Source organism: Quercus lobata, chromosome 3 (genome assembly GCF_001633185.2).
Source record: "Quercus lobata isolate SW786 chromosome 3, ValleyOak3.0 Primary Assembly, whole genome shotgun sequence".
NCBI classification, from domain to species: Eukaryota; Viridiplantae; Streptophyta; class Magnoliopsida; order Fagales; family Fagaceae; genus Quercus; species Quercus lobata.
This window is the reverse complement of record NC_044906.1, coordinates 25,389,397-25,461,485: the sequence shown is the minus strand read 5'-3', so window position 1 is coordinate 25,461,485 and position 72,089 is coordinate 25,389,397. Positions and strand designations below refer to the sequence as shown.

Below are 72,089 nucleotides of genomic sequence, written 5' to 3'. Positions count from 1 at the left end.
AAGAAACCCTAAAAACGTTTTAAAACAACTAGGGCTGAGTTGGAAAATTCTGCAGAAAAGCGATCTGCCCGAGCTTCGATCGGTCAAGCCTAAGTTTCGATCGATCGAGCCAAGCCGAAAGCCACAGTGCTTTCTGCTTTACACTCGATTCCAACTTTACATTGACATACAACTTTGAGCTAGTTTTAAACACTTCTAAACACATTGTTTTGATCATAGTTTGCCAACAATACAAATTAGAGTTCTAAATACATAAAGTCCTACACTTTAGAACCTAACAAACTCCCCCTTTGGCAATCCATGACAAAACACAACTTAGAAGCTCAAAGTTTACAAAATGAAAAGCCCTTTACAAAATAATGCTCATAAACCAAATTCAATCCTAACTACTATCCATCAGTTGCAAGTGTAGACAGCAGCTCAATTGAATCAACCTGTATATTTCCTGAAACACTAAACAAAATGCATAACCGCATGTGTGGAAATAATACAAGTAAACAAAATAACTTCTTGATTTCAAACAACACACAATTAAAGACATATATCAATGAATAACTCATAAATATAAATCAATAAGCAGTTTGAAACAAGAAACAAATAAAGTACCAACAAAAACATAAAACTCCCCCTAACATGAGTATCCCATCAAAAACAAGGTAAGAGCTAAAAAAGTTAAGTACACAGTGAAGCACCTAGATACAATCTAAAACTCCACAAGCTCCAACCAAAAACAAAAAGTCTCCCCCTGAAAGCAAAAACTCTACAAGTACTCCCCCTTTTTGTGACGGAATGCCAGAGGGCAAACAAGATATCCATCATCAAAAGGGAGGTGGTCTAAACTGCGCCAACTCCGCACGCAAGGCACAGATCTCATCAAGTACGTCCACCAAAATCTGTCCTTGAGCCGCCTGAACGGTCAAGACATGATCCAACGTGCGACGAATGTCTGAATCATCCGTAGCAGTCGGTGGAGGAACAGCAGCATCAGCATCAGCAGCAGCACCTGAAGTCTCAGCAGCAGCTGTACCTGTAGAAGAGGGAGGAGGGGGAACACTACTAGATGATGCACCTCTAGGACGAGAAGGAGGGACCCTCAACTGAGCAGCCCTCTGACGAAGAAAGGTGGCACCTATAGGAGCTATCACATGAACAGGCTCACCTGACGGAAAACCATCTAGACCTAAATGGAGCAGAATCCTATGAATGAAAATAGGATGAATCAGCGCATGCCCTACGGCAGAACTCCTATGAACCTCGTTCAAAGAACGAAGGAATAAGTGAGGAAAACTGATGGACGCTCCAGAAGCAAAGGCATACAAAAACACACATCGCTCTAAAGGGATGGTGTGGAAGTGAGAGATAGGCCACAAGGAATGACACGCAATCCTAAAGAAGAGATAGGCAGTCTCGGTAAGCTCAGCGGACGTGATCCGAGGATCAGAACCCCACTGGATAGATGACCAGTGATGTAAGACATGACAACATCTAAAGAGGGTGACTCATCATAGGGATAGTCAGCATCCCGAACAACCGGCACCCCAAGAGCCTCAACCACCACCCGAGGGGTAATGGTGAACTCTACACCTCGTATCCAACTCCTAACTAAGGGTGTTGGAATCATAGATGTGGCAAGAGAGATTCGAGTAGAACTCTCTAATCAGGGCGGTCGGAGGTGGATGATCTATCTCTACGAGAGGCAACCAACCCCTAGACTCAAAATTGGCCCTAATGGCCGGATCAAGCGCATCTAACACAACAGCTCGCTCAGACCAGATCTTACGCCTACAGTTCAAGGTGTCATAGGCTTCTCTACACTTATCATTCTTAAATAGCTCTACTCTAGGTGGAGACTCAGAGGAAGTGGAAGTGGTCCTATGAGCTCTAGTTTTCCTAGGCATGGTGCTAAGATAAGGATCAAAACACAGAGCGAAAGAACAAAAAAAAAACACAAACCAAAAACCAAGGGCAGACTGCAAGTTAGCACAAAAACAAAAAAAAATCAAAATCTATATGATGCATGAACAAGTTTAAATGTCATGATGCATGTGCTAATGCAGTGAATTAAGTCAAAAAGGTTCAAATTACAAAATTGGCTTGACATAAAGGTTTTTAACACAAAAACCCCAAAATATAGAAACCACTTGATCAATTTTAAAAAAATTGACGAAGTTGATCATTACACATGATATAATAACAACAATAATGACCAATTACATCAATTGGAGAAGCCAATTTCATCAATTTAAGCCAATTTGACAAAATCCCCAATTCGGATCAAATTCAAAACCCTAGAATTTTCAATTTTTCAAAAACCACAAAATTGATCAAATTAAACTATAGGGAACATCAATATAACATCATGGCACAAAAACCCATTGATCAATTACACAAGAATTGGCTTGAATCATCAAAAACCCCAATAATTTTGAAGATGCCGAAAATACCCATGAGAATGCATGAAAAATGCATGAAAGCAAGAAATAAACTTGAAAAAGAGGGGCAAAAGGGTCTTACCGGCTTCTAAGGACAAAAACCTTGCAAAAATCTTGAAGGAAAACGACAAAAATTTGATGGTGGAGCCAAGAGCCAACGCGAGAGAGAGAGAAAGCTTGAAAAAGTTTGAATAGTGACTTTGAAAAAGTCCAATTCTGCTTTTTAAAAAACCTGATACACGAGTTTCGATCGGTCGAAATCAGTCTCGACCGGTCGAAACAGACAGAGACTCCCTCTCTCAAAAATTTTAAAATTTTAAAAATTTCAATTGGTCGAAAAACAGAATGGACCGATCGAATCAGGCAGAGGCTCACCATATTTTTCAGGAAAAACACAATTTTTGAAAAACAAGTTGATTTAACTCAAAGCATTGAAATTTAAGAACAAAAATGCATGAGTATGAGATGATATGATTTTCCAAACAAGAATTTTAAGCCCAATATTCCCAAAAACAAAATTTTGCATTCTCCACAAATTTTCAAGTAACAAATTTAGTTTGCACATAATTCAAAGTGATTGCAAAAACTTGGTTGGTCAGACCATAAACACACACAATAACATGTACAATGTTTAGCAACGAGTAACTCGTGTAGTGTGTGCGACTAGCAAAGACATGAGATACATGTGAGGTGATATGTGAATAGCAATCAATCACAAAGTCTACAAAATTCATCACAAAGAATTTAAAAGAGACTATCACCTAAAGAGTTACATCATATAACTCCCACATCTCCTAGATCATAAGCTTGCAATCATGTAAGTTTCTTGTATTTATGCCTCATAATATACATTCCAATTTTAAGTTTATGTGAGTTTGGCATCAAGCCTAATAGTACACACCAATTAGATTTTAAGAATTAAGCACTTTTACCGAGACTTCACCTTAAGTTCTTTTTGTGCATGTGCTACACTTTCTCGAGTACAAAATCTTATGATATGCACTAAGGTGTTCATGATTGGCTAGTGAACAGTGGTGAGATGGTTATTTATGCCTTTCTCTAAAAGTTCAAGTCCAACATTTAAACACATGTGACTTCAAGATTAAGACATAGTAATCAAAAAACCATACACATCTTTCCCACACAATATGCACTACAAATCTTCAACTAGTAAAGTGCAATAAATAAGCTCATCAAAGCTAAACAAGGTACAAAAGACATGTTATGTGAAAATAAATTGACCAACCTTGTTCTTAAAAACCAAGAAGAATAGTGCAAAACAAAATGTGCTTCCTTTTTCCCCCTTTTTTTTTTAATAAAAATAAAAACACCTAGAATGAAATGCATGAATGTTATGCTATGCAAAAGCTAGAGACACAAAAAAAAAAAAACACAACCAAAGAACAATGGTCACAAAGGGTAGAGCAATGAAGCACAAGGACTATGTCAGAAAGACTCAGTTAGGTTGAGTCTTTTGCATCCAAAACTTTTTAGATACACCACGAGCATTGGAGTTCTTATTCACTTGAGAATGATTACCAAATCACCAATAAGTACCATAGGATCAAGTGCTTGAGGCACAGGTACTTTTGGTTTGTTTGCTCTCTTTGCAGCTTGCAGCTTGTAGCAATTTGGACGTATGTGTCCAGTCTTTCCACAAAAGTGACAAACCCATGCAGGTTTATCATGTGTCTTGTCCTTAGATAGGGTAGGCTTCCTAGGCTTAGATTCTTTCGGATCAACCCTAATCTTCCTAGATGATGAACCTTCTAAGGGTTTAGCAACCTCACTCACAGGGGGTTTGACAGTCTCACTCACTATCTCACTCACAGAAGGTTCAGAAGAAGAAGATGAAGGAACAAACTTAGTGGAATGGGGAGTGGACACACAGATGCTATCAACATAACCTAAACCAGTTTTGTCAGAAGATGACTTTTGAACACTCAGCATTTGATCAAGTTTAGAACTAGCAAATCTAGCAACAGATAAATCAAGTTCCAAAGATTTAACTTTATCAAGCAAAAGCATGTTTTCAGTTTTCACATTGTTCAAAAGATCATTAGCATCAAGCAATTTAACAAGCAAATTTTTCTTTTCAAGCTCAAGAAATTCAATTTTCTTTAGGCCAAGTTCAACATTCATAGCATCATTTGCAGCAACTTTGCAAAGTTTGTTATAGGCCTCTTGAAGATCTGCATCTTCAGAGAGTTCCCCATCAGAAGGGTTCTCTTCAACAGATATGCTTTCATCAACTACAGCAGTAGCAGTGAAAGTAATGAAGTTTCCATCCTCATCACAATCAGAATCATGATCAAAAACTTCACCATCACTAAGGGTTACAGCCATAGCCTTACCCATAGACTTCAAATAGGTTGGACATTAAGATTTCATGTGTCCATACCCTTGACATCCAAAACATTGAGAGCCCAAAGAATTATTGGAAGTTTGACCTACTCTTTCTCTAGGTTTATCATTGTTATTAACCTTAGTGGGATCATGCTTCCTAAAATTTCTAGGTTCAGCAGTGTTTGTGCCTCTTGCCTTTCTATTGTTATTTCTGAGAAAGTTTCTAAAGTTCTTGGCAAGATAGGCAATCTCTGTAGCAGAGAGCTCATCATCAAATCCATAACTATCAACATCATCAACTGACATAAGAGCCATTGATTTGGATTTGGTAGTTTTGGGTAGATCCAACTCATAGGATTGAAGAGATCCTACAAGCTCATCAACAGGGATGGAGTCCACATCCTTGCTTTCAGTAATGGCAGTCACCTTGGGTTTAAAGTCCTCAGTCAAAGATCTAAGAATCTTCCTAACAATTTTAGGTTGATCATAGATTTCACCCAAGTTAAAAGCAGAATTAACAATATCATTCAGTTTAGCATAGAATTCATCAAAATATTCATCATCAGACATCATAATGCTTTCAAATTTAGAAGTCAATTGCTGCAATTTATTTGTTTTGACAGCCTTTGTGCCTTCATGCACAGTCTGAAGGATATTCCAAGCAGTATGAGCGATCTCAACATTCGAGATTCTCTTAAATTCCTCCATAGAAACAGCATTAAAAATCGCATTCATAGCCTTGCTATTAAACGAAGCTGCTTCTTTCTGAGAAGTTTGCCACTCACTAACAGGAGTAGTGGGCTTCTCCCATCCGTATTCAACAGAGTTCCATACCCTCTCATTAATGGATTTCAGGAAAGCTTTCATCCTTACTTTCCAGTAAACATAATTATTCCCATCAAAGTGAGGAGGAATAACTAGAGAGTGTCCATGTTCCATGACAACAGGGGTCAAGGATCAGCTCAGAGATCAAAGGATCAAAAACAAAAGAGCTACCCGCTCTGATACCACTTGTTAGTTTTTAAATCCCTTAAACAATTGATTAAACCTAGGTAATTAGTCAAGTTGTTACTTAGTCCAATTAAACAAGTCTAGTTTATCACAATAATAAAGATCAAATCATGTAAAGCAGCGGAAAATAAATAACACATGATATGATCACCCAGGAAACCAAACCGGTAAAAACCTGGGGAGGATTTGACCTAGCTATCCTCAAGGTAAACTTGAATCCACTATCTTAAAAGAATCGAAGTTCATACAAAAGGACTTACAAGCACCCCCGCTTGACTTCCTAATGCTACCAACCAGTAGAACTTACTGACACGACCACGTGCAAGCTCCGAATCCACGGACTCCTTCTTTCTTGGATTCCCACCAGCTACAAGCACCCCCGCTTGTGTATTCTTTAAGCTTTAATGGCCGCAATTGTTTTGATCATCAAGGTGTAGAGAATATCTCCTCCTTGAAAACCCTAAGTTTGTGTAAAGGAAGGCTCCTCTAGATCTCACAAGAGATTTACACAAACCGCAATATGAGCAACACTAAAACGTGGCTAGGGTTTGTCTTTTATACTTAGGACAAATAAGAAACCCTAAAAACGTTTTAAAACAACTAGGGCTGAGTTGGAAAATTCTGCAGAAAAGCGATCTGCCCGAGCTTCGATCGGTCGAGCCTAAGCTTCAATCGATCGAGCCAGGCCGAAAGCCACAGTGCTTTCTGCTTTACACTCGATTCCAACTTTACATTGACATACAACTTTGAGCTAGCTTTAAACACTTCTAAACACATTGTTTTGATCATGGTTTGCCAACAATACAAATTAGAGTTCTAAATACATAAAGTCCTACACTTTAGAACCTAACAGTATAAAATCACTTTCAAAAACAAATAAAACACTCAAAAATCTTTTTGGGTTTGATCATCAAGTACTTGAGCATACACATCATATTTGAACATGTACAATCACACAAATGAGATAAGCATTCATTGAATCAAAGTCTTGTGTGTTGTGGGTGAATATCAAGTGTGAAATAGTCCTTCGACCAAAGTGAAGTTTCAATGATCAATTCAATCAAGTCATACACAACTAGTACTAAGTCAAGTGATCAATCTCAATTATAGAAATGCACATATATGACCTCCCACAAATTGATTACACAACTTAGAAGCTTTTCATTTGGCTTCTGCATAAATCATGACATTTGATCATTTTTGGATAAATACATCTCTTTTTGAGATCGGTGCTTGAAATTTTGGATATTTCAACATTGAGAATTAACCTTTGGATTTTTGAGCACTATACATTTCAATACAAAAGTCGTTTTCCCTTTTTCCTAGTCAAATACTAGTATATGCGACAGGCTTTTGCAACTCAATATCTCTTTTTCACTTTGAGATTTACATTTGGAGAGCTCAATTGCAAAAACAAAAACAAAAAATAAAAAATAAAAAATAATGTGGGTAGAGATATAGGCATAAGTCTATGCAAGTATCAAGACCATCAAGACAGTTGACCAATCATTCATGACAGGCTTGAAAATCTATTTACAACAATCATGCATAGTTTTCAAGATTTCTTCCACACAGATAGATGTGCATATAGAAACAAGCTAAGCTCGAAAATGCACTACGCCATTAGTACGAAGGTACTAGGCCAACTCACATGTGATATACACAAAGACAAGCGATCAAACTTTTTGAAGATTTTTCAATTTTTATGGGTTTTTGAATTTTGAACACACTAAAAAACAGAGCAAGAATTGAAAGAACACACAAAAAAACTTGTAAAAGAAGACATGCTATAAACAGAAAACAATGCATGATATGATGCATGAACCTATGATCCTAAGCATTGGAAGTATTAATGCATGGACATAGGAGATAATCATGCATGAGTAATCCTCTTCACCCACACGTCACATGCGTTCCGGGTGATATCCCTATAGGATTAGGTACGTGAATTGTGACCTTCAAACCTGCTGTTGAAGTTCACCAAACATGTGGTGAATGCCTCAATCATCTTCATTACATCCATCACACTGAAATCTTCATTTTGACTTCATGGTTGCCCAACAGTCCAATTCCTCCTGTCATCTCTTGGTCCTCTTGACCTTTGATCCCTAGGATTGTTCAATGCTCTCAGCTTATGACAATTAGGTCTGGTGTGCCCTTGAAGTCCACAATAATGGCATACATGGTTCGTTCTCGAACTTCTTTGTGATTTTGGAGGTAATCTTCCTTTGGCTTCAGTTCTAGCCACTGATTGGTTACGAGACTTGTTTAGCACCCGTTGGTCAGCCACATTCTTCTTCGTTTCATCCTTTACTTTCTCAGGAGTAGAGGCAACTACAACTGGCTCTCTGGCCTTAACAACCTTCACTTCTTTGGTGACATTGGCCGATGAGCTACTCCCTCCGATATATCCCAACTCGGACTTGTTTAAGAAATGTTTTTGAGGTGAAATAACATCATCTAGCTTCTTCGTGATACCCTCTCTATCTGGGCATTTGCTTGCACTACCTCTAGCTCAAGAAATCTGATTTTTGAATAAGCTTCAGTTAGCTCACCATTCATCATTTCTATCTCACACTTGGCCTCCTTATACCACACTAGAAGACTTTTATAGTCCTCCTCTGCCTTTTTCATCTTCTTTACAGCTGCCTTGTATACTCTCCTGTCTTCTCAAGGAGTGAGTTGTAGTTCTCTTGAAGGCCGGCTACATTTTCATCTTCTTCAGCATCAGATTCTTCGACAACTCCTATTGATTCTTTATCACTATGATCCCCAAGCTCTTGTACTAGCAAGTTCAACTCCTCCGAAAACTCATTATGGGTAATAGTCATAAACGCGGAGTAGTTCCCTTCTCCATCACAACTCTCTTCAGAATCAGAATTTGAAGAACCTGAATCACTAAGTGTTGTGGCATATGCCTTGCCCTTTCCTCTTAGATAGTTGGGACACTCCTTCTTGAGATGTCCATGGCCATTGCATTCATAACACACAATGCCTTGAGGAGACTGGGAATCCTTTCCTTCTTTCTTCTTAAACTCCTTCCTATTACCTTTGGAGGATGAGAACTTCCCTCCGCTAAATGGTTTCCCGCTATTCTTCATCTTCAGAAATTTCCAGAAGTTCTTTGCTAGAAATACTACATCCTTTTCCACTCCATCTTCTTCAGAGGAATCATTCATTCTTTCGGTGATGGTTTTAAAAGCAAGAGATTTACTTGTCTTATGAGAAGGCAGTCCAAGCTCATATGTTTGAAAAGACCCAATGAGCTCTTGGATCTTAATTTCATCCAAATCTTTACTCTCCTCTATAGCTGTGACTTTCGCTCGGAAGCTTTCCAGTGGGGACCTCAAAATTTTTCTCACCACCTTAGCATCCTCAATCTTCTCACCAAGATTGAGCTTCGCGATCATAATTTTGTTGAGCTTTACATAGAATGAATCAAAGGACTCATCATCTCCCATCTTAAGCTCTTCGAATTTGGTGGTTAACATCTAAAGCTTTGTGTCCTTAACTTTCTTTGTTCCTTCATAGGTGGTCTCCAATATCTCCCAAGCTTCCTTGGCTACTGTTATGTGAGAAATCCTGTGAAACTCATCTGGAGAAACACCACAAAATATAGCATTCAATGCTTTACTGTTAGCATTAGCTACCGCAAGTGCTGCTTTATCCCAAGTGGATTTAGCAGGCTCAGGCCTAGTCCAACCTACTTCTATGACATCCCAAACAGTATCCTCTGTTGAACACAGAAATGCCCTCATTCGGACTTTCCAAAAAGCGTAGTTACTACCATCAAAGAATGGTGGAACATTCAAAGATTGAGACCGGTCTATCTCAATACGGGGTCAAGGAACACACTTAGGTATTTAAACCACAGTGAGTGTACCCGCTCTGATACTGATTGAAAGTTCGAAATGTGTGAAAACACAAGAGCTTATTTAAACCCCCAATTCAAATTACGGTTTGGTTGATTTTACACTAACTTAATACTAAGTGCAGAATAGTGTAAACGCAAGTAAACAAGCAAGAGAGCTACTCTAATTCATATTTAAAGTAACACAGCAGTAAAATGAAATGAACAAGAGTAGGGAAGAGAGATGCAAACACAAATAACACCGAGACGTGTTATCGAAGAGGAAACCGAAGAACTTGGAGAAAAACCTCTCCGCCACCCTCCAAGTGGTAATCGATCCACTAGACAATCAGTTAGGATACATGGGTAAGCAAGAGACCCTCCAAGCCTAATCTACCCTCTGTACCTAAGCCCTCCAAGCTCTTACTCCAACAAGGCTTCTCGAAACCGTGTCTTGTCTAGCTCTCCGGATCCCGCAACAAGCTCCATGTTGCATCTGTCATCCTTGGCTTCTTCCAATGTTTCCTAGCAGCACTAAAACCTCACTGGACACTCTCAAAAGGTGTGGTAAGTGTTTGGGCTATTGACCTCTCAATGGTATGGAAATGGAGAGGTAGGAGATGGGGAAATTCCACAAACAAATGTGTAGAGAATTGTTGGATGAACAATTTCTAACTCTCAAGTGTTTTTGCTAAGGTTTTCTCTTAGAAGCTCTCTCTTACATTTGTGGGTATAAATAGTGTAGGCACAGAAAGTGTATATTAGACTAGACAGACTGGCAGAACAGAATGTCTCGCAGGTGTTTCGCGGGAAGGCCTTACCTGCAAGATACTCGCGAGACACAGCTGTCTCCATCTGGCCTGACTCTTCGCATTCCAGTCATGTGCAAGGCACATGCTTCCTTTCGCGGGATGCTTAGTCGCAATATACCCGCGAAAACTCTTCAGTCTTCAATAGCTTGAGTCTTCACACTCTCTCTCACTATCACACAACCCTTACAATAAATTCCCACAACAAATACAGGGTACAAAAGATTGAATAAAATTACAATCAAATTTGGCACGGAATAAAAGCCATCAAAATACAAATTTGTAAATCACAACTTTACATAAACAACACCCACTAATTAGCATTTCCACAGCATTAGGTTGCAAGTGGTTGGTGATTGAATAATTTAACTGTTAAGCATTGCCTAACATGTTAAAGTATTGAAATTAATTTTAAGACTTTAGATGTCATTCGTTTTCATACTCCACAAATATGCTTCCCGTATATATTAATACCTTGTGAATCAATCTCTAGAAAGTAATTTTTCAAAAAGCCTCTTGAATCTTTTCTCTTTGAGATCATTGTTCTCCCAAATTCATTGTACTGGAAAATTGTCAAGTGTTTCGGTCCATATAAAAAGCTAAAAACAATCATTGAAATATGTTTTAAAAAATAGATTATAAAACACGTTACTTTTTTTTTTTTTTTTTTTGATAAGATTAAAACATGTTATTTGAGCTAATACATTACATTAATGTACTTACGCTAATATAATAATAGCTTATAAATTATGTAGATTTTTAGTTCTATATTTATACTTTCTCAAAAAAAGAAATTCTATATTTATAAATAAACACATATATACATACATATATATATATATATATACACACACAAAAGGTCAATAATGACTACTTTAGTTTAAAGAACAAAGTGATGATCTCTCTCCTTCCATAATCATGAGAACGTATATGATATATCAAGCACATGTAATGTCCCTTTCACATATGTCCCTCTCACATATGTGTGGGTCTTACACTATGGTGTCTACCCTATATAAAAGGGTCCTTACATTTGCATGATACATATGATATTTTTTCCATAATTACAAAAATCATGGTAAGAAGAAAGTATCTCTGATTAAAATATACCAAATCATCCATGAATCAACTCAATAAAAGCAAATAATGTGTGATTAAATTTTAAATTTGTGATGACCCAAATTGATATTGAATTAGTTTTTATTTTTTTGATAAACTTTATAGTTAATTAGTTGAATGTGTATTGAGTGGGTGTATGTTAAGTCCCTCATTGGGCATATAATAGATTAACATGGGCTTTGTAAACAATTACAAAAAATTTTAATTGTTACTATACTAGTCATTTTAGAGTATAGCGCAAATATTATTGGCACTTTTCCTTAATGGAAAATTACATTTTTATAGCTAACGGAAGGTTTTTTTTTTTTTTTTTTTTTACCCCTTCCTTTTGAACCTATTATGAGACACGAATGGGGATTTCCACTTTGAAGTCCCAAAATTAAACATTTCTAGCTCTATTCAATTTGTGCATAATAATAATAATAAAGATTTTGTATGATTTTTGGGTGAGGATTAGGCCGAAAGAACCCGAACCCAAGAAAACGGTCATATCTGTAATCCCCCTCCTAAATTTCTATATGTATCTTTTTGTTCTATTTTTTATTTTTTTATTTTTATTCTTTACGTTGTTTCACTTGTTTTTTATTTTGTTTTATTAATTATTACTTATGTCTAAGTCAATATCGGAGGACTAAGATTAAAAAAATTATTGGGGGACCAAACTAGCCTAACAACTGGTGTGCAATGAGGACTAGAGAGGAATGGAATGATTTATTCAAATAGATGATTAAAGTTAAAGAAATAAAATATATAAAAAAATAAAAATAAAAATAAAAGCGAAAGAAATACTATTCATTAGAAAAAGGAAAAGAAATGATAAAAAGATATTAGTTACTTGCACGCTGAAGAAGAATCTCTAATAATAAAAATGAATTAATGGCCTTTCGGAGAAGGAAACTATGAGGCTAACCCTGTGGGCTTGGCCCAACAAATCTAGAGTCCAAAGTCCTCGACCTCATGGGGTGAGAGTCGAGCCTAGCAATCCTCCATCAGATTCTAACAAGGGCCTAGCTCTCCTGACAAGTTAACCGAACAAAGCTCAAAGTTGCCCAACACAGGTTAACTCAATAGCCATAATCTATCTTCCATATACTATTGTTAAACTAGGCCATGCAAAATCAACCCAATTTCAGGAACTTCAAAAGACTCAAATCAATAAAAACTTCGAATCCCCTCAAAAAAAAAAAATAATAAATAAATAAAAACTTCGAAGTCTACTACATCAATCATTTTCTGAAATTAATGGGGAGCCACTCCTGTTCAAAGATTCTTTGTACAGCTCAACTGTTTTACCAGGAAGTAGCCAAGGAAATGAATAATAAAACACATTTTTTAACAAGTAATCAATGAATTTTCTTAAAGAAGAGGAGTGCCCAAATCTAGAGCGTGCATATTCTATAGAGACATATTTTATTGCAAAAATAATCACTTAAAATGGAATAATTTCCTCTGGATCATTATTACCCGTATAATAAAATCAAATGGCCCCAAAGTAGGGTGAGAATTCTGTTCATTGCAAGCAGAGCCAAAAAATTAAAGTAGATGAAGATGAAGTAATTTTAAACCACATCTGCTCCAAATAGACTGCTAGGAATCTTTATAGAGATGTCATAAGCCAATCATCATAAAGGATCATAGCAAAGGCAAAGTCAAAAAATTTTGATGCGACTGTAATGAAAGAATGAAAACATAATAAAGTCAATGTTTCATATTCCACATATGTATTGCCAAGGCTGCAAAGAAAACTATAACAATCTATATTTGATTATCATTTTGCATAATCCAGAGGAAAATCTGCTTGTCTAGTAAAAATTTGTGACCAATGGTCTTGATTTCCCAAGGACTGAGGAGAAGCACAACCCAACTATCATAGTAGTCTGGCACAAGACGAGTCAAACAACTTGCTTCAGCCTTCTTTGAATATTAATCCAAACCATGGTGCATTAATCTGAGCCACATTTGGAGTAACAAACCTGCACACATAACCTAGTATTTATTCTAATACATGCCTAAAAACTTATTAAATCTTCCCCCAACCACGTAGTCAAACATATAATAACATTCATTGAAGTATAAGACACCTCAACAACCAATTTGGGGCACAATCTGATGATTATGACTCTTCCAGAAAAATAGGTGAATCTACACGTGGAGCAACCTCTAACACTGTAGGTATCAACAGATTAACAATCCATGAAGATCCTTCCTTGGCTTTGAAACAAGTATGATGCATAGCTCCCTCAATCATCTTGAAAAAGGGCCCACATTAAAAAGTCAACCTAATGTGTACTTGGGCAAATAAGTTGTTAGGAGTGAACTAGTACTGTCGAATTCCCTCATTGATTTCATTTCTGTCCAAAAAATCAATTTCCATCATTAAGAAGTTATAACTTATAACTCATCAAAACCAGATTCTGTAATTCCTTCTTTGCTTTTAAACTTCAAGAACAAAAAAATAATTTTATGAGCCATTTCTATTTTAGAAGCCATTTTTAATTAGGATCAAGTTTTACAATAGTACGCAATTAATTTGATATTTTAAAAAGGTATGACTAAGAGTTCATTGACTAACCATTCTTCAAATTTTACAAATAAATGGTTATTAACATTCCATTATAGCCTATTTTCAAACAGAATCAAGGATTAGATAAGAATACTGTTGATATGGTACAAATGTATCTAGACAACCTGTAAATAACCAAAGGCACAGTAACACAATCTGCAGTTTAAATTCTTCCAAATATAACATCAAATAAAGGTCTAAAGATGGCCAAAAAAATGAAAGAAAATATAAAGAGAGGCCTCCACTAAACATCTTGTTAACTCATCCAGAACTGTGTCACCCCGGGGCTAAACATCATAAGATCATAACACAAAGATCCCTATCTTAGTTTCCCTAGCCCTCTCTTCATAAACAGAATTCAGCAATCACAGCTGTTTTGATTGGTGAATACTAATTGTTTACACATTTCAGATTATTATACCCACGACTTCAGTATCCATCCCTTGGTTTTGAGAGGCAAACGAGAAACCCTTTGGTAAAACCAATGGCCATACTGATTTTCAATCTTAACAGAGATATAATCTAGGAGTAGCCCAAGGAAAGTGAACAATCAAACACCTTTTTTTTAATTATTAATAAATTTTGTTAAAGAAGTGGAGTTATCAAAATGTAGAGCCTCTTAAAGAATTGCAATCATAAATGTAAATAATCCCCCAAAAAAATCACTGTACAACATTCAAATTGCAGCTGCAGGAAAGTATATTTGATCTTTTTAAATGATTTCTTCACGCCTCCAAAGTTTCTGTAATTCCAGTCCCTCCAAATTGTCCACATAAGACAGTGAGGAGCTGCCAGCCAAATGATGATATGTATGTTACGACTATCTGTGCCTTTCCAGCCAGAATAGAGTCAATAGACCACAAATCAAGACCTACTAAGCAATGAACCAAAGATGGTCTTCTGATTTACAACTACCCTTGCATATATACAGCACCAATTGACCAAGACCATGGATGTGCAGCCTGACGATGAAGGTTACTTGCATGAAAAACCTGTCTCCTTTCTCATTGTTGATCTGAAAAGGCTCTGTGACGTTGTGAGGAATGAGAACTCTCAGGCTGAGTCACTCTGGTAGAGTAAAAGCACTGGCTGTGATTCTTGAAACAGATATAAAGGGAGATACTAGTGATAACATGGCTAATCTTATTCGTAGAAAGAATGTTTTTGTTGCCAATAAGTCCCAAATGGCACCTGCAGAAAGCTCCTCAGTTAGGTCTTTGATGCGTTTGAGGACACCGATGTTATTTTACTTTCGACCTGTGATATACTCTCTCTATCTTATGTATCAAACAGCATGGCTGGAAAGATGGGTAGTATCATAGTGGGAGTGTTATTGTTGCTGTCATTCTGGTTGTTGCTGTTTCTGCTGTCTGTAACTTCAAGCAATCCAGCCAATTTGAACTCTCTCAACAAGTAGAGACATCAGGGTGGACGTATTGAGGGATGGGCAGCACCAATATATTTCAATGCACTTGTTGGTATTGTCGCTGTTACTCTGATTTGGCTTATACTATGAAGTGCATGATGGTTGATTATGTGTTGGCTAGTCACAATCTGCACTGACAAAACAGGCATCCTTACATTAATGAGATCAAGGAAACAAGATTTTGCCTTTAAATAAGCAATGGGGGAAGGTAATTCCACAAAATAGTATCATATATTCTTGATATAATGCAAGGGGGAGTTGGTTTAAGAACGGCCAAGTAATATTTACAACATAGATTCTCAATCACTTGCAAAGATTTCTGGAAGCCCTACCAAGAAAGCAATACTTTCTTGTGCTGTTTTTTATATGAATATCGATGAAATCTATAATCCATGTTGAGGACTTTAAGTTAGAGAATTCAGAGAAAAATGAAAGTGGAGTTTTGGTGAAGAGGAAGAGTGAGAAGGTTATTCACACCTACTACAAGGGAGCTCCTGAGACTAAGGGATCTAATTTCAAGAAACTGCTTCTAGCTAGCCTTTAACATGACACGAGGGTAGAAAGAAAAGCTATCGCCCGCCCAATTCATTAAATAAGACCAACACTATGACAAATCAAATACCTACTCTGAAGTAATTATTTTTTTTACCAAGTATGAAAAAGTTGTACTAAAGTTCAAAGCAAAGTCATTCTTCCTTGAACTTTCTTAGGCACACAGTTGGAGAAATAAAAGACAAACATGATTGAATATAAAATTCATAGATTCAACTAGACAATAAGTAATAAATATCATTAGTTTGAGAAGTTCATTACAAAACTCAAACTTTAGTAAATCAGACAACTTGCTCCAACTTGACTAACCAGAATATTAGTCAATATTTGATCTTACTTAGATGTTGTCATATTTAACAAATCAGCAATATAGAGATCCTTAAATCATACTAACTAAAATCACAATGAAGAAAATGCAAACCAAACTCGGAGCAAAGTGACCACATGATTACTCCCATATTGAAACCAAATGACCAACAATTACCAAAATTTAGGGAAAACACACTCACAAACAGTTACATGCAAAGGTTGCAAGAAACATATTAATTTATTGCATAGGAAATTGTCTGCCATCTTTTCATCAGTTGCATAATTGGTATAAAAAGATGATTGATTGTCAATAAACCAAACTGTAAATTTAATTTTCTTCAACAAGAAGAAATTATCAGAGTTCTTAGTTCCCAAGGTTTTGTAACAATGCTCAGGTAATATTACATCTAGGTAGAATAGTATCTGGTAAGAGAACAACAATACCCCAAAAGGAAGATGAAGATTTATTTCTTCGTCAGTATGATATTAAAAAAAAAAAATTTGAAATTACACGTCTCATATGAACACCTCATCTGAGGAAGCAGGGGCAATACAAATTAAGCAGACCATGATTAAAGTCAAAGCAAAGGGAGGCCAAGGTGGCTATTGCCTCCCATAGGATTGAAATTTTTTATATTTCTTATATATATATAGATAATCGTTTGTGTTGTACACCCCAATTCTTCTAAATTAATACAATGGTCCCCTTAGTTTTTGCAGATATCACAAACACTTAACCCCACTCAAAAGCCACAGGTTTTGATAGTATTAACATAACATTTAATACAATAGAAAAAATATTGGTCTTTATTAGAGAATTTTTACTTTCTTTATAAAATATATTTTTAGACATATCTTATTTAAAATATACGTATAGTTTCCTTCAAATAGAGAAGTTACTGTCCCCCCAAAAAAGACCCCAGGTCATATTATATAAAAAAAAAAAAAGTTTATTCATTAGATAGGCAGGCAATATACATAAAATTGGGCTCAATAAGGCAGCCAACCAAAAAGAGAGTAATTTAAGAATGTATCATCAACCTTTTATAAACATATTCCATTGTAGATATAAAGAAGTTAATACCTTAAATTCTGGGTGCCTTGGCTTCCACTAAGATATACATGCCTAGGCCTAGGCACTAACAATCTCATGACCAGGCTGCATATAGTTCCATCTAGGCCACTTACAAGCCAACTTGTGTACAAATCACCTTTGACAAGGTTTGTGTCAGGTGACTGTTCTATCAACCTAAAGCTCAAAATAAGTTTTAGTTCAAATTGCAAGAAGGCAAATTATAATTGTGGAGTTTCATTTGTTTAATTCAAGAATATCCCAAGTAGAGTAACATACTATACTCATGAACATACCTCAATGGTCTAAGCCAATACTGAGAAGTTGGAGTGAGGGCAATTAGATACCTGGATTGAAATTGCAGCTTGGTCTTTGCCTTTTCATTCACTTGTTAAGAGCATTCATCTTTTTTGCAAACAAGTTTGCATGCTTCTTAAGCATAAAGCTGCTTCACACAAATAAAAACATCAGGATATAAAGTCAACAATTTACTTTATCAGCTTTTGTCCTTGTTAAATATTTTCTGTCAAGGTCAGTAATTTTCAATTATTCAAAGCACTGAATCAGATTTTTGAACCCCAAATCTTAGCTTCTTCAAATATAGTCCTTCTATTTGGTCATTTGATATACTTCACAATACATACGTATTTTCTATGTGATTTTGTTTATTAAATAATGTGGTTAAGATATCAGTATAGTGATTCTTCCAAATGTACAAGCACCCACCAACAGCCTTATGGCACATGTAAATGGGGTCCATTTCTACAATTGCAATATAAAAATGCCCTAAAAACTAAATACATTCTACATTGATGTATTTTACTACAAGAAAATAGAAGCATTTAAAATTCAACGTATTTCCCATTCTCTCATTGTAACTCATAAAGATGATAACACAATCCTCATATAGGTAAAAAAATGTTGAAAATGGCATACACAGCTGAACAGAAAGTAAATGACAACGAATTGACTCAACTACATGGGCTGCATGTAGGGACTTAGGAACCTTTCTAGAGACGCTAAAAACCAATCTTCTAAGGGGTCTCCACAAAAGGCAAAGCCAAAGAATAATTGATGTTGTTGTTGTAACAGAAGAGGAAAAAGAATAAATGAAATCAATATGTAACTCAATAATTTATGACTACTAAATTTCACATATGTATGCATTAATGATGAAGAAGAATTGAAGATTGAAACATCATTATGAGAATTATGAATTTGACCTATCACATCTCCTCTACTACCAACATGGTGTACCCCCTTACTTTGAGAGTAACAGCATAAGACAAGCAGCTTGGTCATACTTAAGCATGACTTAAAGCAACAATATTTTTTTTAAGCTAACCGCTATTCATTGATTTTGGTTGAAATCACAGTGCAAAGAAATGAATAGAAAATTGAACTAAAAAAACCACAACATGCAAATTTTAATAGATGAAATGAGAGAACATTTGTTGCTCCGATACTCTAAATCTTCTTACTCATAGACATATTTTAAAATAAAAGTATTAGAGATGAAATGCAGGATGGCTAATCATGCATTGTCACTATAGCAATCACAATTGGTAGTGGTAATTCAAGAAGGTCTGCCTCTAGCAGTTACTCTAACATTTGGCATATTCTACAAAGTGCATGATGGCTGATCACACCTTGGTTCGGGAACCTTCTACTCTTGACACAATGGACTCAGTGACAAAAAATGTGCACTCACAAAACAGGCACCTAACAGCACATGAGATGAAGTTAACAGAATTTGGCTTGGTAAAGAAGTAATGAAAGAATGTACTTCCTAAGAAAAAACACCAAATGTTCTTGATCTAACCCCATTTCCAAATGAAGAAGAAACCAAAGCCAAAGCATAATTTGGCTTGCAAGCTGTATTTACAATGAAGTTTACTGCAATTTAAACAGAACAATCCAAAAGATAATTACTCAACAACAAGCTAACAAAATAAAGAGTATCTCTAGAGCAGATTCATCTGACTACAAAAAAGGAAGAGAAATAGCAATCCAATTGTTTAATCTTTACCATATTTTACCATTATATACTATACTAAAACTCCTCTCTAGAAAAGAAAGAGAGTGAGTTCATTCATTCAGCCTATAGAAACATTTTATCAAATACATGGGATGCTTACCTTTGTACCCTCTACCACAATTTGTGCTCCTCTTTGGCCAATGGCGTTCCCATCTTGCTGTTGATGTTTATGCCACGTCTGATAGCTCTCCCATTCCCGTCTTGATCTTTGAGAACCACAGCCAAGCCTAAATTGTTTTGATCACATGATACATCGAAATCAAGCTTTACCAATTGATCAAGTGATTTGGTCCAAGCACTTCCCCTATTTTGCTCTTTGGTGAGTGATCTCAAGTAAAACTCATATTGTTTGTTTAGACGATGGGTTAACTGGTTTATGCTAGCTTTAGTGTTTGAAAACAGAGCTTCCTCTCGTGCCATCCAAAGGATTTTCATTGCCACTACTGTGTAGAGTGTGAACTCATCTTTGGTAATTCTTTCTGCAAGTAACTCACTTGGGGGGTCAATTATATGTTCAACAAATTCCAAAACAGACTGAGCTTGGATCTTTTTGACTCGAAAACCCCATCTACCACCATACCAAACTCCTTTGGCGTAGGGACAGGTTTGAAATAGATGTAAAAGAGAATCTTCTCCTGTTTCACAAAGAGGGCAATAGGTATCTTGGGTTTTTAAGCACCTGACGAGCTTTTTCTCAAATGGGAGGACTCTGGCAGCAACTCTGCATAAAAACATTTTTAATCTTTCATCAAAAGACAGTTTGAGTCTTTCATGAATTCTTATTTGGGCCACCTTATTTGCTGCGAAGTTGCAAGGAGGACAAATGCATTTTACATCGACTCCAGACCTTTCTATTGTAATGTTTGCAATTTTAGGATCTAAATTTGAACATTTACATAGAATCTTAATTTCATTCCAATCCTTCAGAATTATGTCTTCCAAAAAGCTATCTCTACTATAGTAGAACCACATAAAAGATCCTGAATCTAATGAAAAATTAGCAGACACGAGCAATCTTTCAAAACCAATGATGTTCATGTAGATAGAACAATTAAACAAATCAAAACTATATGCCACATCCTTCAGTTCCAATTTTAGAAGCCACACAGATAGCAAATGATGGAAGTTTCCAACCGACCGAGAATGATATGGAATTTCCAACACTTTGATGGTTGAACCGCCACTTTGGAATCTTACTTTCTAGAAGTGTAAGCGAATAATCATCATAAAGTTTCCATGTTGAGTCCGTTTCCAATGTAGCTTCATCAAGTTCAAACTTTGATACAGATTCATTGTCTGCTTCAGGATTAGAGTTCATTTCAAATGTAGAGCCCGTTTCAAATGTAGCTTCATCGAAATCAAATTCTGATTCTGATTCAAAATTTGTTTCAAAATCAAAATCCTGATGCCATATTCCCCTTGCACATACGATATTTGTTTGAAGCCCTACAAATTCTCCAAACTGCTTGCCATTAGCAAAATTAAAAAACTTCAGTTTAGCAAATTTGGTAATAATCTTTAATTAAAAAAAAAAAAAAAGATTCTATAACTTTGAGAGAAAGAAAGAGAGACCTGATTCAATAATATTCTTCTTGATTGGGAATTCAATAAATTACACCCTATTGCATATACAATGTGGAAGTCTTGGAATGTTCTGAAGGTTCCAGCAACAGTAAAACCCTAGAATCTTTAATTGGGGAAATATGATAGCAATTTCAAGAAGGGTAGTAAAGTTGCTGTAAAAGATATCTAGACGTTCTAAATTAGGGAAGCAACCAGGGGTATCCATGGCTTTTGGAAATTCATCACAATCATGCATATAGAGCCTCCTAAGATTTTGTAAATCAGAGATGTTACTTGGAACATCTTTCACGTTTTTTAAACTTATTGTTAACTCACGAAGGCCAGTGAGATATCCTATTGATGAAAACAATGCTAATCTTTCCGTTCCTTGCTCAAGACTTTCATAGCCAAAGAGATAAAAGCCTTTAAGAGATTTCAACTGGAGCTCTGTTGGTAAAATTCTAAGATTTCAGCATTCATTGAGATCCTAGTATTCAAGCTTTTCAAGAAGTCCAACGGATTGATCAACCTCAACTAAATTTATACATCTAAAAAGCTCCAACTTCTTTATGTTTGGGGCAATCACTGATAAGTTAGGTACTTTTGTAATATTTTTACAATATGTGAAATACATATATTTCATGTTTCAAATCAACATCTCTGCAGAAGAAGATTTTTTTTTTAAATTTATTAGTAAAAATAAAACAAAATAAGACTACAAGCTCATTTAAAAAAACAAAAAAAACTTAAGAGCATATATTAAGAAATAATAACCATTCAATTATGAATTGTAATACACACTTCTAAAATAAAAATGGTAAAGGTACTACAATTTTATAAACCTAAAGCTTACAAATTAATGTGGCAATGAATGTAATCAGTAGGCTTCAACCACCTCATAAATAAATATTTGAATTGTCTCTTTAAAATTTGTGACACCTCAATTTGTATGTTCAATATAGTAAAACTTGTAATATCTGTGGCACTACTCTTTATAAAAATAAAAAAAATAAAAAAATCATTTGTCAATAGTTCATTGATTTGCACCATAAATTCTTTATGGTTATGTGTACATTTTAAAATATTTGTGCACAATTTGATTTTATTTATTAAACAAATTTATAGAAATTTTATTTTATATAGTAATAAATGCATGGTTTGGTTTTAGCAACAAAAAATAAATGCTCCTTAACATATTCTCTAAAAGTACTCATTTAACAAAACAAAAATCAAATAAGAATTTATAAATGCTATGATTATACCTCAAAGTGCTCATCCAATTTAATGTGGCTCCATCGCATGTTAAGTACAACAAGTTTTGTAGGTTCAAAGGTGGATGGCAAGGACGATAAAGGAAATTTATTCCAATCAAGTAACCTTAACCCATTGGGAAGAGATTTAAGGTCTTCACAAATTACATTATGAATTGTCAAATATTTGAGACTTTTCATCTTTCCAAGATTCAATTGCATCTTTCTTGGTTGTGGCAAGGACAATGTTATGCCTTGAATTTCATCTAATCCCTAATTGGACAAAGAATCACATGAATCGTGTTAGACAACAGAACATATGATTATTAAATTTAAAACAAAATTATCTTCAACATTAAAATGATAAATCAAACACAATGAGAAAAAATTAATTACATTTGCATTGTGAGAAAAAAGAAAAGGTAAATCAAAAGGACTTATACCGTATCTCTATTTAGTACTTCAGGAGCATCCTCATAACACAATAGCCTTCTATGTTTTTTTGACACTTCTGATTCTTGTCGAGCTATTTCCAAACCTATTTGTTGTATCAAGTCATGCATCAATAATTTGTCATCTTTTGCAACAACTATTAGAGATTTATCCATAAGTTTTTCAATATCATAGTATGGGTCATGAAAATTGCTACTTTGTAATATATCTACAACCAAATTCTTGTAGAATCCTTTAAGAAAACATGCAATATCAAGAAAAATATTCCGTTGAATTTGGTCCAATCCATCGTAGCTTATTTTAAGTACTTCTTGAATATCCGATTTAGGAATTCTTTTGTACTTATCTAATGCACTTTTCCAACATTGTAAATTTTTGTCGTATAAATCATCACCTATTATTTTTAGAACTAATGGAAGTCCTTTGGCATAACCAATAAATTGGTGTACAAGCTCCAAATAATCTTCTGTAGGCTTGTTTCTTTTGAATGCATGTTGACAAAAGAGTTCACGAGATTCATGTTCATCTAATTCCTTAACCTTATAGTAAATTAAATGAAAATCTTCTCATAGAGTAGATAGCAACTTTTTCTCTCTTGTTGTAACAATAATTCTACTTCCAGAAGCAAACCAATTGCATTTTCCAAGCAAATTTTCTACTTGGACTAATTTGTCCACATCATCTAGAATTAAAAGAATTTTTTTGTCGTGAAGCTTTTCCATTATCACGTTGATTCTTTTAGATACACCATGCACTTTCAAATTTCTACCCCCTAAGATCTCATAATAAAGTGCCTCTTGTAGTTGGACTTATACGTGTTGCATACTTTATCTGCATGACTACTATAGAGCGTATATGGCATGCATTAGTGCATGTTCTATGGGTGTAGGCGTGTCTAGTGTAGTAATAATATGTGCCAACTACGTCCCAGCCTGATGCACTATTGACGGTATAGAATCCAAAAGTCAAATGCTTTGTCCTTTAAGTTAGCAAGAAGTAGGATATAGTGTGGATTGAGACACATTGATAAAAACATCTGCATTAACCCCTTAATGACATCAATAACCCTCCAACAATATGCCAAGTATAGCTCACTAGAAAATCCTATTTATCCAGAATCTGAGTATTTGGAACTATAATACAAACAGTTAACATGTTACACAATTACCCAGTATACTTACAGATGGGGTCGGTTACAATACCATTGCAACCCCATTTTTGTCATATGATCAGTACATATTGTCTGTGCCTAAAGGATGCAACTCTACATAGTGGATTACATAAATGAAAGTTATCAATATTACTAGTGACAGTTCAGTCAACAACTTAAAATAAATATAGCAATCTCAAATAGATAGCATAATATATCTGTGGCAAAAGGAATGATAATATAATTGCAATGCACAGGGTTATGCTTTTAGACAATGACTCATCACAAGGCATATAGATTGTGTCAAAGTTTGCATGCAGCATTTAGTAGAGAGGAGTTGGAGATTTTAAGTTGTAACAGTCCTTATACTATCCTCAATTACATATCTCCACCAAGTATACTTAATTTGTTGAAATTGTTGCTACATGTGGGTAAATCTATTGGGAAAGCAAATTATTTGGTTATCTGAACATTTCACCTCCACCATTGTTTGCTAGTTAATGACTCAATAAAGCTAGAGATGCCATTTTAGTTAATCCAAGGCTTATACTTGTACATACAAATATGTCATGTTAGAGTTGACAATAAAGTCGGGTTGGCATGATGTTACGCAAGTTATTGATACCTTTACTACCAACAATCTGGAATTATATCTTGATGTGGTAAATGAGGATATCTCAACACTAGAGGATTTTAATTCTAAAACCCCAGCCAATGAAGATTCCACTAAGGCCATAAGCACAGAGCTAGACCTCCTGAATTAGATTTTGGAGAGACAATATTGCTAGAACAACATAGGGGTACAAATCAGATTTATCATAAAGCAATTGAAAAAGTGCTTAGAAATAAATCACTTGATACAGGAAAAAGTAGAACACACCAGAACCAACATTTGAGATAATGCAGAAAAGATATGGGAACTCTTCGATGTGAACCTATTCAAATTGCACAAAATGAACAATCAATAAAATAATTATTTGTCCCATGAAAAAGACTTAAAACAACAGAGAGTACTTATTAATGATGTAAAAAAGCTTACCAAACTGCATATAAGGAAAATATTTATTATATGGATACATTACACATAAAAAATAATAATCTTTCACACAATGCATTAGGGAAAACACTGAACAAGCCTATTGAAATGTCTTCAAAAAAAAAAAATTATTGAATTAATCTAATCTCTAATGAGTCATGAAGCACTATATAAAAGCTCTTGAAATGAATTTTTTTTGGACAATACAACAACATAGGGGTCTAAATTAGATTTGCCATAAAATAAATAAAAAAAGGCTTGGAAATATGAGAATCACATAAAAAAGGAGAAACTAGAACATACAAGAACCAACATTTAAGATAACGCAGAAAAAATAAGGGTACTCTAAGATGCAAATCTATTCAAATTGTACAAAATGAACAATCAATAAAATAATTATTTATCACATAAAAAAGGCTTAAAACAACACATAGTACCTATTAATGACATAAAAAAGCTTGACCAAACTTCATGTAAGAAAAAAATTTATGATATGGTTACATGTAAGAAAATAAGCCTTGCACAATGCATTAGGGGAAGACACTGAACAAGCTTAATGAAATGTCTTCAGAATTTTTTTTTGGTTAAAGCAGTCTAATGAGTCATGAAGCACTAGATGAAAGCTCTTTAAAAGAAAAAAGCTTTGGAGAGAGAATAATATATTAAAATGAAAGGCTTTGCATATATAAAGAAGCAAAATTGTCTCCATACCCAAAGAATTTTCTGTTTAAGGTGAAAAAAGAACGGCAAGTTTGATTATCCACTGTCGTGTGCTTTATCAATATTTCCCCTGGTTTGGTAGCTATTATCGCTAATACATTTGCCTCTATATTTGTCACAGCCTAGACTTCCTAGATTATTGATGTAATGTTTTAGAAAAGATATGAATAGGCTTATAACACTAGCATTTTTCTTATATACACTGTTAGACATCTACAAGAAAATTCCTTGCTCATGATAGTTAAAGACCTCCTTTTTATATGAATGCACCATGATGTCTTAATTTTTCAAAATTACCTTGTTAGACATTATGTCCGTGTTGATACTCAAGGTTAATATTAGAGACTACAAATCTTAGCCTAGAAGACTTGATGGCTTAAATAAGTTCTTTTTAATTTATTCAAACAAAATTAAGAAATCTAAACCTTATATGTCAGCTATTAAATTGCTGGATCCTACTTCTATCTACACTTTAAGAAGTTGAAGGACCATATTTATTACACATAAAACAGTGAAGTACTAGCACTAAGATACATCATCATGTTCCCAAAAACTAAATGCATAAACCTATTACCATTCATGCTCAAGCTGCAAGCAGCTAACATGACATATCAGATTAGCTGGCCCCTAAATGAATAGGTCATTAAATTGAATGAGAATCTGCAAAAATATCCTTCGCTCTTCCATTCCCAGCCGAGCTTGCAAGTTGGACTTGTAATGAAGTTGATGATGTTTGCTGAAATCCAAAAGATAAATCCTTTACAACCAGCTAACAATAGAAATGCAATAGTGTAATCTTTACAGTAATTTACCATTATATATATATTGAACCTCCTCTTTTGTAAATTAAGAGAGTGAGTTCATTCATTCAGCCCAAAGTAACATTTTATCAAATACTTGATGTGCTTCCTCTCATGCCTCCTAAAGAATTTTCATCACCACAACTGCATATAGTGTGAATTCATAATTGGTGACTCTGCTTGTAACTCACTTGGGATCAAAAAAAAAAAAAAAAAATTTCAGAGTAATGATGGTACCTTGGCATATTTATTTGAAGTTCAATCAAGGGGTTCTCATTTTCTTCAATGGTGGACATGGGTTGAAGTCAGCATCCTCATTTGCTGCGAAGTTGCAAGGAGGACAAATGCATGATACATGGACTCCGCACCTTTCTATTGTAATTTTTGCTATTTTAGTATCATAATTTGAACATTCAAATCGAATCTCAATGTCGTTCCAATCCCCTAGAATTATGTCTTCCAAAGGCCTATCTCTTATATAGTAGAACCACATAAAAGATAATGGATCTAAAATAAAACTCATATATACAAGACGGCTTTCAAAACCATTGATGCACGTGTAGACAGAACAAGTAAATGTATGAAATACATATTCATATGGCACATCATCCTTCAGTTCCAATTTTAGTGCAACACAGAAAACGAATGATGGAAGTTTCTAACTGACCGAGAATGATACAGAACTTCCAACACTTTGATGGTTGAACCACCCCTTTGGAATCTTACTTCCTGGAAATGCAAGTGAATAATAATCATAAAGTTTCCATGTCGAGTTCGTTTCAGATGCAGCTTCATCGAGTTCAAATTCAACTTCATCGAGTTCAAATTCTGATACATATTCATTGTCCGCTTCAATGTCCACTTCAGGATTAGAGTTTGTTTCAAATGCAGAGCCTGTTTTAGACGTAGCTTCATCGAAATTAAATTCTGATTCTAATTCAAAGTTTGTTTCAGAATCAGAATCTTGATGCCGTATTCCTCTTGCACATACGATATATTGTTGAAGCCCTATACATTCTCCAAACTGCTTGCCATTAGCAAAATTAAGAAACTTTAGTTTAGCAAATTTAGTAATAATCTTCAATTAACAAAAAAAAATTCTATAACTTTGAGAGAAAGAAAGAAAGACCTGATTCAATAATCTTCTTCTTGATTGTGAATTCAACAAATTACATCCTATTGCATATACAACGTGTATACGATGTGGAAGTCTTGGAATTTTTAGAAGGTTCCAACAACAATTAAGCCCTAGAAACCTTAATTGGGGAAATACGATAGCAATTTCAGATAAGGTAGTAAAGTTGCTGTAAAAGATATCTAGACGTTCTAAATTGGGGAAGCAACCAGGGGTATCCATGGCTTTTGGAAATTCTTCACAATCATACATACGGAGCCTCCTAAGATTTTGTAAATGAGAGATGTTACTTGGAACATCTTTCACGTTTTTTAAACTTATTGATAACTCACGAAGGCCAGTGAGATATCCTATTGATGAAAGCAACGCTAATCTTTCTGTTCCTTGCTCAAGACTTTCAGAGCCAAAGAGAAAAAAGCTTTTAAGAGATTTCAACTGGAGCTTTGTTGGTAAAATTCTAAGATTTCGGCATTCATTGAGATTCCATAGTTCAAGCTTTTCAAGAAGTCCAACGGACTGATGAACCTCAACTAAATTTATGCAATTAAAAAACCTCAACTCCTTTACGTTTGGGGCAATCATCGATAAGTTAGGTACTTTTGTAATGTTTTTACAATGTGCGAAATTCATATATTTCAATATTTTGAATCGACACCTCTGCAGAAGAAGAATTTTTTTTTGAAATTTATTAGTAAAAAGAAAACAAAATAATGCTACAAGCTCATTTCAAAAAATAAAAATAAAAAGCTAAGAGCATATATTAAGAAATAATAACCATTCAATTATGAATTATAATACATACTTCTAAAATAAAAATGCTAAAGGTACTACAATTTTTTAAACATAAAGCTTACAAATTAATGTGACAATAAATGTGATTGGTAAGTATCAACCACCTCATAAATAAATATTTGGATTGTCTCTTTATAATTTGTGACATATCAATTTATATGTTCAATATAGTAAAACTTGTAATATCTGTAGTACTATTCTTTTTTTTTAATTAAAAAAAAAAAACATTTGTCAATAGTTCATTGATTTGCACCATAAATTCTTTATGGTTATGTGTACATTTTAAAATATTTGTGCATGGTTTTTTTTTAGCAACAAATAATAATAATAATAATAATAAATAAATAAATAAATAAATAAACCTAATAAGAATTTATAAATGCTATGATTATACCTCGAAATGCTTGTCCAATTCAATGTGGCTCCTTTGCATGTTAAGTACAACGAGTTTTGCAGGTTCAAAGGTGGACGGCAAGGACAATAAAGGAAATTCATTCCAATCAAGTAACCTTAACCCATTGGGAAGAGATTTAAGGTCTTCACAAATTACATTACGAATTGTTAAATAGTTGAGATTATTCATCTTTCCAAGATTCAATTGCATCTTTCTTGATTGTGGCAAGGACAATGTTATGCCTCGAATTTCATCTAATCCCTAATTGGACAAAAAATCACATTAGACAGCAAAACATATGATTATTAAATTTAAAACAAAATTATCTTCAACATTAAAATAATCAATCAAACCCAATGAGAAAAAATTAATTACATTTGCATTGTGAGAAAAAGGAAAAGGTAAATCAAAAGGACTTATACCGTATCTCTATTTAGTACTTCAAGAGCATCCTCATAACACAATAGCCTTCTATGTTTTTTTGACACTTCTGATTCTTGTTGAGCTATTTCCAAACCCATTTGTTGTATCAAGTCATGCATCAATAATTTGTCATCTTTTGCAACAACTATGAGAGATTTATCAATAAGTTTTTCAATATCGTAGTATGGGTCATGAAAATTGCTACTTTGTAATATATCTACAACCAAATTCTTGTAGAATCCTTTAAGAAAACATGCAATGTCAAGGAAAATATCCCGTTGAATTCGGTCCAATCCATCGTAACTTAATTTAAGTACTTCTTGAATATCCGATTTAGGAATTCTTTTGTACTTATCTAATGCACTTTTCCAACATTGTAAATTTTTGTCATGTAAATCATCACCTATTATTTTTAGAACTAATGGAAGTCCTTTGGCATAACCTATAAATTGGTGTACGAGCTCCAAATAATCTTTTGTAGGCTTGTTTCTTTTGAATGCATGTGACAAAAGAGTTCATGAGATTCATGTTCATTTAATTCCCTAACCTTATAGTAAATTAAATGACAATCTTCTCGTAGAGTAGATAGCAACTTTTTCTCCCTTGTCGTGATAATAATTCTACTTCCAGAAGCAAACCAATTGCATTTTCCAAGCAAATTTTCTACTTGGACTAATTTGTCCACATCATCTAGAATTAAAAGAATTTTTTTGTGGTGAAGCTTTTCCATTATCACTTTGATTCTTTTAGATACACCATGCACTTTCAAATTTCTACCCCCTAAGATCTCATAATAAAGTGCCTCTTGTAGTTGGAGTACACCATCATTTGTTTTTGAGCTTTCTCTAACACCCTCTAGAAAGCTACTTCCTTCAAAACGATATGCAATTAAGTTAAAAATAGCTTTTGCAATTGTTGTCTTACCTATTCCAGGAAGACCATGGATCACTAACATGCGAACATCGTTTGACTTAATATCTAAGCACCAACTTATTTCCTCTACGCGAGAGTCTATTCCAATTGGGTATTTAACAACAAATACTTGCGAACAATTTAATTTAGCACTTGAGATCCCTTCAAAAATTTCTTGGATAAACGTAAATTGAGGGAGGCTGCCAATCACAAAGCATTAAAAAAAAATATTAGAAATAGAAATATAATCCTAAATTGATTTCAAAATTGTTAATTTTGTTTAGCTTCTAAATTACAACTGAAATTTTGTTAATTAAATTAAATGGCACATAATTCATAGATCTAAACCGTTAATACAAATACTTTTTTTTATTGTTCAGCTAGGATATCAATATTAGTCTTTTTGCACAAAGATGCATGGAAAATCTTCTTTGGAAAAGAAGATTTTCTAAAGATTATGTGAGAGAAGCTTCTAATTAATTGATAAGTATCAGTCATATATTCTTCTCTTGCTATCATTAACCGTTGAAGTTTAACTAGCTCCATAATGAAAGATATGATCAAAATATAATAGTTTCATAAAAATATAAATTAAAAAAATTAAAAACAAACAAACAAACAATATAGCTTTTGGGAGTTATTTTTTAATAGTAAAATTTTGTGGTGATAATAGAGTAGTGATTATATACATACTCATTTTTGTAATGCCAACCAGATAAATTGCCGGCTTCATTTAGAGCGGCTCTCCATATTTGCACCTTGTTCATGTCATACTTGAAACTTTCTTCATGTTTTGCCAACGCTTCTCCAAACTTTCCTTTTTGGCTACGTACTTCTGAAGGATTCACCTTGTAAAAAACCGTAAACACCACTTGGCCTTTCTTTTTACACTCAAGAATTTTGACAAGTTCATCCAAACACCAAGTGGAAGTCACATAGTTTTTAGAGAATACAATTATCGAAATCTTTGAACTTTCAATAGCTTCGAAAAGTTCAGTGGAAATTTTCTCTCCTCTTTGGAGCTCATCATCCATGAAGGTGCTAATACCATTATGACGCAAAATACCGTTTAAATTGCTAGTAAAACCGTTTCGGGTATCTTCTCCTCTGAAACTCAAGAACACGTCATATTTGCATTGTTGGGTAAAAGAGGAAGAGAAGGCTTGTTTGCTGGTTAGAAGAGCCATTGTAATTTGGATATATAGACGGTTGAGAAGATCTAAAAGAAAGAGGAGAAAGAAATAGGTGAAGAAATTGGAAATGTTTTAAGACTTTAAGAAAGCCAAGGGAATGAAAACTTATAAAGAAGATGTATTTCTCAATGGTTTGAGAGAGAAGGGTATGGCAGAGTGAAGGAAATGATTGTTATTTAGATTTTTTTTTTTTTTGTTTTTTTTTGAGCCACATGTTATTTAGATTTTTGATAGCTGTTGTGAGGCCAAGAATAGTAGAAGACTGAGAGAGTCAAATGTGAGATTAAAGTAGTAGCGTACAACTTTCGTAGTTGGTGGCCCAAACGTGTAATGTGATAAAAATAGAAAATTGGTCCCTTTGCTTATGATTCTGATTCACTTTCAAACTTTTGGAGTTCAGCTGACACGTTCTAATTCATTTTCAAACGTTTGGACCCAGAGGAAATTTCTTCGTTGGGTATGCGCTAACTTTAGGAAATTTGAATCTAGGAAAGTTTCAAGCAATCCCTTGCCTACAAAATTGTAATCCGCTTCTAGATGACTTGCAAGACCAAAATTAAGAGCATGTCGTGACTCGTGGGCCTAAATATAAAATTGTTTGGATCTGAATCAAAGTTTTCATTAGTACTATTCAATATTGCCCAGTATGGCAGGTTGATATTTACACAGTAATTTCCTGTTTCCTATCATTCAAAATACCAGACCATAAGCAATATTCTCTTCATGAAATGAAAAAAAATCTAATCAATACAACATGGTTTAAGGTTCTGTTTGTTTCATTATAAAATGCTTTTGTTTCATTATAAAATGTTTTCGGATGTAAGAAGCAGGTTTATGACAGCCTTGAAGAATACTCTCTGATATGTAAGTACACAATTAATTTGATATAGAAGTGGCTGGATGATTCAAGGGCAGGAATATCAAAGCAGTGGCTCGCGACATCAGAAATTAATCATCATATAGGATCACAACAATGGCAGAATCAAAGAATCTTGATACTATTGTAATAAAAGAACAGAAAACGTATTAAAGTCAATGTGCAATTTGTCACATTCCAAATATGTATTGTGCTAAGGCTACAAAGAAAAATATAGATAAATACATTCCAAGAAAGCTTTACACATCATTTTGCATATTCCAGTAGGAAACCTGCTTGCCTAGAAACAATCCGTGACAGATGATCTTGATTTCCCAAGGACTGAGGAGAAGCATAAGATGACTCAAAAAACTTGCTTCAGCCTTTCTTGAGTATTAATTAAAATGATGGTGCATCAATCTTAGCCAAAGTTTGGGAAACAAACCATTTGTAAAGAGCATACATACCATAAAAATAATCGAATTTGCTACAAAAGCCAGCTAACGCGAGTATTCCAGCGTATGCGAACATAGTAATGGAGAAAGTAATAGCCAAAATTCTCAACCTGCACGCATAAACTAGAATTTTTACATAATACAAGCCTGATAAAAGAAATTATAAAATCTTCATGAGAGGGATCCCCCAATCATATTCTCAAACAAGGGCAATAATGCATTCAATGAAGTATAAGATTCACCTCGACAACCAATACAGAGCACAATGTGATGATTATTCTTATTCTGTATAAACCCACGAGACAGCAAAAGAAGTGAATGTGAACACGGCTTGGCCTATAACACTGTAGTCTGTAGGTACCAGCAGACCAAAAATGCAAGAAGCTGCATAAGAAATGCTGCAACCCATGTCAGGAGTTCATTAGTACCATCAAATTCCCTCATCGATTTCATTTCTGGACAAAAATTCAACGTCCATAATCAAGAAGTTGTCAATCACCAAAACCAGATTCTATATTTCTTTTTTCTGCTGTCGAGCTTCAAGATTTGTAAATTACTTTTATGTCCTAATTTTGTTTAGGATCAAGTTTTTTTAACAAAAGTACACAATTAGTTTGATATATAAGTAGCTGGATGACTCATGGACAAGAATAGCAAAGTAGCATATTGTTGTCATGCAACTCAAATTTTCCTTGTGGGATATTGAAAACAGGTCAGACTGATTTTATTCTCTACCCAGTGTGGTTCTTTATCTTTTTCCTAAAATTTTATGAATGAAAGATGATTAAAATTTCTTTATATCCTATTTTCATAACCAGATTAAGGTTAAGAGAATTATAGAGTTAGTATGGTATAAAAGTAGCCAGATGACTTGAAAGTAAGCCGCACAAACACAGTCTGTAGTTTAGATTCTTCCAAAGTAGGATATGAAATAAAGGTCCACACTATTTGTTGATGATCCATAACTGACCCCAAATATTTGGGATTTGTTGTTGTTGTTGTTGTATGATGGCCAAAAATATGAAAGAAAATATAAAAAAAATAGTGCTCACACCAAGCATCTTCTTGACTCTTCCTGAAAAATGGCAATCCAAGGCTAAACATTTTTTCTTTTGATAAGTAAATTACAATTGGGAGCAGTGGGGCATTAATTAGTAGCCATCAAAAAGCAGAGCTCCCTATCTTAGTTTCCTCATCCCTTGCTTCATAAACAGATTTCAGCGATTATGTTGTTGTTTTGATTGGTAAGAACAAATCATTCACACAATTCAGATTAAAAACATCACTTCAACATCCACCCGTTTTTTATGAGAGACAAAGAATAAGGAATTTGGAACAAAGACTAATGGCCGTGCTGATTATCAATCTTAACAAACAAATAAACTGGGAATAGCACAGGGAAGAGAACAATCAAACAATTTATTTTTAATAAGTAAATGAGGAATTTTATTAGAGAAGAGGAGTGCTTTAAATTTGAGCCTCCTAAGAATTACGATTATGAATATAAAATAATCCTCAACACCAGCTATTAGACAAAACAGGAACCCTTACATTAAATGAGATAAAGGTAACATAATTTTATCTTTAAGGAAGCAATGAGGGAAGGTACTACCACAGAATACTATCAAATGTTATTTCATTAGTTTCAAATCTTATGAATAAGCTAGTTAAGTCATACTTAGAGAAGCAATAAAAGCTATCAAAAGTGCAGATGAAACAATAAAACTAAAGAATGAGACATTCCTTGATACTAAATAACATAATAGAAAAACGTTTCAATGTACTTTGAATTTGAATCAAGATGTTCTCATTTCTACAGTAGTAGACTTGGATTAAGGTCAGTGTACATGGATCATCTTCTTCTTCTTTGCCCTATAGATTTCGAGCCACAGATAATGACGTTCTGTTTATTTGGACTTCAATGGGTAATGCCAATATTGATATGTTCGCAGCTTGGCAGGGTTATTTCAGCAGACATAGAAACATAGCTTTTTGGAACACTATGCCTCATTGCATTATGTGGCATCTTTGGTAAGAACGGAATTCTAAAAGTTTTGAGGGTCATAAGTGGATTATCCTTTAATTTAAAGCCTTTTTCTTTCATACTTTGTTAGAGTGGCATGTTTCTTTTCATTCTCCTCCTTGTTCTATCCTTTTAGATATGCTTGAGCATTGTAATTTGAATTAATTGTACTTTTCCCTGAGTACACCCCCAGTGTACTTGTTATGTTTTCTTTTTAATAAAATTTTTTCGTTACTTAAGAAAAAATAAAGGCCAAGCTGGGAAGGGCCGGCTCAATGAATTTGGAGGCCCTAGGCAAAAGCTTTAAATGGGGCCTTTTATTATATTTAATTATAAATTCATATATTTTTTTCAATTAAAATTTATTTTTCTTGCTATTTGAGAAGCAAAATTACTAATTAAATTTGTGCATTCAAGTGCTGCTAACATTTCCTTTTCAATTGGTAATATGGCTAATCCACTTAATCTTTCTTGTGACATAGTTGATCTTAAATAGGATTTTATTAATTTTAATTTTGAAAAACTTATTTCTATGGAAGCAACTGTAACAGGTATAGTTAGTAATATTCTGAAAGCAATACATGCATTTGAAAAAGATTCTAACCTTTTTATATAATTTAGTACATTAATTGGAGAGTTTTCATTTATTTGCAAAACTTTTTTTAAAACTTTTAGTTTTAAAAATAAATCTAAACCATCAATATCAGAATAAGTTTCATGTGTAAGAAAACATTCAAGATTAAGGCAATTTTTTTTCAAACTATACAATTTTTTGATGGGATATTATATAATATTATATAATATATTATTATTATTTGGGGCCTCTTTATCAGTAGGGGCCTTAGGCCACTGCCTAAGTAGCCTATAGCTTCAGCCGGCCCAGAAGCTGGGGAACATTAACGAGCAACATTAGATTAGAATGATTAGACCCCATTACCCATTTTACGAGGCTGTGGGCTGCATTAAGGCTGTGGGCTTCATTATTATCTAATCCCATTTCCAAATGAAGAAGAAGCCAAAGCTGAAATATCCTTCTTGCAAGCTGGATTTACAATGAAGTTAATGACATTTGTTGCATATCCTTCTATTGGCTCAGAATATAATGACAAAATTGAAACAGAGCAATCCTAAGATGTATCCTGAAAAACCAGCTAACAAGATAAATATTATCTCTAGATTGGATTCATCCAACAACAAAAAGGAAGATATATATACTGAAACTTCTCTCTCGAAAAGTAAGATAGTGAGTTCATTCATTTAGCCCACAGTAACATTTTATCAAATACTTAGTGTTCTTACCGTTATACCCTCTATCACAACTTGTTCAAAACTCTCCTCTTTGGCCAATGGCATTCCAGTCCTGATCTCTGAGAACCGCAGCCAAGCCTACATTATTTTGATCGCATGATGCATCAAAACAGTGAGACACATACTTGTTTAGCGTTTGCAAAAAAGCAGCACTATCCCTGGCTTGGAAGCTTTGAGGGTCCGCGCAATATCTATGCATTTGGTGCGCTCAACCTCGGCGACCTTACTCTGCCCCTTAACTTCTTTCTCCATCCTATAGGTGACCTAGATAGCCTACCAATTGAGACAAGTATATTGTGAATGAAAATCCGGGAGCAAGAATTGATAGAGTCTTAGGTTTCAAGAGTCTTACCATACCCAAGTACCTCTTCACGCTAAGGAAAACCTCCTGCATCCTCATATTCTTCAACTCCTCCATATCAGTAAGAAGCAGCATGGTCCTCCCTAACGCGTCGGCCACATAACCGCCATTGCCGTCTCCAAGGTCCCTCATGGACGCATTCTCCAGCAATGGCTCCCCATGGAGCATTAGGGCGGGAAGCCAAGCATTCGGCGCGGATTGGGCTTTGATCCCTTTCCCCTTGCTTTAGTGCCCAATCTTTAACTATTTTTGAGCTCGCGGGGTTTCATCCCTCTCTTGAGAGGATTGGGATTTTCCCCCATCCATGGGTTCCTTCCCCTTGGGACTCTGCTTTCTCTTTGAGTCCAACCATTACATTCCTTCCTGAGCATTAATTTGGTACTACTTGCCAAGACCAAAATCACCAGCTCCCTCTTTGTACCAAATTTAAAAAAAGGCCTCCTTAATGGAAAGACTAATAGCAGTAGTAGTAAGCCAAAGCTAACAACCAGCAAGAACCTTGTAGGCTTGTAACAATCTCTAGGTTTACAAATAAAACAAGCGCCATGCCTCTTAGATTTTTATTTGCCACACCCTTCAACCAGGATAGGAACCTACAAATCTTGACATAGCAAAAGCTGTTTGCCAAAGCCAAGCTGCTCCTGCCAAGTAGCTGATCATCTTATATAAATTCAACTATGTCCCCATTCTATGTAGTATGGAAACTCCTAAACCCAACTATGTCCCCACCATTCTTTTTTCTTCAATAATCACATTTAATCATTAATAATAAGCAAAGATAAATCATACATTTTTGGGGCAATTATTATTTAAAAATTAAAAACTTAAGTAATACATGATCACGAGAACAAACGGCTGCATTGCACTTAATCCTACCCTTGATTAGAAGACTACTCACAACAAGCTGATCACAAAAGAATTACATGATGATTGCAATGTGGGCATTTATTCCAAGTCAACTTTAAATTTTGTTCTTCTTCCGGTAACCAAGGTAAGCTACATCACATAATCATGCATTAAAGAAGCTCTCACTATCTTGTTGAGAAGACCTCCAACTTTCCACTTGAAGGAAAGTGTAGAAAGAAGGGTTACCTCAAGTTCCCAACATTGCACCACCAGATGCAATATGGTTGAAGGTGGATCAGAATTAACCCATTTAACCCTACTGCTCATATTTGACTGTTGAATCATGGTCTCCATGATTAATGAACACTCTGCAGAACATCCTATCACTCTAGCCATATCAAACCCCATATTATTATATCATTTAATCAAAGTTAAACCCAGACTAGATGTTAAGGTGGAAAGGCTAGGAGATGGTATATCAAGTAGGTCAAAGAAGCAAACCAATAGGCCAACATAATATTAAATGGCCAAGAAAAAGAAAAAGCCATCTATGAAATGTATTGAATCATGAGAGAGAGAGAGAGAGAGAGAGAGAGAGAGAGAGATCAAATAACCTATGTTCATACCCCAAAACTGATTTCTTATTTCTTAAAATCAAGTAAGTTTCTTAATGCATCCAAGCTTCTAATAACCTAAGAAATGACCACCTAGGTTGGCAGTAAAATGACTTATTCAAATAACCTATTCTATCCAACCCATTTTTGGACAGAAATGAGCACTAGAAAAGAGAACTGTCTTCAATTTATATCTCATTTTCAAAATTTACAATGTTTGTGTCTCATTTTAAACTCCAGAATCTTTGCATATTACTGAAAAATTTTGTAGTCACATATTCAACTTGGGTCTTTCTCAAATCTTTCCCAATGTTCCTTAGACTAATCCAATAGGATAAAAACCCATATCTCAAATTGCAACCTCATAGGTAAACAAGTCAAATTTCACATCAAGATTAAAAAAAAAAAAAAAAAAAAAAAAAAAAAAAAAAAAAAATCAACCATTAATTCAGATTTGAAATATATTTCTCCACCTAAAGAATCATAAAACTATTCAACAAAAGATAAATAAAAAATTTTATAGAGAACTCCAAGTTTTTCAAACTAAATTCTAATCATCAAAGAAACTGGCATTTTGATCACGAATAATTTTGAACAAAGAGGGGAAGTGTTTATATCAACCATAGTGTCAAGTTCTAATAACATAAAGAGATCAAAACATGTAAAAGCTGCAAGCACCTATGGAATATGAAGATACAATTCAGATCTAATTAAACCCTAATGAAATTTACACAACAAGGAAGATTTAGATTACTTTCAGTTTGGAAGGCAGCAACAATGTTGCACATAATAAGAGAAACAAAATATATATTATCATAAAGATACCACAATAACCTTGGCCCAAAAAATAATATAGAAACGTTTTAGGATTGGTCACGTAGATATATTGGTAAAAGTAATTGAATTAAGCAAATTATGCACCTTAAATGTATTTTTCTTGTGTTGGAAGTCTATCCATGGATATGAGCTTCCAATTCTTGGCATCTTCATGTTGCAAATGTTTCACACAAACCAATATCAATGACTTCCATACATGCCTAAACTTGTATTAGTATATATATATGCACACCTACACCATCAACTTTAACATTGATGCACTCAAGATTTTACAAAAGTCAATTAGAAAATATGCAGAAGTCATTTGTATCAACTCTTTACCTCCTTTTCCGTGTAGCGGCTACTTGACAAAAAAAAGAGTAAAATAACCTACCTATAACACTTAAACTTTTCTTGTTGCCTAGGTTTATGGAGATAAGTTCAAATAGAAATTTGATCTTCTATTTCTATATTTGAAATATGGAAAGTTGACAACTCTTAATAAGGATATGAATTGTAAAACCCAATAAACAAATGAAAAGGAGAAGGAAAATGTAGTTTATCAACATATGGTATCATCGAGTATTTGAGTGTGTTGAACCTCATACAAACGTGGGAAGGATGTAAAAATCATGACTTAACCATAAATTACTTGTTGCAAGTACTTTATCTATATGACTACTATAGAGCATTTATGGCATGAGTTAGTTCATGCTCTATGGGTGTAGCTACATCTATTGTAGTAATATATGCAAACTATGTCCCAGCCTGATGTACCATCGATGGTGTAGAATCCAAAAGTGAAACACTTTGTCCTTTCAGTTAGCAACAAGTAGGACATAGTTTGGATTGAGACACATAGATAAGAACATCTGCATTAAACCCTTAATGGCATCAATAATCCTCCAACAACATGCCAAGTATAGTTCACTAGAAAATCCTAATTATCTAGAATCCGAGCATTTGGAAATTGGAACTATAGTTCAAACAGTTAACATGTTACACAATTACCCATGTAGACTTACAGATGGGGTAGGTAACAATGCCATTGCAACCCTATTTTTGTCATATGATTAGTACATATTGCTTGTGCGTTAAGGATGCAACTCTGAATAAGAATCTGCAACAACATATATATAAATGGCACACAAGACACACACAAGTAGGGAAAAGATTTTAAACAAGAAGAAGTCAACCAATTGGACAACATAAATATGTTGAGCTAACCCATGTTAATAATTTGTCAGCAGAAAAGGCATCTACTTAAGTATTTGGAGAAAATAATCCACTAATCTAGCTTTACTTGAGAAGGCTTTGTCCAAGTAATTATCATGATATCATCCCAATAAAATTAGCTATTGGTAAGGCTAGAGGGCAATAACAAGGAGAACATTTAGTAAACTGAATAGAATCATGGGTAGAATCTGCAAAAGGTATTCAATGCAACCAATTACATATGAAAATAAATTAGGCCAATACCCCATTTCCCACCACCAAAAAAAAAAAAAAAAAAAAAAAGCAAAACCTTGTAATGTATAAATTCAATGTACAATAAATTACAAGTATATACTAAAAGGGAATCTAAAATTTACCCATATGATGAAAAAATTAGACACCATTGCAACAAAGGAAAGATAAATTACTGAATCAATTGCAAAATAAGACATGCTTCTCATCATGTCTAAGTTGCCTATGGCATATATTATTAAAAAGTAATGATTATAGAATATTAAGCACCCAAAATCAAGATCTTTATTTGTTTATAATTCATTATCCTACAGATTACTTGGCTACACTAAAATTAACTGCACCACAAATGCATATTAGGCAAAATATAGAGACACCCAAAGGTCTTTCTTCAAAATTCAATTTTAAGCCTAATAATAATATCTTCAACTTTTTATCTACTTATACAGCTTTAACAAAAGTATTACACCAACTCTCACCTTGAAATTCCACACCTATTTCCCCAATTTTCAGACTATTCAAAGCAGAATAAAAGGAAAAACATATGTCATAATAAAACCAATTGGCACAGCAAAACTATACAGAAAAATATTAACTGAAATAGCGCAATGAAAGAGTTTTCAAATCCCATAAAATTTGGTTTCCCTACCTTATTAAGGTATAACACTCAACCAATTAACAAAATACCTTACAATACAACAATGCTGCCCATGTGCACCCACCATACTATAGTTTGGGATTTAATTACCACAACATATAGGAAAAGCAATATTAATCAACCCCTATACATTTCTATCAAAAAAATCAACCCCTATATATGACATTGAAGTTGTGCTGGTGTATATAGCCACCTCATGCAGTACATTGTTTCCATAGCATAATTATACAATAACACGTACTCTGAGCGGCAACCGTAACTTCTTCCTATTTTGGCCACTGCCAAACACCAACTCCTCCACATCACACACATCAACCTCACATAGCATCTCCAAAAAAGTGTTTGTACAGCACAAATTTTCTCTATTCATTATATTTTTAATTTGATTAAATTTGGCAACAGTGGCATAAAGCAACAACAAAAAGTTCATGCAGAAAAAGTCCGTCAGTGCTTGTATTTGGTTATAACAATACAATGCTATCACATGGTAAATCATCTACTTAGAATCATTCTTCATCAAAAACTTCATACTAAGAACCCATATCATATGGATTGAAAATCCATTAACAAAGCCCACACAATCACACTATTCAAATTTTATACCAGTTTCCAACCTGCCATTGCTTCATAGTAGATGGATAGAGGAGTAAACAAGAAAGGAAAAGTACTAAACTACAAAACCGAGAGTTCATTCATATGTTGACACGGTAATAAGCCAGCGACGTGTCCCATAAACAAGAAAATGCTTCTAGAAAATTGAGTATCAAAAATCAAGATTTTATTTGTTTATCAATTATTATCCTACAGGGTTTACACTACGTAAAATTGCACCACAAATGCATGATTAGGCCAGGGCCGGCTCAAGGCCTAGGCCTAAGGCTCCACCAAAAGAAAAAAAAAAAATTCATTAGAAAAAAAAGGCCCCACTTTTCATAGTTAAATGCCCAAATTTTTATACAATCATATATATTTTCTAAATGTTGTACATTTTTTTTATTAGTGATATACAAATTTTACTATTGGCTTACAAATTGCCATGTTATTAATCACAAAAAATGTGATATAAACATTCATTAGTTAAATTGATGAAGTTTATCAATGAGAGACAATATCACATTATATTTTGAACATTTTATAGTGCTTTTAATTAGCGCATTTTTCTTTTTCATTTCTATTAAAACTCTCAAAGTACGAGATCAATAGAACCTTAACTCAATTGAAACCCTAAAATATTTCAAAAAGATGTTGCAAATGTGTTAAATCATCAATTATAGATTAATCTCCCCTAAGAGTTTGAGACTTTGATTTTTGTAAATTAATATCCTACAAAACTATACACCAAATAATATCTATCTCTCTCTCTCTTAAAATCAAAATATAAAATTAAAAGTTAGATTACAACTTTATTTAACTATGCATCGTCTTATATCCAAAAAAAGTATCTTTTTTAATCATAATATATTTTTATTTCTTTTTATTAATATTTATAATTCAACTATGATATTCAATTCTCTATATGAAATTAACATTAGTCTAGTTGGTATTATTTATGTATTTAATGTATCAAATTAACCTTAAGTTGATTAGTATTAAATAATTTTGTGTAATTAATATTTACATATTAAAGACCCCGTATAAATTTTTCGCCTTAAACCCCAAATTATGTTGGGCCGCCCCTGGATTAGGCAAACCATAGAAACACCCAAATGTCTTTCTTTGCAATTCAATTTTAAGCCCAATTTCTTTGCAATTACTGCTATAAGGAAAAATACTAAACCGAATAATGAGAAAATTGAGCACCTACTAGTTTCTTTCTGCCGTACCTCACAAAGGTATATAACGCTTAACTGGATCTTCCGTAAAATACAAGGACTGGGCCTGGGATAGTATTAGTTCACCAATTGTATTTGTTTTCTCCTTTTTTTTGGGGGGGTAAAGAAAGAAGATAACAGAGCCTATTTTTGTGAGACTCTTTTGGGGCCCATTTTGACTGGTTTGGACTCTTTATTGCACAACATATTTCCACTAAGGCAGAATTAAGGTTTACCCAAAGATCAGGTGGCCTGCTCCAATCACAAAATTAGTGTTTACTTTACGTGCTTCTTATGGTACAGTCTTGAGAGAATCAAATATTGGGCGTGAATTAATCTATCTTAATAATAAATTTCATTACTTATCAAAAAATAAAATTGCAATGAAGCAAATGCAGTCAAGCTCGGCCTAGAGTAACCACATGACTACTCTCATCTCGAATCAAATTGTTTAGTTTATCAGCTGCACATACTAGTCCACTAACCTTTAAAACTTCACACTTTTATTTGTTAAAACAATTTTTTTTTAATTTTTTACAATTAAAATAAATTGAATTTAGCAGCAAATCAAATGACTAATTTCTTTGTATATTTATTATATTTTACTTGTACATTCACACTTATACCTTAACATGTTTTTCTAAAACAACTTTAAAAAAAAATTTACACCTGAAAGAAATTGAATTTTGTAGAAAATCAAATGGCTATTTCTTTCATTAATTTTTGCTCTTTTATTTTTTTTTTTTAAGAGAAGATTATAACTTTATTTAGAAGAGGATAAATTTAGTACATGATGAATAATAAATCAACTCAATCAGCGGTGAATACAAGTTACAAAACTATCAGAATTAGACCAACAATCCAACCAGAAATTAAGGCAGCTTTCATGGCCTAGCATCCATTTGACCCCTTTGTTAAAGACTTCCTCACCTCTTTTCATCCCTTTCCAAATCGGGGACATAGGGAGTTTTGCTCCATTCCTTGAATTGATTCTCTGTCTAGTGCAGTATTTGAATTTGAGTACCTTAGCCCAAGGGGCATTTTTCTCTGTGTGAAACCTCCAATTAAGCGTGGCTAGGAGAGCCGTATTCCTACCCTTAGCAGATTGTAACCCCAAACCACCAGATTCCTTCGGTTTTATCACTTCTGCCCAATTAACCCAGTGCATCTTCTTTGTATGATCCGTCGAACCCCAGAGAAAATTCCTATTGACCCTGTCAATACCCTCGAGAATTTTGCTTGGAAGAGGAGTGTACTGCATCACATAGTTCGGGATGGTCGAAGAGGAGGCATGGATGAGAATCACCCGACCAGCCATAGAGAGTAAATTGGCTTTCCAGCCAGCCAATTTTTTCTTGACTCTATCAAAAACAAAATCAAAATCATGCTTGCGGTCTCCTGCATGCTTCAAAGGAAATCCCAGGTACTTACCAAGATTGGGAGTTGAATTAAACCCGAGAATACCAGAGAGTATATCTCTTTGATCCGGCTCCACGTTAGGGGAGAAGAAAACACGAGACTTAGCTTCGCTCACACTTTGCCCGGACCTTAAGCAAAACTCCTGAAGCACATTCTTAATGATGTGACAATTTTCCGGGTCTGCACTTGCAAAAAGAACCAAGTCATCTGCAAAAAATAAATGCGAGAAGGAAGGCCCACTTCTAGAAGCTTTCACTGGAGACCAAAGCTTGGTGTCGCACTTCTCTTGAATTAGATGACCCAAAAACTCCATGCATAGGATAAAAAGGTAGGGAGACAGGGGGTCCCCTTGTCTAATACCTCGAGAAGGACAGAAAGAGTCAAGGCAGCCACCATTAAACAGAAGAGATGTCAACACCGATGAGACGCAGCTCATAATAAGTTCAATAATGTTGGCAGGGAAGTTAAATTTAATCAGCATTTCCCTAATGAAACTCCATTCAATTTTGTCATAAGCTTTTTCCAGATCAATCTTAATAGCCGGGGCCTTTGATTCTACCGATAATGTGAATAAGTTCTTGAACAATGATAACATTATTTGCACCTTTTCTTCCCGACACAAAAGCTGTTTGATAAGGCGAGACAAGCTGATCCAAGAACAGCCTAATCCGAGCAACAATAATCTTGGATATGATCTTGTAGGTAGTATTACACAGACTAATTGGTCTATAATTTCCAATGGTTTCTGGGCCTTGGATTTTAGGGATAAGCACAATGTGGGTTCTATTAAGGTAGTCAGGAACCTTCCTTTCCAAGAAAACTCTCCTAACTTCCTCCTTGACAAAATCCCCAACAACAAGCCAAAAGCGTTGGAGAAAAACCAGCATGAAGACCATCCGGCCCTGGAGCCTTAAAAGGTTTCATGGACCATAAAGCATCTTTAATTTCCTCCGGGGTGACCAAGGCACCAATAGCCTCCTTGGCTTGCTCGGGCAGCAGCACTTGCCAAGAGCCATCATGACTTGTAGCCTGAGAGACCACCTCAATAGAAGTAGTGTACAGGGATACAAAACCACTTCGAAAATGATCCATGACTTCTCTCTCCTCAGTTAACCACAAACCCCTCTCATCTTTAATTGAGGAAATATGGTTCCTTTTCCTTCTAGCTAGGGCAGAAACATGATAAAAGGATGTATTACGGTCTCTCTGAACCAACCAGTTAATTCTAGACTTCAGCAACTAAAGGTCCCTCTCCTGATCAAGAACAACCTCCAAATCTTTCTGTAAATGGCTTTCAAGACTAATGAGGGATGAACTAGGGCTAATGGACAAAGCTTTTTGAGCACCATAGATTCTAGCCAAGATTCTTCTCTTTTTCTGGTGGATATTCCCAAAATGGTCCCTGTTCCAAATAGTAGCTTCCTTAGCGAAAACCTCAATAGACTCAGCGAAATTCCTATCTCTACTCCAAGCATGAGACACTATGTTGGGAAATGATAAATCAGATAGCTAGAACTCATGAAATCTGAATTGCCTGTTAAGCCGAACCGCTCTACCAGGACAAGTCTCCATTAGAACCGGGCAATGGTCAGAGTGAAAACGGGGAAGATGGGAAACTTTCACTTCCGGATAGAGAACACACCAATCCGGGTTCATGAAAAATCTGTCAATCCTCTCCAAAATGAGATTGTTAATGTCCTGTTTATTAGTCCAGGTATACCTTGGACCAGAAAATCCCATATCCACCATGTTGCAAAAATCTAAGCAATCTTTGAAGGCCAAAGACCGATTAACACTAACCCCCCTGCCACCAAATTGATCCTCTTGAACAAGAGGCTTATTAAAATCCCCCGCCATAATCCATGGCTTATTATGCAAATCTGCTACCTTAGATAAATTGTTCCAAAGAATACATCCCTTCTCACTTCTGGGACTAGCATAAATGGCAGAGAAAATCCAAGAGAGGTTTGAGGCACGTACCTTTACTTCTATGTGGATTTCCTGCTCTGTTTTTGCAAGCTCCTGAATCTCCACTTGGTCCTCGTTCCACAGCAACCACAATCCACCGGTGAAACCAATCGTCTCTGTAAGAATGGCTCCATCAAATGGCAATCTATCTGAGACTTCCTTGGCTTTGCTACCACCCAACTTAGTCTCCATCACAACAAGAATAGCAGGATTATGTCTACGAGCTAACTCATGAATATCAGTCTGAAAAGAAGGTTTTAAGGCTCCTCTACTGTTCCAAATTAAAATATTCATGGTAAAACAAAACAAGACTGGAGAAAACAGATCAAACAGAAGGCGGGACTCCATTCCCTTCCTCCGATTCCATACCATCCAAACCTAAGTCCTCGTACATTGATCCATCTCTGTACCGCGGACTAGCTTGCTCTCCAATATTCACCATGCCAATATCCACACTCATGAGCTGACCAATTTCAATAGCTCCGAACTGAACAGTGCTGACCTCACCATTTCCAACAGCTCCGGGAAGCACAGCAGTAGCTTGTTGATCGCCTGGGGTTTCACTCCAGCCACTTTGGTGCTCCAACTCACCAGTAGGCGCAGTCGTGAACTTAAAGGTGGAATCAAAAGCAGGAAGAGTTTCATGGTTATGAGAGGAGTCATGGAAGGAAGGCCGGAAGTCGGGTTTTGCAGGAGGGATTTTTCTCGTATGGGTTTCGTCGCTGGTAGTGCGTGGTGATGAATCTATTCTCCTAGCGATAGCTTTTTTGCCTTTAACAGAGTGGGGATAATTTCTGTGGGCTTGGGCTTGCGTTTTCTGCCTTGCAAGAGGCCCAAAACCTGTATCAACATAACCGTTCCCCTTAGACACCAGCCCGTTACCCAATGGGCCTAATTTAAAACTACCTTCATGGTCCAAGCCGTTTCTTTTAGGAGTCCAAACCAACTCTGCCCTTCTGGTGTGGTCCCCAGCGCCATGCATGGAGATTGTGTGAGACCTGTTCTGGGTTTGAGCAGTACTATTAGGCGAGGTGCCCCTCCAACCTGGATTTCCTGGAGGAAGTTGAGTAGCACTATTCCGGCCAGAATTTCCAGTACCTTCCGTACTGAAATTTGCTTTTGTCCCTTTACGCCTATTCGTCCTTCTACTCACCACCATCCACGGCCCATACTGCCCATCCGGTTGCGATTCCTCTCTCATCTCCGTACTGTCCTTATTTGCCATTATGGAATGGCCAACATGCGACTCACGTGATGTACCATCACGGCTATCCGGCGCAACCGCAGCTTCCTCCAAACCCATCTTTTCCTTGCCCTTGCAAATGGTGTAAGGACACGCCTCCACCTTGTGTCCAAGTCTCCCACAGGAGAAGCAAAGACTTTGGATGCCCTCATAGGTCACAGCCTGTTCAAATCGTCCAATAAGGATGGTGTTCACTGGAGGTTTGTTGATATCAATCTGTATGCATAATCTAGCATATTTTCCACGGGCCTCCATGGCTGTGTGAGAATCAATTCTCAGCACCTTACCAATGGACTCTCCAATCTGTTTTAAAACCTCTGCTTCATAAAGCTCAAAAGGGAGCTCACACAGTCTGATCCATACCGCAATGAGTGAGACATTCGCCGTTGAAGGTTTAAAGAAGGGTTGCCACGGCCTAATAGATAAAAATTGGTCTCCTATAAACCATGGCCCTCTTCTTAAAACATTATCCAGATCCTCCTTAGCAAAGAATCTTACTAGAAAAAAACCATACCCAAGATCCACACAATCCATCCTACTCGATGGTCTCCACATTTGGCTTAGTTTGGTTCGCATGTAGATGAGGCTATTTGTTCTTCCAATCAGTTTCACTATTATAGCTTTCGACAGGGGGCCACTAATGCGCCATCTGGTTTCCTTCGTAAGCTTGACAGTAACCCAACCTTCTGGAATCTGACCAGTTGCCTCGCTACCCTCACCATCAGAAAAATCATCCTCCTCCATAAGACTTTTACATAAGCCCCTGGCATTTCGCCCACAAGCTTTTCCTTGAAGGAGGCTCTGTCAAAGGAGCCAAAGTTTTGTTGTCCTGGGGGTGGAGAGCTCTCTCTAGAGCCTTCATTGAACCCGGCATGGTGATAGTCCTTCACTTTCTTGTTGCTTCTGGCCAACTCAGCCTCTTCCTCCCTAGAGAGAGTGCGTGGTTGCATCAGCCTTTCCATCCTTTCTGCCGCACCTCACAAAGGTATATAACGCTTAACTGGATCTTCCGTAAAATACAAGGACTGGGCCTGGGATAGTATTAGTTCACCAATTGTATTTGTTTTCTCCTTTTTTGTTGGGGGGTAAAGAAAGAAGATAACAGAGCCTATTTTTGTGAGGCTCTTTTGGGGCCCATTTTGACTGGTTTGGACTCTTTAGTGCACAACATATTTCCACTAAGGCAGAATTAAGGTTTACCCAAAGATCAGGTGGCCTGCTCCAATCACAAAATTAGTGTTTACTTTACGTGCTTCTTATGGTACAGTCTTGAGAGAATCAAATATTCTTAATAATAAATTTCATTACTTATCAAAAAATAAAATTGCAATGAAGCAAATGCAGTCAAGCTCGGCCTAGAGTAACCACATGGCTACTCTCATCTCGAATCAAATTGTTTAGTTTATCAGCTGCACATACTAGTCCACTAACCTTTAAAACTTCACACTTTTATTTGTTAAAACAATTTTTTTTTTAATTTTTTACAATTAAAATAAATTGAATTTAGCAGCAAATCAAATGACTAATTTCTTTGTATATTTATTATATTTTACTTGTACATTCACATTTATACCTTAACATGTTTTTCTAAAACAACTTAAAAAATTTTTTTTTCTAAAACAACTTTAAAAAAAAATTTACACCTGAAAGAAATTGAATTTTGTAGAAAATCAAATGGCTATTTCTTTCATTAATTTTTGCTCTTTTTTTTTTTTTTTTTAAAGAGAAGATTATAACTTTATTTAGAAGAGGATAAATTTAGTACATGATGAATAATAAATCAACTCAATCAGCGGTGAATCCAAGTTACAAAACTATCAGAATTTTCTATTTTTTGGCATATTTTACTAAGATATGTGCTAGTCTATTTTCTTGTTGTTACACATGAGAGACTCTGCCTTACTGAAAGGTTCAAAGTTTCTACCCCACCCCTTCTAAGATGTTTGAAATGGATAAACCCATGAGGGCATCAGATACAATCTTTGAATCATTTATATACAATCATATGAATTTATACAAAAATATCCTTAAACTTAAATATGTTTTAATTATATCTAGTTTTTTTGTAAACATAGATGTTAGCACCATCCTTCGTTCAACCTCTGTGTCTTCTGGGTGGAAGCCTAGCTCTCTTTGATGAGGCTTGATATATATATATTGGAGGAGGGTGAAATATGAGCCATTTGCATTGCTCAACTATTTATTCAAAAGAAATTATAAAAGTAAAAGAACTGTTCATTAAAAAAACAAAGAAATGGTAAAAACATATTTCTTGCATGTTGAAAAACAAATGAAGAAGAAATGATTAAAGAGTTTTCTGCCTTGCTTATTGCTAGTTGCTACTAAGGTTGAAAAGCGTTCATGTATGATGTAATTCCACCGAGGAAAATAAAAAATAACTGGTCTCTCTGCTCAGCCCTACAGAATTGGAATCTTGTAGAAGAAAGCATATGGGGTATGAGGATCAAGGAACTTTTCTACAGGTCGCTCGGTCCAGCTTCATCCGAAGGTGATTTTTGAAAGTGCAACAGGATTGCTTGAGGAATATCAAGGCTTAAACGCTGCGCAACGGCTATAGCTGGGTCTGGTAACTAGTGTGGGAGTTGGGACTCACTTGCATGATAGTATGTATATCGGTTTTCATTTGGGACATCACAGCATGTTTCGCTGATGTCCCCCCCAGTGCTAGTTGATTTGGTCTAGCCTTACTTTGTATACTTGGTTTAGTTCAAATAAAAGTTTCTATCGTTTCGGGTTCCCAAAAAAAAAAAAAATCTAACGTTTCTTTCATCCAAATTAGATTCTTCTTTCTCTACATTTTTCTTTTTCTTCGTTTTTGTCATCAACATCCTCTTCTTCATTAGCACTTGCCTCAGACTCAGTCAACCTGCATTGTAATATACAACATTAGATTTCATATGTAACTAACACTTTCAGGTTAAGATGATCGTAGAGTTACATGAGGATATTATGCTATCATGAACGTCCATTTCTTATTAGTATGGAAAGCTGCTCCCACAATATCAACTACCACCATAGCTCTAAAAGATATGAATGGTCAGGTAAATTCAAATTCGCATCATATTAGGTTTTTTTTTTTTTTTTTTTTCAAAAAATGTGTTCAAAAAATTTTCAATTATACTTACTTTCCATTTCTTTTAGCTTTAGGAACTTCTCTTTCAATTTCAACATCCACATCAATGCCTCGTTTCAGGGGAAGAATCTGATTTTTCTCCTTCTACATGAATATATGTAGTTATGATAATTTACATGGATAACCTAGTGAACAAATCCAATAATTAATAGTTGTTATTGACATAGTATACCTGTTCATGATGCAACTGCTTATACGCATGATCTTCAAACACGTGAATGGCTGTGAAATTTTGTTTTGGATTGATTTTTTTTTTTTTTATAAGTTGTTTTGGATTGATTTTTATCTGGAACATGTATGTTTTTCCAAGTAAATTCTTTATTGGCTTTGGAACAACATCCTCCTCATCATCATCCTCATCCTATATATATACACACACAAAAGATTCATTTGTAATACCAAATATTTGAAAGATATAGGGAAATCTGAAAAATCATGATAAGTTCATAACTTCAAGAAGTGTTACAAAGCTATAAATATTATACCTTTATTTCTGTAGTATAGACTTGTGTAGCAGGAATACGAACAATTTTCTCTGCTTCCTTGTCAAATACCACAAATATTGTGCTGCCACTTTCATCCTTGACATGTAATTCTAATCTGTACCTGAAGTTTTTGGCAAATGTGTAAGTTTCTACAATATATATTTTATATGTAATATATTTTAATCTTTTCATAAACTAGAACTAACCTTATTGTTGGAGAAGAAAATTCATTCTTGCAACTTTCACACCAAAATGTAGATCTAATTGTTTTAGCCTTTTTAGGACAATCAGTGCATGAAATATAATGCCATCCATTTGCAGCATTTACTTTTTTCACAACAGCCATACAATAGAAAATCGCTTTCTACAGTAATTTTTTTATTAGTATATAATACATGTAACTTTGTCATTAATCAAATACTTATTTAGATTTTTAACTTACCTGGGATTTTGATTGCTCAAGAAATTTTATAATTTCGTGTATTGTCCTCTTGTTTTTTACCACTTCGTCAAAATCCCAGTGGATGTAATTCTTCTGATTATCCAAGTCGATGTAAACCTTTGTTGCAGAGGTGGAGGACAATGAAAGTCGGTCTTATTGCAAACAAGAAAAGTTATAGTCAGCATAGCATTTAACTGAACCATACAAATAGCATAACGAACTAAATTATGACATATATATTCTTACTTATGAATGATTTCACAGTTGTTGAAGTAATTATCAAAATAGTTGATTTTGATCTTTCCATGCATACATCTTCTGTGATACTTTCTGCAAGGTCTCCCCACAATGTAATCTGAATTTTACGTTTCCTGCATTTTTTGGTTATTTTAAGCCTTTTTTCATTATTTGATAAATTTCCTATTATTAGCATTAAAAAATCATTTGAGTCGAACAAACCTTTTGTCTTCAATCTCAACGATCCTTCTCTTCAATGGCTTTCCATTTTTGTCCTTCTCATACACAGGGAAAATGGTTGACACTCTTCCAATAACATCTACATAATTTACATGATCAAATATATCAAGGACATACAACTTGATGTTTTTCCTTTAATCAAACCTTTCAATTATATGAATATAGAGTGAATATAACAAAATTCATAAGCAGCAATACCTGTTAAGTGGACATTTTTGTCACACCGACCACTCAAATGTTCAAATGGAACAAATTCAAATTTATATTCTGGGATTGAAAGATCATCTGATCCTGCTCGTTTAACTATTGTTGTTGCACAGAAGTTGATCATATGTTCGTTGGTGACTATTTTGTAATCATTCTGGTAAGGAATAACACCAAAATTCTTTATGTAATAGATGTTGCCTGCTTGTAATGATTCCTTGAATTGATGAACAAATGCATCCTTGATCCTTGCATGTATGTGATTGCCCTTATACAATCATGAATTAAACAATCAATCATTATTATTATTTAAAAAAAAAAAAAAAGCAATATCATTAACATAATTTTTTTTTATTTTTTTTTTTTTATTTTTAAATTTGTCTAGTTTATAGTTGATGTATGGTTGTATGAGCATTTGACCTGTTCATTGAGCAAGACCATATCCAGGCTCAGAAAATCGTTGTTCTTGAGATTGTAGAAAAACAAAAAGTTGTCTAGTTTAGAGTTGATGTATGGTTGTATGTTCATCTGACCTGTTCATCTAGCAAGACCATATCCAAGCTCATAAAATCTTCGTTCTTGAAATTGTAGACATCCCATAGTCGTGTGACTCGAGCCTTAATCTTCCAATTCTTTTTGTTACCATTGAGCTCATGAAGTAAGCTATAATCATCTTTCATCTTACCTATATTGAAGGTATAGGCTGATTTAATAAAATATGTCAAAGTAAATAGAAAAATAGATTGAAAAGGGAAGGGAGTTTGATACTAATACTGATTAAGAGACATAAACAATTAATTGTGTTTGATGCAAATGAAACCCAATGTGTAAGTGCTTAATATATAGGGCAAGTATCATTTGCTAATGCAATGAGTTGGAGCTTGAAGGGCTTGAGTATTATGGTAGCTTAGCTGCTTAGGCTTGAAAGGTCTAATGCAAACTTGTACTGCAACTATTCACTAGTGGAGGTCCAACAGTGGTGTCATGGAGAGGTTTTTACCATAAGACTCTGGGTTTTTCACTTCACACATTTGGTGTTTTCATGTGGTTTGCTTCTCTTTATTCCGTTTTTCATATTGCTTTACTTGTTTTAGATGCTACTTGAATATGCATGCAATGTGAAATTGGCTAATTACTTATATTGGACATTAATTGTTAGTTTAGGCTATCAGTGAATAAGCCATAAAATTGGGTATGTGGGATCTAAATATATACCTAGCGTGTTAGGTAGCATTTTTTTCAATTTGTTCTTGATTTTTCTCTAACGTCTACTAGAAAACTATTTCATTCAAAACAATATGTATTTAAGTCAAAATTAGTTTTGGCGATTGTTGTCTTACCAACAAATGGAGATATGTCTTCAAAAATTTCTTGGATAAATTGATATTGAGGATAGCTGCCAATTACAAATCATTAAAAACATGTTAGAAAATAAAATATGAACATGAACTAAATTCAGATTGTTTAGCTTGTGTACTATGACTGATATGTATTGTTAATAAAAGTAAATGGTATGTAACTCATAGTCATAGACCTAAGAACTATTACTTTGAAGCCCTGTTTTTTTTTTTTTTTTCTGTCCAACTAGGAAATCAATTTTATAAAGATTATGTGAGAGGAACTTCTAAGTAATTGATTAGATTATTGATCATATATTCTTCTCTTTCTAATGTTGACCCCTTATAGCCTAATTAGCTCCCTCATAACAGATATTATCGAAGTACAAAAGTTTGATAATTTCATAAATAAAAAAAAACAATAAAGCTCTTAGGAGTTGTTGCTTAACTGTAAAATTAATCGGAGATAACAAAGTAGTCATTAAATACATACCCTTTTTTGTAATGCCTACCGCGTAACTTGCCAGCTTTTTCTAGAGCTACCCTCCATATTTGCACCTTGTTCATGTCGAATTCTTGTTCATGCTTTACCAATGCTTTACCAAACTTTCTCTTTTGCCTACGCACTACTGATGGATTTATCTCATAAAAAATTGGTAGCACAAATTGACCCTTCTTCTTACACTTAAGGATTTTGACAAGCTCATCCAAACACCACGTAGAAGATGCGTAGTTTTTGGAAAATACAACTATAGAAACTCTTGAACTTTCAATGGCTTCTAGAAGTTCTGCAGGAATTTCTTCTCCTATTGGAAGCTTTTCATCCATAAAAGTGTTAATTCCTTTATCACACAAAAATCCATTCAAATTGCTAATAAAAACACTGCGAGTATCTTCTCCTCTGAAACTCAAGAACACATCATATTTACAGTGTTGGGTGAAAGAGAAAGAAGAGGTTCTCAGAGAAGCCATAGTGATAAGAGAAGAGAGAAAGAAATATGTGATAGAAATCAGACAAAGGAAAGTGGAAATAGGAATGGGAGTATCTTCTGATACAACTTTTTCTTTTTCTCTCTCCGTCTTCTTTAGTCTTTTCTTCTGTGCTTTTTACAGCCCCACTCTTCTTTCTTTGAATTTGCAATTGCATTTGGAGGGAGCGGAAGTTTTGAAATTTTGGGATTGAAATTGAAATTTTGGGAGCGAGAGGAGGACGATCGTGGACGTTGATTTCGTAAGGGCTATGGATGGCTGTGATTCGTTACTGGGGTTTTGATTTTTATTTCTGACGAGAAGTGTACGTGGCAAAGGCGCGGAAGAGAAGGATCGTGGCCGTTGATTTGCTGTGTCATCGACGGCAGTTGCTTTATTTTGAGGGATTAGTGCGAATCGATGACGTGGTTTCTGAGATTTTGTAATGGTGGAATATTGGCTGGCCATGCCATGCGAAAATGGCCCATGGGCCCATTTGGGTTTGGATCATGATGAATATACTTCTTTTTTTTACTTTAAATTTGAGTAACTTCAAGAGGAGCAACGCCAAGAGAGGTTGGGACAAGTGAAACGATGTTCTGGACTCTGGACCTTAGCATGTGATGAATTTTCGAAACTGGTATTAACTGCTAATAAATTGATATACATATTTTGCCAAGAAGTAAAATGACAACTCAAACAATATGCATGGGGGTAAGATAAAAGGAAAGAGATAATGAAAACCATGATACAAGTTAGGCTCGAATCATCCAATAATCCTAAGCTACACAACCTACAAGTATGACCCCTTATATATTGATCTTTGTCAATTTAAAAAATCATATGCCACTTGAGAAATAAAAAGACTTAACGTATTATTTTGTTGGTTATCAACAAAGAGCTTAAAAAATTTTTGTTAATGCATCGTTTGAATAATGGGAGCAGTGTGGAAGAGGATGCAATTTTGGAAATTAGACCAGAGGAATGATCAAATAATGAACTTACAGATGAGTTCCAAATTTTTCATTCTCTAAACCAAACACAGTGGTGCACTTGTCCTCAGTCATGTTTGACTCGTAATTGACAGCTTCTAGGCCATCATTGAAAAGTCTTCTGTTATCAATTCGTTACAAAACACTTGAGGGTTCTCGCCAATCAAATGGTATTATGTTCTCATGGATTGAGTCATTCCTTCAAATTCATTTGCCTTCAATCATCACGTATTATAAGAATTGCGACATATATAACAGGATTAAGCTTGGATTTTTTTTTTTTTTTTTTTGGGTAGGTATTATTAAAAGAATTGGGCAATAATGTGCAAAATTTTCACATTATTTAGGGTGAACCATCCACCGTACCTTCATGCATGTTAATGCATGTTATAGGTATCTTTTGTTTAATCAAATATAATTTCATGGTTTAAATTAATTTATTTTTATTTTCCTCCGTATTATTGTGAATGTGGTGATGGTGTATTTTTATTTTTGGTAGTTTCCATAATATTTCTTTTGCTTCCTTCTACTTTTTTTTTTTTTTTGAGAAACTCCTTCTACTTTTTTTAATCCATCTATTCTCCTATTTTTCACAGCTTACAATGGAACGTAGAGAAAATGTCTAATTTTATATATATATATATATATATATATATATATTATATTTTAATTTAGTTTTATCAATATAGTTGGCCATTGTAAATTGTAATTCTATCTCTAATTTGTTTTTGTAGGGTCACAATTTGGGGCCCAAGTCCAAAATGTATGGAGTCTTGGTCCAATGAACCCAATACAATGAATTTGTAGAGAATGGGTCAAAGAACTAGGTCCTAATGAGTTGGGTAACGACTAATATTGAATTGCATGACGATCAAACACAAATAAAGGATGCTGATATCAATAAACTTTCAGTCCGAGGAGGTTAAATCTGTATATAATGATCACTCTTGGATATCAGAATGATTTAGATTGCTATACTATTTTTTCTCTCTATTTTCGATCCCCTTCTCATGGAGGGTCTCTCACATTATATAGCTCCTTTTGGGTCATCTTGATCCTACACTTGTTGATCATCTGAGTCTCTACTTGAGTACCCGTCCCATCACCCCTTTCAGCCTTCTGTAAGTTGTGGTAGCCAAAGCAGCACTGTTCAGAGGTCTTCTCCACATAAATGCGACTAGAAAAGTAACTGCAATGCATTTAATGCGGTGGTAGCAGCTTTTCCTTAGATATTTTGAATTTCCTTCTTTCTCGTATGTTCATGAGGCACATTCCTATCGCTAAAGCCTTTTGGAGGGTCACTCTAATTGCTAGAGTACACACTTGAGTTACATTCATCGTATCCAAGGAGGTATTTCTCCTCGGATCATTTTCCATTCATTCCCTGCTTATGAGACTTTAACTGGGAATCCCTCAACAACTATTTGTCCCTCCTCGGACTTGTCAATGTCCCGGATGAAGCCCAAAGCCCAATATATGATCTTGGGCCCTTACCCCTACAGTTTTGTTTGTTGTTTCATTTTTCTTAATTAGCATGTTGTTTGAATAATATATATGAATATAAAAAATATTGTCGTGTGGAAGAGATAATTTTGTATTTGGTTTTTTGTTGATGTTTTAGTGGTACTATTGCAAAGATGAGAGAATTTTAAGATTTACTCTATTGCAAAATTGGTTATATTTCTATTTGGTGAGTGAAATTAAATATGATCTATTGTATTCTTAAAGATACGTTCCCATTTTTCAACTCCTAAGAACATTCCCATCAAGTGTGTCAAATGCCAAATATATTTGGCATTTGACACACCAAACTCTAAAAAACCCTCTTTATCAAGTGTTTTAAATGCTATAATATTTGACATTGATGAACAGTGCAATCACAAATTTGAGACCGCACTGTTTACCAATGGTAAAATTTATATTAATTTTTTATTCAAGTGGGGCCCGCTTTTTCTTTTCTTTTTTTTTTCTTTCCTTTTCACCCTCTCTCTCTCATGCTCTTCGTCCCATCTCTCTTTCACTCTCTCCGCCTCCCCGTTTGCTTTTCTCTTTGCATCTCGAGTTCATGGGTTTTGGGTGTGGCCGGGTTGAGTTGACGTTCTTGAGGCAGACCTTAATGTCGGCGTGGAAGAAGATTTACAGTGCCGGGTCTTGGGTGTGGTTGGGTCTTGATTTGATTTACAATGCGAAGGAGGACGTCAAGCCATGCCATGGAAGAAGATGACAACGGGGAGAAAGTGGTGTCCGTGTCCGTCAGATCGGGTCCAGATCGGCAGTTGATTGTGCCATCAAATTGGGTCTTCCATGGGAGGACCAAGGAGTTATAATCTGATAGTTTGTATTCGTGTGTGTGGGTGCCTACTACAAAGTTGAAGAAGGGATGAACTTTTTTTTTGTTTTGATTTTGGTGGTTGAGGGTTGAGGTTGTTATTGGTGGTGGTGTCTGCGACTGTGGCCGGTGGTGGTAGTGGGTGTTGGCAGTGGCAGTGAGTTTGTTGGTTGTGAAAGAGATGAGGATGAGAATAAAAATTAATATTTGTGGCTGTTGGTATTGGGGTGAGGCTGGGCTGCGATGGTGGCTGGCAGTGGCTAGCCTTGGGTGTGGGTTGTGCCGTGGGTTGAGAAAGATGGAGAAACAGTGGGAGAGAGAGACAGAGGGAGAGTGAGAAATAATTTTAAAAAATGAATAAAAATATTAAAGAAAGAGTATTTAAATGAAGTTGTAAAAAAAAATAGAATGTTTGATGTTTGGTATATTGTAAAATGAGGTGTTAAAATTGTAAAAGTAGTATTTTGAGATTGTAAATGCTAAAATTTTTACAATTGTTGATGAGAATGCTCTAATATAACAAGTAGCCTTTTTATTTTTTATTTTTTTTGAGGCATGTAAAGAATGTTTACAAAACTCTTTTTGCACCGCATCTTTAGTATCCTTTATTATTTTTTGTTTTTTGCAATTTTTACTTTGTTCAACTTTTCATCTTCTTCAACTATTATCTTCTTAATTCAAGCTTTCATCTACTCTGGTCATTGATTTTTTTTTTTTTTTTCATTTGATTCCCTCTATAGATTTTTAAATTTTCTCATTTATATCTTCTTAAATTCTACAATGTTTTCACTTTGTTCAACATTTCATCTACTCCACCATTCCTCTTCCATTTTAATTTTCAGATAAATTTCTTATTATTTCATTTCCACCCTCCTCTATTCCTTCCAAGTTGTCCACAACAAAAGAGGTCAATACTCTCTCTCTCTCTCTCTCTCTCTCTCTCTCTCCAATTTTGTTTCTCTTTCGGTAGATTTTTTATTATTTCAACCACTTATTTTTTCCGCTAATGGTTCTTTTTGTTATTGTTGATTTAATTGCCACATGACATTTGTTTCTCTTTTTGGTAAATTTGTATAGACTTTTATGTATATGTAGGTATTTTGGTATTCTAATTCTTGATCAAAAGTTCTTTTTCTTTATCCCATTGGTTTTTTTTACAATGATGCATATATAGAAACTTAATTCTAAGATTTTGCTGATAATTGTTTATTTGATAATCTTTGTTGGTGGACAAATTTGTAATTTCTGCTAAGATAATAACCTCGATAGATTATCAACAACAAATTATTTTCCTAATTGGTCTAGTTAATCATTGTTAAGTTTTATTAATTTTTTAGATACGTTTTCTAGTGTTTTGGATTAAAGGGTAGAAAAAATAGGGTTTAAGAAAGTTCGTTTAAAACTAAAAGAATAATTTCCAAATTTTATATAGTACATTTTAAAGATAAAAAAAATATAAAATAAATTTTTTTTTAGAAAGAACTAAATTTTATTACAAATGAATATTTTCACTAACTTGTCTTTTGAATTCCTACTCAAAATTGTATTGTTTTTCATTTTAGTATGACATAAATTATATGTATGATATATGATAGATATATATATATATATATATTACATTTTTTATTGTTCCAAAATAAATGAAAATATGATTATGAAATACACTAATCTTTATTAAATTAGTCCAAATTGCAAAAAAATAAATTTAATAAGATCACCATTAAAAAAAAAAAAATTATCACACGCAATGGGCGGATTTGCGACTAACTACATCATAAAAATCCAAGTTTGTATCTATACATCAATCCATCCAAAACCAGGAAAAATAAATAAAACCAAACCAAAACAAAAACACTAGCAATCAAGCTTTCATATTTGTGTGTTTGCTACTCGAGAGACAACCTCCTATCCTCCCATTTGATGCAAAAAAATTTCAACCTGCTGCTGATCACTACAACAAAAGTGGGCTATGGTGACGAAATCTAGTGAGGATAAACAATTTCGTCACCAAATGATAACATTTAGTGAGGAAAAGAAGAATTCGTCACCAAATATTTTAAAAATTTTAAAATTGGTGACGAAATCAATATTTTGTCACCAAAGATGTACCAATTGGTGACGAAATCAATATTTCATCACCAAAGATGCACAGATTGGTGATGAAATATTTATTTCGTCACTATAGGTTATGAAAAAAAGGCAAACATAGGGTGACGAAATATTCATGTCACCAAAGACTTACCAAAGGTGACGAAATTCTAAATTCGTCACCTAATATTAGGATGTAGGTGTGTTTGGTGATGAATTAAATTTTGGTCACCTATTGTTTAACCAAAGACTAACTGGAGGGTGACAAAATTCCAAATTTATCATCCAATATTAAGACGGAGGTGTTTTTGGTGAAGAAATAAGTGTTCATCACCTATTAAGGATGGTCATGGGCAAGGTATACCCATATATACCCGACCCAATTAATTTATCCATGGATATCTGATTACCTTACCCAATTAGTATTCATACCCAATTGTTACCCGGTCTGTTTATCCATAGATATCCATACTCTACCCAAAGCCAATTTTTATAAAATCACCAAATATTTTCAAAAACCACTAAAATGACCAATATATCTTCAAAATCTCTAAAATAAGAAAAATACTCATGAAACCTTTAAAATGACCAAAATACTCCTACAATCTCTAAAATCACCAATTATGCTAAAAAAAAACCACTAAATTGACCAAAATATCCTAAAATCTCTAAAATGAGCAAAATACCCATGAAATAACCTCAAAAATGACCAAAATACCCCTAAAATTACCAAATATGCTCAAAAACCGCTTAAAATTACCAAAATATCCCCTAAACCTAATAAATGACCAAAACCCCCAAATCTTAAAAAATGACCAAAGTACACACGAAACTTAAAAAATGACCAAAATACCCCTAAAACCTAAAATTTGGTCAAAATACCCTCGAAACAAAAAAAAAAAAAATACCAAAATACCTCCAAAAAAAAAAACTGACCGAAATAGCCTTGATGCTTGAAAATTACCAAAATACCCCTAATCCTAAAAAAATGACCAAAATACCCCCCCAAACCCTAAAAAATGACTAAAATACCCCTGAAACTTATAAAATGACAAAAATGGCCCTAAAACCTATATGGTGATAAAAATATAACTTAAACCTAAAAGATGATCGAAATACCCTTAAACCTAAAAATGATCGAAATACCCTTAAACCTAAAAATGATCAAAATACCCCTAAATGACCAAAATACTCATTTTCATAATTTCAGGCTATTTTGGTAATTTTTTTAGGTTTAAGGGGTATTTTGGTCATTTTTTAAGGTTTTGAGGGTATTTTCAGTTATTTTTTATGTTTAGGGGGGGTATTTTGTTAATGTTAATATTTCGAGGGTATTTTGGTCATTGTTAGGTTTCATGGGCATTTTGGTACTTTTTAGGTTTTGGGGAGTATTTCAGTCATTTCTTAGGTTTAGGACGTATTTTTTGTCATTTTTAAGTTTCAAGGGGTATTTCAGTCATTTTAATGGTTTCGGGGGTATTTCGGTTATTTTCTAGGTTTATGGGGTATTTTGGTATTTTTATAGTTTCCGGGGATATTTTGGTAATATTTTAAGTTTAAGGGGTATTTTGGTAATTTTATGATTTTAGAGATATTTCTGTCATTTTTTAGGTTTAGGGTGCATTTCGGCAATTTTAGAGGATTTTAGGAGTACTTTGGTTATTTGCAAGTTTTAGTGGCAATTTGGTAATTTTGATTATTGGGTAATTGGGTTGGTTGGGGTTTAATCATAATAATTTGGTTGAGTTAGGTTTGGATAAGATTTAATTAGTTAAATGGATAATAATGGGCAAATTACATTGGATTGGTATGAAAATTGACATGCATGTTAAAAACATATTAAACATGTAATCCAATGGTTGGATTTTCAAAATACGAATTCAATAATAATTTATTGGATAATGTAACATTTTTTAGAATTATATTAGGTGTAACTTGAACCAAGTCCTATGCTTTTTAATTCGATGTGAATTTTGACAAATCTACCGTAGATTACATTATCTTTATATATTTTTCATGTTTGCAAAATTTCAAAGTGATCGAAGATTAATAATCATGTTATCAATCAATTGTTTAAATTCAAGTTTTGGTAGTTTAAAATAACGCATACAAGATGAGTTTAAAGATCAAATGGTAAACTACATCCGATTTGCAGGAAAATTGGCATGCATGTTAAGAACGTATAGAAAATGTAATCCAACGGATAGATTTTCAAAATATGAATTGAATAATAAGTTACTGGATAGTGTATCATTTTTTAGAGTTACTTCAGGTGTAACTTGAATCAAGCCCTATATTTATTAATTCGATGTGAATTTTAACAAATCTACCGTTAGATTACATTATCTTCACATATTTTTTATGCTTACAAAATTTCAAGGTGATCAAAGATTAATAGTTATGGTATCGAACAATTTATTTAAATTCAAGTTTTTGTAGTCTAAAATAATGTATAAAAGATGAGTTTAAAGATCAAATGGTAAACTACATCCGATTGGCATGAAAATTGACATGCATGTTAAGAACATATAGAAAATGTAATCCAATGGTTAGATTTTCAAGATATGAATTGCATAATAAGTTATTGGATGGTGTAACATTTTTTAGAGTTACGTCAGGTGTAACTTGAACTAAGCCCTATATTTCTTAATTCAATGTGAATTTTGACAAATCTACCGTTAGATTACATTATCTTTATATATTTTTTATGTGTACAAAATTTCAAGGCGATCAAAGATTAATAGTTATGTCAACAATCAATTGTTTAAATTCAAGTTTTTGTAGTCTAAAATAACGCATAAAAGATGAGTTTAAAGATCAAATGGTAAACTACATCCGATTGGCATGAAAATTGGCATCCATGTTAAGAACATATAGCAGCAGTTATATTTTCAAAATATGAATTGAATAATAAGTTATTGGGTGGTGTAACATTTTTTAGAGTTACAGCAGGTGTAACTTAAACCCAGCCCTATATTTCTTAATTTGATGTGAATTTTGACAAATCTACCGTTAGATTACATTATCTTCATATATTTTTCATGCTTACAAAATTTCAAGGTGATCAAAGATTAATAGGTATGTCATCAATCAATTGTCTAAATTCAAGTTTTTTCAGTTTAAAATAACGTATAAAAGATGAGTTTAAAGATTAAATGGTAAACTACATCCGATTGGCATGAAAATTGGCATGCATATTAAGAACATATAGAAAATATAATCCAACGATTAGATTTTCAAAATATGAATCCAATAATAAGTTATTGGGTAGTGTAACATTTTTTAGAGTTACATCAGATGTAACTTGTACCTAGTCCTATATTTATTAATTCGATGTGAGTTTTGACAAATCTATTGTTAGATTACATTATCTTCATAAATTTTTCATGATTACAAAATTTCAAGGTGATCAAAGATTAATAGGCATGTTATCAATCAATTGTCTAAATTCAAGTTTTTGTAGTTTAAAATAATGCATAAAAGATGAATTTAAAGATCAAATGGTAAACTACATCCGATTGGCATGAAAATTAGCATGCATGTTAAGAACATATAGAAAATATAATCCAATGGTCAGATTTTCAAAATATGAATTCAATAATAAGTTATTGGGTGGTATAACATTTTTTAGAGTTATATCAGGTGTAACTTAAACTCAGCCCTATATTTCTTAGTTTGATGTGAATTTTGACAAATCTGCCGTTAGATTACATTATCTTCATATAATTTTCATGCTTACAAAATTTCAAGGTGATCGAAGATTAATAGTCATGTCATCAATCAATTGTTTAAATTCAAGTTTTTGTAGTTTAAAATAATGCATAAAAATAGAGTTTAAAGATCAAGTTGTAAACTACATCCGATTGGCATGAAAATTGGCATGCATGTTATGAACATATAGAAAATGTAATCAACGGCTAGATTTTCAAAATATGAATTCAATAATAAGTTATTGGGTGGTGTAATATTTTTAAGTGTTATATCAGGTGTAACTTAAACCCAGCCCTATATTTCTTAATTCGATGTAAATTTTGACAAATTTACCATTAGATTACATTATCTTTATATATTTTTCATGCTTACAAAATTTTAAGGTGATCAAAGATTAATAGGTATGTCATCAATCAATTGTCTAAATTTAAGTTTTGGTAGTTTAAAATAACGCATACAAGATGAGTTTAAAGATTAAATGGTAAACTACATTCGATTGGCAGGAAAATTGGCATGCATGTTAAGAACATATAGAAAATGTAATCCAACGGTTAGATTTTCAAAATATGAATTGAATAATAAGTTACTAGACAGTGTAACATTTTTTAGTGTTACATCAGGTGTAACTTAAACCCAGTCCTATATTTCTTAGTTTGATGTGAATTTTGACAAATCTGCCGTTAGATTACATTATCTTCATATAATTTTCATGCTTACAAAATTTCAAAGTGATCGAAGATTAATAGTCATGTCATCAATCAATTGCTTAAATTCAAGTTTTTGTAGTTTAAAATAATGCATAAAAATAGAGTTTAAAGATAAAGTTGTAAACTACATCCGATTGGCATGAAAATTGGCATGCATGTTAAGAACATATAGAAAATGTAATCCAACGGTCAGATTTTCAAAATATGAATTCAATAATAAGTTATTGGGTGGTATAACATTTTTTAGAGTTATATCATGTGTAACTTAAACCCAGTCCTATATTTCTTAGTTCGATGTGAATTTTGACAAATCTGTCGTTAGATTACATTATCTTCATATATTTTTCATGCTTACAAAATTTCAAGATGATCGAAGATTAATAGTCATGTCATCAGTCAATTGTTTAAATTCAAGTTTTTGTAGTTTAAAATAATGCATAAAAATAGAGTTTAAAGATCAAATTGTAAACTACATCCGATTGGCATGCATGTTAAGAACATATAGAAAATGTAATCCAATGGCTAGATTTTCAAAATATGAATTCAATAATAAGTTATTGGGTGGTGTAATATTTTTTAGTGTTACATCAGGTGTAACTTAAACCCAGCCCTATATTTCTTAATTCGATGTAAATTTCGACAAATTTACCATTAGATTACATTATCTTTATATATTTTTCATGCTTACAAAATTTCAAGGTGATCAAAGATTAATAGGTATGTCATCAATCAATTGTCTAAATTTAAGTTTTGGTAGTTTAAAATAACGCATACAAGATGAGTTTAAAGATTAAATGGTAAACTACATTCGATTGGCAGGAAAATTGGCATGCATGTTAAGAACATATAGAAAATGTAATCCAACGGTTAGATTTTCAAAATATGAATTGAATAATAAGTTACTAGATAGTGTAACATTTTTTAGAGTTACATCAGGTGTAACTTGAACCAAGCTCTATATTTATTAATTCGATGTGAATTTTGATAAATCTATCGTTAGATTACATTATTTTCATATATTTTTTATGCTTACAAAATTTCAAGGTGATCAAAGATTAATAGTTATGTTATCAATCAATTGATTTAAATTCAAGTTTTTGTAGTCCAAAATAATGCATAAAAGATGAGTTTAAAGATCAAAGGGTAAACTACATTCGATTGACATGAAAATTGGCATGCATGTTAAGAACATATAGAAAATGTAATCCAATGGTTAGATTTTGAAGATATGAATTGAATAATAAGTTATTGGATGGTGTAACACTTTTTAGAGTTACATCAGGTGTAACTTGAACCAAGTCTTATATTTCTTAATTCGATGTGGATTTTGACAAATCTACCGTTAGATTACATTATCTTTATATATATTTTTCATGCTTACAAAATTTCAAGGTGATCAAAGATTAATAGGCATGTCATCAATCAATTGTCTAAATTTAAGTTTTTGTAGTTTAAAATAATGCATAAAAATAGAGTTTAAAGATCAAATTGTAAACTACATCCGATTGGCATGAAAATTGGCATGCATGTTAAGAACATATATAAAATGTAATCCAACGGCTAGATTTTCAAAATATGAATTGAATAATAAGTTATTGGGTAGTGTAATATTTTTTAGAGTTACATCAGGTGTAACTTAAACCCAGCTCTATATTTCTTAATTCGATGTGAATTTTGATAAATCTATCGTTAGATTACATTATCTTCATATATTTTTTATGCTTACAAAATTTTAAGGTGATCAAAGATTAATAATTATGTTATCAATCAATTGATTTAAATTCAAGTTTTTGTAGTCTAAAATAATGCATAAAAGATGAGTTTAAAGATCAAATGGTAAACTACATCCGATTGACATGAAAATTGGCATGCATGTTAAGAACATATAGAAAATGTAATCCAATGGTTAGATTTCGAAGATATGAATTGAATAATAAGTTATTGGATGGTGTAACATTTTTTAGAGTTACATCAGGTGTAACTTGAACCAAACCCTATATTTCTTAATTCGATGTGGATTTTGACAAATCTACCATTAGATTACATTATCTTTATATATTTTTCATGCTTACAAAATTTCAAGGTGATCAAAGATTAATAGGCATGTCATCAATCAATTGTCTAAATTCAAGTTTTTGTAGTTTAAAATAACGCATAAAAGATGAGTTTAAAGATCAAATGGTAAACTACATCCAATTGGCATGAAAATTGGCATGTATGTTAAGAATAGATAGATCATGTAATCTAACGGTTAGATTTTCAAAATATGCATTCAATAATAAGTTATTGGGTGGTGTAATATTTTTTAGAGTTACATTAGGTGTAACTTGAACCCAGCCCTATATTTCTTAATTTGATATGAATTTTTATTGCTATAACAACTATTATTTCGGTATCATTTTGGCATCTTAATAGAAACATTCAAAAACCGATTGAGCTGTCCTGGTTTTCAGTTTTCACGGTTGATCAACCGATTCGTAGTTAATCTTGGTTTTTTACTATTTTTCGGTTTTTAGTTATAATCAAACCAGATCATTGATTGGTTCCTGGTTGAATTGGCAAGTCTAGTCTAGTTTTAAAAACTGATACGAACAAGGAGCTAAAAAAGTAACTAGTTACTAGTTTTTGGGTCCGACCGGTGACGTCATAAATATTTATTTTATAATTATAAAAGGAAAAATATAATAATTTTATTACTAATAATATGTTGGTAAAAATTTGTAAAAGATTTTTGAGGGTTTTCATATCTTATATTTAGAAAATAAAAATAGCAAAATTTAAAAACGGACTACCACATATTTTAGTGATACTTTCATTTAGATTTAATTATTTTTTTTCAAAATGGACCATCACATATATTGAATTGTAATCTTAAAAATAAAATGTTTATTATTTGTTTATTTGTGTATATATATATATATATATATATATATTAATGAATTAATGTTAGAGAAAAATTAAGTACTTTTTAAATTTATTCACTTAATTAATCAAAACTACTGTTTTTTTTCCTAATCATAATTATCATAAGAAGAAAAAAAAGCCTAAATTATGTGAATATCAAAGCTAAATCATAATTATCAAGTAGTAGTTGTAATATATATATATATATATATATAATAATTTTTTTGAGATGTAGTACGTAGTACAATGTACACTCAACAAAAAAGAAAAAGAAGAAAGTAGTGTAATGTACAGTGTTGCAAGTAAAACAAAATCTCAAGGCCTGAAAGAATATCAAAGTTATGTGGCTCACATTCATTCTATATTAAAAACTAAAAAATAAAGGTGTGGCTCTCATTGAATGGTTGTGTATACAAATAGAATTAGCAGACTAGCAAAGCAGCACAAAGTTTGTAAACTAAAAGTAGAGGTTCAGTTTTTTGTTTTGAGTAGTGCACAGCACGTAGTGAATTTTTTTTTATTTCTTTTCGCGCGGTGACCAATTTCCAGGCGGGTTCTAAATTTTTAAGGTTTCTTTTTCTTTCATTATTTTTTATTGGGTAAAATTTATATACAGTATTTTAGATGCGGTTACTTAAGTTCCTCTCTTAAGATTTTTTCATGTGGCTACTTAATTTTAAAAATACACTTCTATCATGATAAAAAAGCCACGTGATAAAATCTTAAGAGAGTGATCTAAAAAATAGCATCTAAGAAACAGCATCTAAGTATTGTAGGTAAGCCTTACTTATTTTATTTTATTTTATTGGTGTAAAAAAAACACTATTACTCCCTCTTTCTCCTCCCATACACAGACCCACGCCTCTCAACCTCTCCCAAAAATACTGGTAAGCTCTCTCTCTCTCACATCACTCTTCTCTCTATCTCTCTCTCTCATGTTAAACTTGGTGACTTTGTGGATTATTTTTTCTTCTTCCAGGATTAGCAGGATATTGATTTTGGGATTAGAGAGGGTGTTGATTTTAGGACATAGCTTTTGGGATTGGAGAAGGTAATGAGTCTTTCCATATTGATTTTTTGAGATATGGAACAACAATCCCTATTGATTTTATAATATTTAAACTTAGCAGCAAATTTATGTATATCATTATGGATTCTAGACATTGCTTTTATAGTTTTTTTTTCCCTTTCATGCGTGTGCATAAATGTGTCTATTAAATAAATGCAATTTTGTGACTTGATATGTTAGATTTTTAAGTTTAATTTTTGTGGGTTTTGTTAGTTTTTGTTTGGTACTGAATTTGGGTTTTTCTAGGACATTAAAGAATTTTTTTTTTTTTTTTTTTGGTTTTTTTGAGGCTGACTTCTGTGTACCCAAAATGCTTGTTTTATGAGTTTCTATGTTTTTGTGTGCTTACTTTACTTGTCAGTAACATTGGTTTACTTGTTAATATCATTTTCAAACTAAGCAATATTTAGTCAAAGTGGTGCACTTTGTTTAACAATTTCAGTTCTAGTCAACTCTTTAAGTGTGTTTTTGGTGCTTACTTCGTTTGCTAATCTGGAATAGATCTTTCAAAAAAATTTAGTCAATATTTTCAAATTTGGCAAAACATGACATAATAAACATGTGAGATGCAACTATTTGGCTTTTAGGAATGGTACTAGTAATTATTTCTTGAATGGGAGGTAAGTCCTCCATTCTCTCTATACTAAAATACCCATTTCAATCCACAGCAACTTCTAGTTCCTGGGGAGACATGTAATACAATGGAATATTAAAGGAGTCCACTTTCTCTTCACTAACTATTCCCTGAAAGATACAAAAGTAAATTAATCAACTCTCAGAACAAGACATGTATCATGCAACAACAACAATTTCAAAGGCAAAAGTGGATTTAATCTTTTTTTTTTCTTTTACAATTAAGATGATAATTAAGCTTGTCACAACGGTTTAAAGACATAAATACTTTTCCAGCATTATTATTGAGGCTTGTATATGGTATATGTTGCTATATTGTTTAATGGTGGTGGTGGGTTTTTTGTTTGTGGTGGTGGTTGGATTTTTTGTTTAATGGTGGTGGTGGATTGTGTTAATAATGGTGGTTGGATTTTTTGTTTATTATGTGGTTGGGTTTTTGTGTTTATGGTGGTGTTTGGGTTTTTTGTTTAATGTTGGTGGTGGGTTATTTGTTTATTGTGATGGATGAGTTTTTTGTTTGGCAGTGATTGTGTTTTTGTGTTAATGGCAGTGATTGTGTTTTTTGTTTAATGGTGGTGGTGGGTTTTTTGTTTATAGTGGTGGCTGAGTTTTTTGTTTAATGTTAGTGGTGGGTTTTTTTGTTTATTGCGATGGTTGGGTTTTTTGTTTATGACAGTGGTTGAGTTTTCATGTTAATGGTGGTGACTGTGTTTTTTGTTTAATGGTGGTGGTGGGTTTTTTGTTTATGATAGTGGCTAGGTTTTTGTGTTAATTAATGGTGGTGACTATGCTTTTTGTTTATTGTGATAATTGGGTTTTTGGTTTATAACAGTGGCTGAGTTTTTGTGTTGGTGGCTATGTTTTTTGTTTAATGGCGGTGGTGAGATTTTTGCTTATGGTAGTGGCTCGGTTTGTGTTAATGGTGGTGGCTGTGTTTTTTGTTTAATGGTGGTGGTTGGGTTTTTTTATTTATGGTAGTGGTTGGGTTTTTGTGTTAATGGTGGTGGCTATGTTTTTTTGTTTAATAGTGGTGGTGGGTTTTTTGTTTATGGTGGTGGCTGAGTTTTTTGTTTATTGTGATGGCTGGGTTTTTTTGTTAATGGTGGTGGCTATGTTTTGTGTTAATGGTGGTGGCTGTGGTTTTTGTTTAATGGTGGTGGCTAGTTTTTTTTTTTTTTTTTTTTTTTTTTTTTTTTTTAAATAGTGTTGGCTAGATTTTTTATTCGTTGTGGTGGTTGGGTTTGTGTTTATGATGGTGGCTGGATTTCACTCTATTTGTTTTGTTTTAAATTGAGATTTTTTTGCATTCTTTATGATTTCTCCATGATTTGTAATGGGGGTTTGGTTTTTATTTGATGAGAATGTTGTGAGTCTTCTTTCTTTGATAGTTTGGCTTCATATGATGCTGCACTATGATTATTTTGTCTAGTTTGTTATTGGGTATTTTGTGGACTTTTTCTGCATTGTCTTACTAATTATAATATTTTTTGTTGCCGTACATCTTATTAGGGATATAGGTTTGCAATTTAGTTTGTTATTGATGTATTTTCCTTTATACTTGTGCAGATATGGGATTGGTGGCAAAAAGATAGCTTTTGTGAGGCTACTTGAACTCAAATAATTTTCTATAAAGTTTGGAAGCTAAGACATCATTTGTATATAAATGGTTGTAATTACTTTGTGAACATCTTTATTGCATTTTTAGATTGTATGGATGTTTTTTTTTTATGGATTTGGTTAGAAATGAATGGATGTTTGTTTTTATGGATTTGGTTAGAAATGAGCAGTTTAATGTAATGGCAAGTAAATGTAAAGAATATTAATAAAAAAAATAAAATTGTTGACGATAATTTTCATCGCCATATTTGACTATAAGCAGAAATTGGTGACAAAATAATTCGTCACCTGATCTATTGAAATTAAAAAATAAAAAAATAAAAAAAAATAAACGGTGACGCAAAACTTCGTCACCTAATCTATTGAAATTGGAAAAAAAAAAACATTTGGTGACGAAATATTCCGTCACTGAAAATAAGGTTTAGTGACGAAAATATTAGGTGAAGAAAAACTTTTGTCACCTATCATTTTTTATTGGTGACGAAAAAATTTCGTCACCTATCATTTTTTTATTAGTGACGAAACATTTTCATCACCAATACATTCTGTGACGGAGCTTAGGTGACGAACACTGTTTCGTCACCATTTCGTCACCATATGTATTCGGTGACGAAATAAGGACATATTGTGACGATTGGTTTCATCACCATAGTCCACTTTTGTTGTAGTGGATGCTTCTAATGAACAATAACAATAGAGTCCAACCAATAAATGTCAATACAGCTGTGCCATTTGTTCACTAGCACCCTCTCTGTATCACATTTGAAAAGGCCTCCTTAATGGAAAGCCTAATAGCAATAGTAATAAGCCAATGCTAACAACCAGCAAGTACCTTGCACCAATCTCTAGATTTACAAATAAAACAAGCGTCATGCCACTTAGATTTTCTTTTTTCTTTTTCTTTTTTTGGTGGAAAGGAAATTATCACTAACAACTAAGCAACCTCCCAAAGGAGTAAGCATGATTGTCATACATAGTGCCAACAGAATCAAAACTAAGGAGCAGAGCAACATCCGATGGGGGCTCTACAAAAACAACAGAATCCTAAGATAAAGGGCACAATTTTTAGCTAGTGCATCAGCACATTTGTTGGCTTCCTGATAGCAGTGTTGAACACAAACTAGAGGAATTTCCTTCAATCCTTCTCTACAGTCAGCCACAAAAGCATCATTATTATTTGGGTTCCAAACTTCCTTTTTCAAGAGATCAATAACCAGCTTCACATCCAGCTCAATTTCCATTGCCGACTGTAGACACTACATTTTGTACCATTAATAAATTTTGGTCCCCCACTCCAATGATGAGCTTGACATATGTCAACCAAGAGTAATTAAAGAGTTCACAATAGTTTAGAAGTAATCACGACTCAAAAGTTCTCAAATCGCTTTGAAATCAATATTGAAAAATGACTTTTGCTCACTGTTTTGACCAGAACTTTTTATCCACAAAAAATTTTTGAGTGAAATTTATTTCATTGGAAAGTAGACATCATGGGCTTCAATTTGAACACAAATTTTGCATAATTTGAACTTATATTGAGTAAGTTATGATCATTTGAAGCTAGACCAACTGAGTAGTCCGATTTTCTGGGTTTTAAAACTTCATTTTAAGAGTCCAAAACATCATGCTTTGATGTGAGCCGGCCCCTAGACCCCTTAGGAACTTCCGAAGACCACTAAAAAGCCCCGAAAACTCTAATTTTAACTTATAAATACTCATCTTATGTCTCCAATCAAAACCCTAGCTAGAGAGAGTATTTTTTGGCCTCCATCTTCTCT

General features: G+C 33.8%; 4 protein-coding genes and 1 long non-coding RNA gene across 7 annotated transcripts; 1 reads left to right on the top strand and 4 right to left on the bottom strand.

Moving 5' to 3' along the window:
• Positions 1–22,346: 22,346 nt before the first annotated feature.
• On the bottom strand, positions 22,347–23,352 carry LOC115980634 (disease resistance protein RPP2B-like). The gene is made up of 2 exons (XM_031102863.1): positions 22,784–23,352; positions 22,347–22,613 (listed from the first exon to the last, which is right to left on the bottom strand). Exons 1-2 carry the CDS (start codon positions 22,946–22,948, stop codon positions 22,347–22,349), a joined length of 432 nt encoding a protein of 143 aa, XP_030958723.1. The 5' UTR covers positions 22,949–23,352.
• A 3,237-nt stretch (positions 23,353–26,589) lies between these two features.
• On the bottom strand, positions 26,590–31,470 carry LOC115979503 (TMV resistance protein N-like). Its single transcript, XM_031101558.1, has 6 exons — positions 30,849–31,470; positions 29,243–30,355; positions 28,821–29,081; positions 27,629–28,291; positions 26,737–27,523; positions 26,590–26,643 (listed from the first exon to the last, which is right to left on the bottom strand). The coding sequence occupies exons 1-2, from the start codon at positions 31,340–31,342 to the stop codon at positions 29,686–29,688; spliced, it is 1,164 nt and encodes a 387-aa protein (XP_030957418.1). The 5' UTR covers positions 31,343–31,470; the 3' UTR covers positions 26,590–26,643; positions 26,737–27,523; positions 27,629–28,291; positions 28,821–29,081; positions 29,243–29,685.
• A 13,337-nt stretch (positions 31,471–44,807) lies between these two features.
• On the bottom strand, positions 44,808–46,244 carry LOC115980633. Its single transcript, XM_031102862.1, has 3 exons — positions 45,517–46,244; positions 45,252–45,444; positions 44,808–45,188 (listed from the first exon to the last, which is right to left on the bottom strand). Exons 1-3 carry the CDS (start codon positions 46,242–46,244, stop codon positions 44,808–44,810), a joined length of 1,302 nt encoding a protein of 433 aa, XP_030958722.1.
• A 3,481-nt stretch (positions 46,245–49,725) lies between these two features.
• On the bottom strand, positions 49,726–54,414 carry LOC115982586 (replication protein A 70 kDa DNA-binding subunit B-like). 3 transcript variants are annotated; one of them, XM_031105223.1, is made up of 12 exons: positions 53,786–54,414; positions 53,296–53,351; positions 52,489–52,658; positions 51,950–52,223; positions 51,734–51,830; positions 51,521–51,645; positions 51,275–51,426; positions 51,039–51,106; positions 50,833–50,953; positions 50,520–50,708; positions 50,340–50,431; positions 49,726–50,080 (listed from the first exon to the last, which is right to left on the bottom strand). In XM_031105223.1, the coding sequence occupies exons 1-12, from the start codon at positions 54,262–54,264 to the stop codon at positions 49,990–49,992; spliced, it is 1,914 nt and encodes a 637-aa protein (XP_030961083.1). In that variant the 5' UTR covers positions 54,265–54,414; the 3' UTR covers positions 49,726–49,989. The 3 variants fall into 3 exon arrangements, with proteins under 3 accessions (XP_030961083.1, XP_030961081.1, XP_030961082.1); XM_031105221.1 differs by having other exon boundaries at positions 51,039–51,196; positions 53,786–54,413; XM_031105222.1 differs by having other exon boundaries at positions 51,039–51,196; positions 52,489–52,640; positions 53,786–54,412.
• Positions 54,415–67,455: 13,041 nt separating this feature from the next.
• LOC115978771 lies at positions 67,456–70,384 on the top strand. The gene is made up of 3 exons (XR_004088863.1): positions 67,456–67,879; positions 67,972–68,043; positions 70,261–70,384. It is a non-coding gene; the product is annotated as an uncharacterized LOC115978771 (long non-coding RNA).
• Positions 70,385–72,089: the final 1,705 nt, after the last annotated feature.

What these genes read in the sequence shown, in the direction of transcription:
- LOC115980634 (XM_031102863.1), bottom strand. Translation starts at nt 22,948, where the DNA reads ATGGATAAATCTCTAATAGTTGTTGCAAAAGATGACAAATTATTGATG. An exon ending in AAGTACTAAATAGAGATACG is followed by an intron (nt 22,614 to 22,783) that starts GTATAAGTCCTT and finishes TTGTCCAATTAG; the next exon opens with GGATTAGATGAAATTCAAGG.
- LOC115979503 (XM_031101558.1), bottom strand. Translation starts at nt 31,342, where the DNA reads ATGGCTCTTCTAACCAGCAAACAAGCCTTCTCTTCCTCTTTTACCCAA. An exon ending in GGTTGGCATTACAAAAATGA is followed by an intron (nt 30,356 to 30,848) that starts GTATGTATATAA and finishes TGTGATTGGCAG; the next exon opens with CCTCCCTCAATTTACGTTTA.
- LOC115980633 (XM_031102862.1), bottom strand. Translation starts at nt 46,244, where the DNA reads ATGAATATTTTAATTTGGAACAGTAGAGGAGCCTTAAAACCTTCTTTT. An exon ending in AGAGCGGTTCGGCTTAACAG is followed by an intron (nt 45,445 to 45,516) that starts GCAATTCAGATT and finishes TGCTTGGAGTAG; the next exon opens with AGATAGGAATTTCGCTGAGT. An exon ending in ATTTACAGAAAGATTTGGAG is followed by an intron (nt 45,189 to 45,251) that starts GTTGTTCTTGAT and finishes TGGTTGGTTCAG; the next exon opens with AGAGACCGTAATACATCCTT.
- LOC115982586 (XM_031105221.1), bottom strand. Translation starts at nt 54,264, where the DNA reads ATGGCTTCTCTGAGAACCTCTTCTTTCTCTTTCACCCAACACTGTAAA. An exon ending in TGGTCTTGCTAGATGAACAG is followed by an intron (nt 52,224 to 52,488) that starts GTCAGATGAACA and finishes TGATTGTATAAG; the next exon opens with GGCAATCACATACATGCAAG. An exon ending in AAAGCTAAAAGAAATGGAAA is followed by an intron (nt 50,081 to 50,339) that starts GTAAGTATAATT and finishes ATTACAATGCAG; the next exon opens with GTTGACTGAGTCTGAGGCAA.